A 72,089-nucleotide genomic window follows, 5' to 3' on the forward strand; every position below is an offset into this window, starting at 1 on the left:
TTTTGCAACTGGCACTAGGCATTGGACACAGATTCTAGACATCGGCTCTAATACCAAAGTTGCTACAACCCAAGTTTTGACACCAAATCCTCTCTTATATAAGAGGAAAAATATAGATATTTTGCAGAATGGACATCAAGTCTTAAAAGTCAAATCAAACTTGGGTAATGACCAAAGCAAAAATAGATCCAACAAGAAGAACAATGTCACAAAAACCCATGTAGAGCCCAAACAAAAGATTACAATGACTCCATGAAAATAAAGTCATCATTATCTCCATACTCGACTCAATGTTTAGAGTGTCAATGCTAAAATTGAGGAAGTTCATCCAAAAGCCATCAATCAATCAAGAACTACTTGTAGAGATACAAGGAAAAAATGGGTCAGATTGCTCTGAGTATGGAAATATCCAACCATAGGTAGAGCACGATTCAACAAAATAGATATACAGTTATATCAGTGTGTAGCTCAAGACCACCGCCTAAGAGTTGAAATCCTAAGCCTCACCAAGTCTAAGCTTACTACTACAAATATAGTAATACAGATCAGTGTAGGTTGCAAATATACACCAATAGTCCAACCACCACCAAAGATGGTCATAGTGACGAACATCATAGAAATCCCTGTGGGCACAAACACAGGTAGAATAAAACCAATCTTCACCATGCAGTCCACAATGACCATGGGTAACCTATGGTGAAACCTTCTCAAAAATCCTAGTTCGCTGCTGTAACAACATGGTCCAACCATCCAACATTAGGCCAACTGGTAGATCGGCCCCTCTAAGCACCGGGTTGAGAGACCAGGAGGCGCCTCACTCTCCTCAAAATAGAAATAAAATCCTAGGCCCTTGTGTTGCCTAATACCCCATGGGCAATCCAGTGTAGACGGAGGAATGAGCAACCACAGTGAGCTCATGCCACCCCCATAACCTCTTGAGACAAAGCCAACCACTAGACTCCACTCACACTCACATGTGTCATGGCATAAGACATATTCAATATTCTTTTGTGTATCAACAAAGGATTTGCCATATCAAAACATATTCTAGTAATTCCTGATGGAACGCGGCCTTGAGCATGATTCTCAAGACCCACAAGGTAAAGTACCAACAAATACATTACCATACAGAATTCTGATCATTCTAATCAGATTGTGTTACAAAAAGCATTATTGGTCAGCATATCTCCAAAGGGAACTGCTTTTCAATTATATTTCATTTATACCTGAAATGTAACATTTTCATTAACAGCATTATCGATGCTCAAATGCATGCATAAGATTGTCCATGTGTCCCTAAATATGCATGTGTATGAGCCACATGATCTCTGCCTTAGTGTGTTCATATTTTTTTCATTATTATAAATAGATATGGATAACACTATTTCAATTCTATCATGTACATCCAAGTATATATATGTTTAAAAACAACATTATCTTAACCCTAATAGACACAAATAGCTGCTAGAGATATACATGTATAACAACATTTATCTCTGCTCTAATACGTTCATATGATTATTATATTGATAGCTAAGAACAACATTATCTCATTACTGATATACTCATATGGTTGTCATATATGTTCAACCAAGAATGAAATTATCTCATTTTGATATGTCCATATGGTTGTCATATATTTCCATGTAACAATCATATTCTCTCATCTCTGTTATATAATATGATTGTCATATATATTCAAGCAAAAACAACATTATATGATCTCTGATCTATCCAAATGATTGTCACATATGTGTGTGTAACAATAACATTATGTCCTCTATGATATATTTGTATAATTGCCGTATATATATATATATATATATATATATGTGTGTGTGTGTGTGTGTGTGTGTGTGTGTGTGTGTGTGTGTGCAACAACCATATTATCTCACCTCTGATGTAACTATATAAGTGTCATATATAAATGTGTAAGAACAATCTTATCTCGTCTAGGATATATCCATATGCTTGTCATATATATCCAAGTAAGAACAATATTATGTCTATATGATTGTCATATATATTCAAGCAAAAACATTATTATCTCATCTCTGAACTATCCATGTGATTGTCATACATATCCAAATGACGGTCATATATACATGTGTAACAACAACATTATCTCATCTATGATTTATCCATATGATTGACATATATATATGCATAACAATAGCATTATCTCATCTATGATCTATCCATATGATGGTCATATATATGTGTGTAACAACAACATTATTTCATCTACAATCTTTCTATATGATTGTCATATATATGTGCATAACAACAACATTTTCTCATCCATCATCTATCTATGTGATGCTCATATATATGTGTGTAACAACAACATTATCTCATTTACGATCTATCTATATGATGGTCTTATATATGTGCATAGCAACAACATTATCTCATCTACGATCTATCCATATGATTGTCATATATATATGTGTGACAACAGCATTATATCATCTAGAATCTATCCATATGATTGTCATATATATGTGGGTAACAACAACATTATCTCATCTATGATCTATCCATATGATGGTCATATATATGCACATAACAACAACATTCTTTCATCTACGATATATCCATATGATTGTCATATATATGTGTGTAACAACAACATTATTTCATCTTTGATCTATCAATATGATTGTCATATATATATATATATAGCAACAACATTATCTCATTTATTTTGCATCCATATGATTATCATGTATTATATATGTTACAATGGCATTATGTCATCCATGATACATCCATATTGTTGACATATATACAAACATACACAAACAATATTATCTCATTCTGTTTTTCTTAATGTTAGTAAACTTGTCTCACAAAATTATGTACTACATCAGTTTTAAGATGACTTTGATACAAATAACATCATGTTTTGCTCAAGAACTAAGGCATGCTCATCTTTGCATATTACCCAAAGCACTTTGATACAAATAACATCATGTTTTGCTCAAGAACTAAGGCATGCTCATCTTTGCATATTACCCAAAGCATCTACATACATATATATGTATAAATATATTATTTTGCATACATATACATCTACATATCTTTATATACATCTAAATACACCAAATATACATGAATTACATGTTTCAATCATTGGTGCATATATGATAACTGAAAATATAATGTCTGCCTCAATCAGCTTGTGGATTTGTGGACTTCAAGAGCAGTCTACCAACACTCTAGTCCACGATAGTCGCTGCACTAGCTCTCTCTCTCTCTCTCTACACCCCTGTGACATATATATGCATATATATTAACACTCAGATCATAACATACTTATTTAAAACTGCATAGATGTCTATACATGGGTTGTTTCTGTTTCTAAATATGTACATAGAACATTACCTGAACAGAGATGACTTGAATCTAAATCAATAGTCCACTAGCTTCATTCTCTAACACTTTGTGGCTGAGATAATAGGAGAACAAGTCATTATCCTCAACTAGATTTCGAGAATAGATGCAGCAAGAAAATAGAAGGTATCTCATTCTCTCTCCAATCTTTTTGTTGCATGAGTCTTTCCAATTAAGATAGCTGCAAATGGAAGGATAAAATGTTGTCCACCCAAGCTTAATAAGCCCTTTTTTATGCTCCCAAAACTTTCATCCGAATTTGCTATTATCCAAAAGAAGAAGGGTGACTCTTTGGCTTCTCTCACCCAAATTAGTATCTCATTTACTCGTTCTAGTAGTCTAACATTCTTCTCAACCACCCCTCTAATCTTAATTACAGATTTAATACTGAGTTTGATTGGTCTCAATACATCATAAAAATAAACAGATAATATATATATATATATATATATATATATATATATATATATACACACACACACACACACACATACGTACATGCTTATATTTAATTATATACATTTGAAATTATAGGGCTTTATAAAAGTGGTATGCTTTCTAGCCAAATGAGTTCTCAATGAATGTAAAAACATTATTTAAAGCTCCAAAGCAAAAAAACAACGAATTTTCAGCACTAACGACCATGTCTAAACCTCCAAAAATTCATTCAAAATGTCATTCTGTGACTGAAGAGATTTTTTATCAACCTTTAAGAATAACAAGATGTCATCTGCATAGATCAAAGAGGAGATGCCAACTACACCTTTACATAAAATTGAGGTTTGAAATGTCCTCAATGAAGATGTGGCTCGAAGGCTTCACCACTAAGAGGAAAAGGTAAGGCGATAATGGATCCCCTTGGCGTAATCCATGCTGACTAGGAAAGAATGCCCCTTGCTTCTTGTTGATTACTAAAGCATAAGATGCATTAGAAATAAAGGTAAGCACTTTCTTAGCCGAAAAGCAATCAAAGACCAGCCAAAGCATCATTTCCACAAAAAATTCTCAATTCACTTTATTATATGCCTTTGAAAGATTCAATTTAGTACACAAGCTAGCTACCTTATTTTTATACATGGCATCTCTGTCACCAGGGTGCGGTATAAATGGACCCGCACCCGCGTCGACGCGACGCGGGTGTGGATTCGGGTGCGGATTCGCCTATGGTGCGCATGAAAACCACACCTGTGGAAGATGTCGCACGGGCAGTAGGTAGAGACTAGAGACAGACTGCGGGAGAGAGAGAGTGCAGGGGAAGACTGCGGGAGAGAGACCGTGCAGGGGAGAGGGCGGTAGGGAGAGGAGAGAGAGTGCAGGAGAGAGGAGAGAGGGCGTCAGAATTTTTTTGAGCAGTGTGCGTCCTTTCACATTTAATGGCATGAAAACGTACTCATCACATTATTATTTTTAAGGGTGTCCACCAAGTCAGAATTTGAAATTAAAATTCTGGATAAAAATGAAATGAGAATTGCGGCATCAAAATCTTGAATTAAAATTTCATAATTGTAATTCAATGTTAAGGAGTGGAATTATGATTTCAAATGGTTAAAGTTTTTTCATATCTCTTTAACACATGCTATGATGGTTTTAATTCATTAATTCTAAAATTTTAATTTTATTATATTAAACGCATAATTTTCAAATTTGTAATCAAAGTTTGAGGCTGCTAAACTCAAAAAACACAAAAGGACACTAAAACTGGAATTTTCATTGTAATTCCAATTTATGGCAGAGTTTTGTTTCCAAAATTTTATTTCTATAGTCAAAACTCAAGACCATGAAACACCTCAAGAGACCAATATTTGTGTCGACTATCGGCAGTGAAGAGCGCAAGCTTTCGCTTTTGATTTTAAGATTGATAGATGCAAATTCCTTTTGCACAAACAAGAGATATGTGTTATTTAATTTCTACGAAAATTAATAATAATAATAATAATAATAATAATAAAATATCTTCACCGCACCGCCGCACCTAATTTTTTTGAGACGTGCCATACCGGCACCCGCACCATGCACCTTGGTGACATAGCATGGCATACACTATTTCATGAGCCAATAAAAAGCTATAATGAAATTCCGATCCATAGGGAAAGCTAATTGATTTTTTGAGATAATCCTTTCCAAAAATAGTCTGCATCATTAAGACCATAGTCCTTGGTATGAATTATAGGATGTTCTTTTCCATGTCAATTGGGCACAAATCAGTAACGTGCTTAAATCCCTCTTTTTTGGGAATCAAAACAAGCAGGTTTTGCCCAATCGTCTTAAGCATCTTCCCTTAAAAAAATCTTTGATGGTCAGACTCACATCAGTCCGACTATGTCCCAATGCCTTTGGAAGAAGTCATTTGAGAACCCATCAGGTCTCAAGGAACTATTACCTTTTGATCCCAGAACTTTCCACTTGATTTCATTGTGGAGAATCAGTTTTAAAAGTTTCATTTTTTCATTGCAAAAAACTTCTCACCTTCCTAATTTCAAAGGGCTTGATTTGATCCTCGGTCCTACGGGGAAGACTCCTAAGAATCTTGAGCAAAAAACTTCTCATTGTACATTTTTCAGGCAGCTTGAATCTGATCAGCAGTTCTAAAAGTGCATTTGTCGGTTTCTCTTTCCTCAATCAATCTCTCATGGAATCTACCCTTAACTAGAATAGGAAAAGGGCGTATTACCATGGCGTATTACCATCTTCCTCTTTCAATCAAGATACTCTAACCTTTTGTCTCCAAAGCCCATCTTCGTCCACAAGTGCAGTAGTTAGAGCAAGTCGAATGACTCCCTTTTCCATCCAAGCCTGCACATAGGGCTGTTCATGAGTGAGTTTGAGCGGAGTTGAGCCAGCTCGAACTCGGCTTGAGTGTCTTGAAAGAAACTCGATCTTGGCTCGAGCTCAAATCGAGTTCGATTTCAGTAGCTCGAGCTCGACTCGGTTTGAGTTCTTAAAACTCAAACTCGGCTCGATTAAGCGCAAGCCGATGATTGGCTTGAGCCGAGCCAAGCATTTCATTAAAAATTATTTTTTTTTAAAAAAAGGCAGCATTTAAATTTGAACATGGAACCTCCCATGTTCCAATCACATGTGTATATTTGAGCAATCTATTTTTTTTAATAATTTTATGAAATGTTTTTTATATATTTTCTTTCTCAAGTCAAGCGAGCCGAGCCCCACTTAACTCGAGCTCAACTCGTTTAGGTTGTCGAGTTCATTTTTTAACTCGAAGTTGACTCGTTTAATAAATGAGTCGAGTTTGAGTCAAGTTTATCGAGCGAGTTCGAGTCGAGCTCGAGTTAGCTCGACTCATTGAATTGCCCTACCTGCATATCCATATTAAAAAATTTCTGACAGTTGTTTAATTCGCTCTGCAACCTTTAAACTTTCTAATCAACCTTTTCCACACCAAATTTACTTCAATTTGCCAAATAAAATCTCAGCCTGTTCAATTTTGATATCAACCTAATCAGAGGACAGCCCCTAAGTCCAACTTCTAAACCCTCTCAATAGTAACCCGACAACTGGGACTACTCTCCCAAAATCTAAAATATCTGACAATAACTCTGCGTGCCCTAATAATGTCATTCCTCCTATAATTATATAACAAGGCTGGATGGTTAGAGGAGACCCACTGTTCCACAACCAAACTGTACCAACCCTTAAAGTTTCTAAATCATAAGTGATTCATAAAACGTCTGTCTGTTTTGCTTTCTAAGCTGAAGAGTAACAACAGGTGAAACACATGTTGCTATCACTGATTTCAATCATAGTCACAAACAATATTTCAGAGTTTTAAATGACGAGGTTTTTTTTTAAGTATAATACAATGAACTGAAAAAAAGAGAAAACCATGGTAATTTTTTAAATTTTAAGAAACTAAAAATATGAAAAAATAAAATAAGTGAGAAACTAATAACAAAAAATAATAGATTTGCAACAAATAAAAAATAAAAGATGAAAAAAACTGTTTGACATTAAAAAAATATAAAAAAATGAAAAAAGTGATTATTTCCGAGAGTGTTTTCATCATGAATAATTCGTATATGCTCACATCTACGTGTTGCCATCATTTCCCATCTTCCTCCCTCCTCTTGGTCCTTATCTCTATTGATGGAGAGAGATGGAAAGTTGCAAGAGAACCAGGTGCTTTGTTTCAGTTCTTCCTCTCTCTTAGCTTTTTCGCTTTTATCTTCGTCGCCAAATAGAATCCCTAAATGCTTCGGGAACTTTAGGTGCAAATAAAACCCTAATCCCATTTCATAAAATGAAATAAAGTCGAGGAAATCGTCGGGTTGGTGAAAAGAACCGGGGGAAATATGGAAGGCATTCTCGATGACAGTTCTTTTGCCTGGATTAGTCGACCATGTTCTATAGTCGACGATCGAGGACGGTTGCGTTGTTTGTAGATTCTTCAGTTGGGTGAAAAACCAACTGGGTTTTTGTAATTCTTTGGTTTATAATCAGATGATTGATGTGGTTGGGAGGAATGAGGATTTTGAATCCATGAGGAATCAGATTCAGGAGGTAACGGCAATGGGACATTATCTGGACGAGCAAGCACTCAGCTTTTTTTGCAACGAACCTATTAGCTAGGGACTCGGTTTCTCAGGCTGTGGAGATCGGAATGCGGCTGTGGTGGTTGCTGTAGCTCAGTACCCATAGCTTGATCAGCAGTCCCCCAGAGCTAGTTTGTTCAACTTGGCTGGTTTCATCATGGAAGAGACCGTGAGAGGATCTCGTACTGCAATTTGTTGGTTGGCGCAAAGTATCGAAATGGCAGTTTTGATGCAGGGTGTCTTCTTGATGAGATGAAAAGAATGAGTGTGATCCACATGTCCAATTGTATTTCAGCTGGCCAATCTCTGCAAGAGCGGGCAGATTGCTGAAGCGTGCGCAGTCATTGAGATGTTGGAGAATTCAGGGTACCGACCAGATGAGATTACATAAGATGAACTTAACCAAAGAGAAATACCCTTTCACAGAAGCAGTATGAGTAGCGAACCAAGGCCTGAGCCTTCTAGCAGTATTCTGTCTAGGAACTCAGTCGCAAAATCCATCCTTTCCATTCTACATGCATGATCAGCAACAATTGCATACGTGATCTCATCTAAAAGAAACGAAATTGCACGCAAACTTCGCTAGTTTTATACGATGAATAGGCTCTCGATAAACCAACCAAAGAGCTTTGAACATCAAGCTTCCCACTTGGGAACCTGCAAAAATGGTTATGGCACAACTCCACAAGCACAGACGAGGAAGTAAGCTCTGGGAAATTGTGATAGAGCCCAATCTTTTGGTCCCATTGATTTCAAAAGATCCTACTTTTTTATAGTTCTAGTTGTGTACTTGTCTCATGACGTTTAATTTTCTGGATGGGTGGCCAGAATTAGCATCTTCATTGGGAAGCAGCCATATATATTTTTTCAGGCCAAATAGTTCCTCCAATAGAGCAGAAGGGCTAGTGGACAGGCCCAACGTCCTGCAGAGACATTCACAAATTGTCATGACGAGCCACCATTGTGCACCGGGACCAGTTCCAATTATCACGAACACCTTCAAGTTAGATTGTCAGCATTATCATGTACCAATGGCAATCAAGCACATTAATAATCTCCAATATCATCTGTCCACTTTTACCTGATGTAGCTGGTTTTCATTTGAATAACATTTTTATGCTTATGCCTTTCTAAAATACATGACTAAAATATATGGCACTGCTGTTACATGCAACTAATGATTTAACTTGATGGTTCTTCACATGAGTTTGTAAAGGAACCGAATTTCGAATCAAATGAGTTTGTGAAGTAACATTCTGGAACCGAATTTCAAATTGATCAGTACAACCATCAGTCATGATCAGGCTGCCATTAACAACAACAAACATGCTGCAAATTACAGATATTCTATTCATGTTGGTATACAAGATAAGGTGAATATTGGTTCTTTCCCCTGAATTTTGTTTTGACTTTCAATTTGAAGACATGACCACCAGAAATCAGCTACAAGTGTCACCGGATTCTGCAATTGGCGAGCAGGAACTAATAAAAAATCAACTATTAAGACATAAATTTGAAAAGATCAATGCAACAGAATACCGCTTATCGCTTCCATGCCACCTTCTCGATATACACCTAAAGGTGAACCATGGACTGAAAGCAGCATCTCACCATGCTTCGGCAACCTTAATGTTTTAGGGGTTGTGCCAACAGATAGCCTTTGATTAGTTACCTGTTAAAGAAGACTGTCCATGGTCAGATGAAAATGAATAGCAAGCAATGATGGTTGCAATAATCATTTCCTATTCATACATGAATAACAATGTCCTCAATGAAGAAAAAGAGAACCGGTGAAAAACAGTATGATCCCTCTCTTTTCAAACAGGGATGACTTCAGGCTTTGGTCTCTGTTAATTCTCACAGATGTTTGATATAAATAATATTCCGGATGCAGATAATTGGAGGATTTGGTCTTTGTTTACTTTTATAGAGGGTTGAGATTTTATATCAAGATACGTACAAAAGGTAGATTCAAGTAATGCACATAAAACTTCCTTGAAAATAAATACAGGTCCCACCAGTTAATTCCAAAAAAGATATCAGGTTTAACCAGTTCGAACAGAGTCCTAGCGATTCATGAGGAAGAAACTACTAGGTCAGAATGTGGACAAAAGCGTTATGAGCTACTGAAAATGCATTAAATATTTTCTTAGATAGCAACAGATTGATCAGTTCTAAACAGATGACACAAGTGGCAAATGACTATACACAAACCCCAGGAGTTTGGAAAGAATCATGCAGTCCAACCGTCCGAGAATTCCAGTTTTCTTCGAAAACCTATATAAGAAAAAGGAAAGAGTAATCAAAGAAAAGTTAACACTCTCAAAGCTGAAAATCTGAAGTGGCATTAGAACTATTCCCAATACATACAAAATCTGGGATATGAATACTTGCAGTCCTTAAAAAGCTCTCTCTCACTGTAGAAAAGTGATACATAAGGTAGTTATGGTGACCACTCAGTTAAATTCAAGTACACCTAGACCATGTTTGAAAGTCACTAACCTGCTTTACTCGAAAATTCAAAACCATCATTTCCTGGAAAAATGTCCTCATGATCTGGATATTTGGTGGATGTCTGGTTCATAACAAAACAATGTAATTTAAGATATCTTACTATACTACCAGATAATATGACTAAGACTGTATTACTGTCAAGGGTTGTTCTCAAAACAGTTAGGGAGCGTTTGCCTCACAGGAAATATACTGTTCAACAGGAAATTTATTTCAAATTTTTAAAATTTTTCCATGTTATCAAACATGGAAAAAAAAAAATCGACCGTTGGAAGAGAATCCGGAAATATATTTCCTGGTTTTTTTCCTGCCCGTTAGGACAGCGTCGTCGTCTTCCTCTCCTCACGCCCAGCACCTCATGCCCACCACTGTCGTCGTCTTCCTCTCCTCACGCCCAGCATCGTCTTCCTCCTGCATAGTGTTCTCACCAGCAGCTTGATTGGGCATCTCCTCACCAGCACAGCGTCTAGCAGCAGATGGGGAAAGAGGAAGAAAAAGGAAGAATGAAGGGGAAAGAGGAAGAAGGAGGAAGAACGAAGGGGAAAGAGGAAGAAGGAAGGGGAAAGAGGAAGAAGGAAGGGGAAAGAGGAAGAAACAGGAAGAACGAAGGGAAAGAGGAAGAAGGAGGAAGAACAAAAGGGAAAGAGGAAGAACGAAGGGGAAAGGGCATCGTCCGTCGCCTTTCCCTTCTTCCTCCCTCCTTCCCTTCTTCCTGTTTCCCCTTCGTTTGTTCCTCCGCGTCCCTTCTTCCTCCCTCCTTCCCTTCTTCTTCTTTCCCCTTCCTTCTTCCTCTTTCCCCTTCGTTTCCACCGATTCCAACTTTTTTTCATCAAACGATGAAATTTGTTTTCAGAAATATAAATCCAACTTAACAAACACAACATGGTTTTGGAAAACTGAAATTTTATTTCCCATTCATCAATTCCACAAATAAATTTCTGAAAACTTGTTTCTGTTTCCACTTTTCCAGCCATCAAACGGGCCCCTAAGGAAAAACTGTCTATCCCTTTTCCGAAACACTCAAAATATTATCTTCTTACAAAGGATTTAGAAACGCTTAGCAAAATTCTCAAAAAAAAAAAGAAGGAAGAATCAAAATAAAATACACAAGAAAATTTAAAAAGTATCACACGTTGTATTATGCTATAATCATGAAAGATCTGTATATTTTTCGATAAATACAAATAATAAGACTTTTCAAATTTCCACAGACCTCTGGGAACCAGAAATGAACAAATATCATACTTTAGTATTGCCAGTGAAAATGAGATTGCTAAACCTTCCAATACAGTTCATATTCTCCATCTTCCGTAGCTTTTGTCACTAACACATTGGGGCAATTTTCCTTGAGAAAGTCTATGAGAGGAGTGTCAAGTTGTTTCTTGTTAAAGTATGAGCGCATAAGATGCAATTGGTTCAATAAGTGTGCAATTTCTGCATCACAAATTGCACGCATTGCATTGATTCGATGTTCAACTGCAAAAGGTTATTAGAAAAGAAGCATCAGAAAGTAAAGCATGTAGCCTGAGAATGTTCAAATACATCCATGACACAAAGTCCTGAAGGTCTTAGATAGATAGACAGATAACAGGCTTGTTAAAGGTCTATTAAACAAAAGCATCTTGAGCCGCCTTACATGTTTCTTACACCATTTTGCAGCAAGATTGGCAAATATACATAATAGAATATCAACAGTCCACCGGTTACATTTAAAACTGGCTAAGGAACATAATAAAATATTATACAGTCTAACGATTAGGTTAGAACAGAGCTATCATATATAATCACCAAAAATTCAGATAACTTCAAAGCAAGTGATCTGAGTACATAATGCTGAATACTTCAAAAAATGCTAGCCCTCTGTGTGATGCAAGTTTGATTGTCTTGCCAAAAACCAGCTTCCCCCATAGTAAAATACTGAGCCCTAGATCATGTGAACATGGCTTTGAAGTAATATGGCCATTGTCAAGAACCATCAACTCTAACATTCAAGCTATATGGCACAGGTTGGTCGAAGAGACATTAGTGTATCCTTCTCACATAGCAAAACCTTCCAATTTCATGATGTTGCTTAAATTGCTTCAATCGTATTGACAGATCAATCCATATGCAGAATTTCCAAGTTTCCAACTACCCTGGAAAATATGGTTTTGTGATTCATCCACAGGTTACATTTTCCAAGACTCCAAGCACTCAAACACAACAGAAAACTGAATTGCAACCTCATGCTTAGAGTGAACATCAACAAGATGGAGCAAATACAGGCCATGATAGGCAAAGCCTTCAGCTTATAAATAACAGTGGAAAATGACAATTTGAATGCTATGTAAAACCCTATAGTCAAGACAACACCTAGGTGTGCCTTGCCCATTATGCACTCACCTTTTCTACTAGAAGGGCCACCTATTTACCTAAGTGAAATAATAACAATAATAACTATTTTCCTCTTATGTTCTTCCTCTTCTACTTCTATCATTTCTCATTCGTTTTCTACTGACATTTCCCTTTCCATTCATGTTTTCTTCTTTCCTTTTTCTGGGTTCTCACCCCTCTCTTCCTCCTGCTCTTTTCCCCTTTGATATACTATTTTTGGCCTGCTTAGATGCTGCCCAGGTGCCTACCTATGCTTCTTTTTTGGAGGGCCGATGCCTATGCCCACTCAACTGCAAACTATGCACTAGTAATTCAACAGTCATTACCATCATCAAAAGAAATAAACACTAAACTATAAAGAAATGACAAAGTCAAGTGCCAGGTTTAGCATATGCAAACAAGAAAAAGATGAACTGAATTCCTTAACAACACCTAGTACTAGCCCATTTGACCAATTCAATTTATTCCTTAGGTTACATTTGAAATAGTCAGCGAATAACAAGAATATATGTACATGCATGTGCCCTGCCAACCAGGACTACCATAACGATAGGAGAGACACTTCTCTAAGCATAACGAAAATGAAACCATTATAGCTTACTTAGGTAATAACTAGTTATGCATGTTGCTTTTTCTGGCTCCTTGATTTGAACATCCTCCTGGTTAGCAGCATCTGCAGATGATTCTTTTCTTGGTTTATTAGCCCTCCTTTTGGCCATAAGCCTTTTTATTAAACAAAAAAAAGAAGAGTGAGAAATATTGAATTTTGACCCACAAAAGCAAGTCAGACATGGTGGTGCAGAAAAGCAGAACAACAAAGATAGGGTTAAGAGAGAGAGAGGCTGGAAATAGAGGTAGATGAAGAGGGATTAACTTACCTTTTGGGAGAGGAGGGAACTCAGGGAAGCTTCACCTCCACTGATGATTTTCTAGTGCACCAGCTGAAATTACCAAAAGGAGAAGAAACAGAATAACTTCTGGAAAAATAAAAATGAAAAAACACATCAAAGATGGTTAACAAGTTTTCAGTTATACAACATTAGCATATAAATTTTGAGGTACATCTCAGGTTACATTGCCTCTATCTAAGTCTGCCTTTTGATCTAATTGGCATCTGGAAAGAAGCCCTACACCAAATCTTGGTTACAAGGTTTTAACATAGAATAGAACTTTACTTGACAACGAATCAAACTTACAGTTTTTTGGGAAATTCTAAAGATAGAAACACGATCTTTTTATTGCCAGAACTTTATCTATACAATGAAGGAAAAGGAATATCTCAGTTTGCAGCCATTTCTTAAGCTTTCTCCTACCATGTGACTTGGGCTTCTATTATGAAGCACCACATAGGAGTCCTACAATGGCGGTTGATGGCAAAACACAAGAATTAGAGGGGGGGCAGAAAAAGAAAAGGCAATTAAAGAATTTGAGAAAAATTGGAAGGAATGGAAGACAAACCATTACAAGGTTATGTCTTGGTTATTCAATAGTCAATACTGTCAACACTTCTAGTAGTGCTCAGCTAGCTAATTTTCAGTTGGCTCATAATGTGTAGTTTCCTAAAAAGATGCATACCATGAAGGATGTGGCTCATAAGTTTAATGTCCAAGTCAAGATCTCAAAATCATAGTAATGAGGAAAGTTTAATGGATTCTTCCAATTATGGGATGAACTTTCCATATTAGAGCCAAAATGCAAGACGATAAGTTTTATGCATTTCTTATGGGCTTAAGACCTGAGTTTGACAGTGTAAGAACTTCTTTTTTACATAGACCTATAATCCCTACGGTAAATGAGGCTCTTGCTGAGTTAATATGGAGGAAAATAGACTTATTCCTTACAAGAGACAAATGAAATTCTGCTGGTAGTTTCAAGCTAAGTCACACAGGTGCGCCAACTATGGTGGCACACCCGCACTGATGCCCCGGCTCCGCACACGACAAAATATGATAAGTTTTTCATTTTCTTTTTCTTCTCCTATCTTTCCCTCTTCTTTTTCCCCTCTTCCGTCTCTCCCCCCTTATTTTATTTAATAAAACTTTGAATTTTGTATGAAATTAAGGTAACCTTGATAAAATTAAAAATATAGACAAATAAAATTACTTACATAACAAATAACATATATATATATATATATATATATATATATATATATGCTCTCGCTGCCCCGCACCCCGCACTCATGTGACATAGGTTTCAAGACCTAAAAATCACATAGAAGTTTAAAACCCTATGTTCCTCTTCATAAGAAGAGTCTTTTATTTGTAATGAAAATCTTTCTTGTAATAAATGCTTTTGGAAAAAAAGAAGAGTCTTCCTTTTAGAAATAGTAATTCTATTAGCAACTTTCACGGATTCATTCGGAGATATGGGGTCTAGCTCTGGTTGTTTCTACAGGTGCTTCCTCTTATTATGCTACTTTTAGGTGACGTTTGATGGCATTGAAATTTCCTTTCTAGGAAACAAGTTCTATAAAAAATCCAAGAAGACTGAACAATAGGAAAAAGTTACACACACGTTTTCCAAATTCAAGACATGTTTGTTGGACAGGAAGAAAAAATCCAGAAAAAAATTTCCTTTGTTTGTTACACCTAAAGAACTTTTCTAGTGGAAAAAGAAAGTCTGTTAGTGGCCATTACACAGTGATCCCAACGGCTTATATGCAACAGGTTTGAAGGCTTCATAATCCCCGGTAGCAAAATTTTAGAAAACTGATATAATTCAAAGCTACTGTTTTAGAAATTTTGCTGTGTGCTACTCTATTCTGTCTGAAATCTGCAGTTTCCCAAGAAACTTCATGATGGTCTTCCTGATGACCAGCATCAACATTTGAATCTAACTAAGCCCTCACAGAGAGGACCTCGCTATGGATGTTTGCATCCTTGATCAAGCTTCCTTGAATTCATAGAGAAAGGATGTAAGGAAAATGCCCAGGACGGTCAGCAATTATTCAATCGCATGAAAATGAATTTGGCTTCTCCTTTTCTTAAGCTAGGAATAACGCATCCATGAGAAACAGGAAAAAGCACTTTCAGCAAGATGCACATACACGGTTACACCATCTATGTACATTGATCATGCATCAATCAATGAAGCAAGCGTTCAGTAGAGGATGGCAAATTAACTGGCCTAAGCTATTGATTTCTTTCTCTATCCATTTCAGTTAGCCTAGTCTTCCATTGAGCAATTCTTTCAGCAGAGGTAAACTGAAGAAAGAAACGATGCTCTTGTATACATGACATAATTGAAATAGCTACTAATTTCAATGGAGTTAATTACAAAATTCTATCACATAGAAAAACACAGGATGTCAACCAGAAGATGGGTTAAGGGGAGAGGGGATAATGTGTATGTGCATCTGATCTGTTATCTTCCTATTTTGTAACTTACATTTAAACTTGTGCTCATAAACGAAAACATACAATTGCTACTAACTGTTAAAGTATTTATTTCAGATTCAATGTAAAGGAGACGTAAATTCAAATAGAATCTTGAAAACCTGGAAACTGGAAAGAAAGACACAAGCACAATCTAGAAGCAGTTTATACCCTTTGGGAGAAGAGCAGTAGTATTTGACACCTTCAAGGCTTGACCTATTCTGAAGAAAATTTAAAACAAGGACGCAGAAAACTGTATCGAAAACTAAATCACCAAATGGAAACAAGCATGAATCAAACCAATGACAGCTGCGCCACTAAACCAATAACCTAAGCACGAGATTAACTTAGTAGATGGCTGAAAGACAATGAAAAACTTAAAACAGAGACAAAACAAATAACCAGTAGAAGACTTAAACAAACAAATCATCGGAAAATCCCAACAAAGAATGCCAGAATTTATTACCACGAACTCAGCCACAGGCAACGACCGAAATGCGAGCCAAATGGTTCCGATTTTTCCATCCCACCATTAAACAATATATAAGAGAAGGCTACACAAATCAACAGAAGCAACGCGAAACGGAGGAATTGGAAGACCACAATGAATGACAAAAAGCTAGAGAAAAATACTCTAATATGTGGTTTGGAAGTTTCCCCTGACGCGCGCGCGCGAGAGGGAGAGAGAGATTTACCTGGCAGATGTCCCGCCTTATCGACCCTGGCAGAAGGAGAGGGTCAGAGAGAGATGCCCGGCTTGCTCGATCCTGACAGAAGCAAAGGCTGGAGAATGTTGTCGGAATGAGTGAAAGTGGGGGCGGGAAAAAGAGAGACAGAGAAACTAAAATGAAAGCTCTTCCACTTAGCGGTATGCACAATGTCTTTCCTATGCATCAAACACACACACTTATAACCCAATCAAGGGTGGAACCCGAAATTTTTCATGACTAAATAAATAACAAACTTTAGTATTCAGCAATACATGACAAAAAAGAACATGACTTGACAAACTCTAACTTGTAACCCAATAGGGTGGAACCCGAAATTTTTCATCAGACGGACTCAATTAAAGTTTCTAAATTCTGATAAGGGTTAAAATATTATTTTTAAAAATTTTTATATAAAATAATTAAAATTTCCTAAAATTTACATATAAATTTTTAAAAATAAATTTTTTGACTCAAGTGACTCATGACTGAGATCGACGAGTTTGCTAACTTTGATCACTGCACCACAAGTAACATTGTTGTACAAGTCAGAAACTGAATCCACTGGCTGCTAATTTGGTAAAATCGGGCAATTCAATGATTCAACTGAACCGATTCGGAATCTACGAAAGGTATTCTATATGTACTTTAGAAATAAGCATAATAATACATAAAAATAAAAATCTTTTAAGAAATATTTAGAAATAACAAGTGGGCCAGTTTTTAAGACACTGTTTTCGACCTTGACTACATCAATGGATACCAAGAAATTACCACATAAAAATTTGGGAAGAGACATTTAGTTGGCAACTTATAGGGTTTTACAATGACCAAATTAACTAGAAAGGTTATAGCAAAGTTATTATTGAGTATCCACCGAGGGCAATGTGCTGTAGGTGAATATCTCAATCGCGAGTCTTGTCTCTTGTGAAAATAAGTACCCCATCAATCTGTCTCCGTGTCTAAAAGCTTTGAACAGAAATACTATATATACTTTTAATGTATATGTATAATCATATAAGCAAGAAATGTGCAGAATATGAAACTTTGGATCTTTCCAAAATAATACATGTGGCTCTGAAGTTTTCTTATTTCGTAAGTGTTTAACGGTAGAGATCATAATTCAGGTTGTTTTCATGACTATGTTCATGTCTTAAAGCTAGCATGTATATTCCGCTAAAATTCACTGCACCCAGATATAGACATTTTTTCAAAATGTACTAGTGTTGCATGTAAGGATGTTTAATGTGTCGAGTCGATTCATGCTTAACTTGAACTTGCTCAGTTAAACTTGATTCGAGTTTGAGCTAAAAGATAAACTCCGCTAAGTAAGCGCGTGAAGTTTGAGCTGGGTGAGCTATGCTCATGTAAACTCGAGTAAAGCTTGTGAAAATAATATGTAGAAGAAGATTCACAATATCATAAGTCATAACAACAAGTAGCTCCACTGGTTTTCTACCCTTGCTAGCAACCTCCAAGTATGAGGTTTAAAAGGCTCCACTCTTCCTGTAAAATTTGTTTTTTTTTTTTTTTAATAATGGCATGGCTGATTTCCAACCAAATATCAGTTTGAGCTTAGCCGAGCCAACTTGAGTCGAGTTCGAGCTTTTCTTGAACTTGAGCCGAGCAGAGTTCAAGCTCTGCTTCTAGAAACTCATCCAAGTTCATTTGATCTGACTCAGCTGGGCTCAAACTCGATCAGTTCATGTACATCCCTCATTGCATGTCTGTAACGTTTTTTTTCTTTTACTTGAACAAGCATTTGGTCATTCTCCTAATAAAATGAAAAATGGCCACTAGAAGAATTTTATAACATATCAAACGTTTTGACATCTAACTACCTTTGTTACCACTCTTCTAAGATCAATTACCTTTTGACACTCATGCTGTAGTGGCTGCATGGAGATGAGGGCCCTGCCGGTCCTTTATATTCTCAAAGAATTAAAGAAGATGTTTGCGTCTTCGTTAAAAAGCAAAAATCCGTGAGGTCAAAATCCAAGCTGGGCCATGCTTTATTCTTCGGTTAGCGTTTGATGGGCTGGTAGTAGGAGAAGAAATTTATTTCAAATTTTTAAAATATTTCTAGTTTATCAAACATGGATTTTTTTTTTTTTTACCGTTGAGATGAAAAACGAAAACAAATTTTCGAAATATCTTTTCACCTAAAAAGGTGGAAAAATATTTCGAGGTTTTTTTTTTTTTGACTGTTGGGGCTTCATCCTCACCTTTGTACTCATGCTCACACCTTCGTCTTCACGCTCATGCCTGGTTCCTCCATCTCGACCACGCAAATTGCGAGTTTCCTTCCCCGTTTCAAGTTTGCAAAGGAAGAACACTGCATTTCCTTCCATGACAGGCACAGAGAGAGGGAAAGAGGGGGGGGGGGAGAGAGAGAGAATGGCTGCAGAACAGAACACATCTTTTTCTTCCTCCTCCTCCGCCTCCCTTCTTCCTTCACTCTCCTTCCCTTCTTCCTCCTCCTCCTCCTCCGCCTCCTTCTTCTTCCGCCTCCCTTCTTCCTCCCTCGCTCCCTTTTCCTCCTCCAGCCACATCTTATTCTTCCTCCTCTTCCGGACCTCCTCCCCCTCCCTTTTTTCTCCTTACTCCGCCTCCCTTTCTCCCACAACCCACCATTTCCACCATTTCTATCGATTCTAACTTTTCACCGTCAAACTAAAAAATTTGTTTTCAAAAAAATAATTTCAAGTTAACAAATACAACATAGTTTTGAAAATATGAAATTTTATTTCACATTCACTAATTCCAAAAATAAAATTCTAAAAACTTTTTTTGAAAAACATATTTTCAATCCTCAAACGCTACCTTTAGGAAATTCACATTCTTCAACGAAATTCATAGTTTTGTTTTTATGTTCATGATCATTGCACTTTGTTCAATGAGAATGATTCATTTAATAAGACAGAAGTACGGATCGATATGGAATTGGCTGTATGTAATTGGATGTATATTTGAAGTTGATTGAATAATTAAAAAATTCATAAGTCTATGTGTGTGTATTTTGTCTTGTTCATATCAGCATTGGCACTTATATATATATATATATAATTGAATGGTATTGAATTTCGTTTTATATTTGAGAACATCAAATCTAGGCATACATCTAATTTTAGATCAGACGGCCCAAATCTCCTCTTTCCCCACGCTCTATTCCAGTGAACTCCTTTCTCACTTTCCTCTCACTCTCTCCCTCTCTTACTCTTGCGAGAGGGAGCCACGAGGGCTTTCTTGCCTTGCAATAAGAGAGAGAGGGAGGGAGAGATCGCCAGTAAGGCGTTAGAAAAGATATGTCACTTGGAATGATGTTGAACGTTACTGTCGTTGTCTCTCTTACTCTCATTTTATCAAAAGACGTTAAGCAAAACATCAGTGAATATACTCTTATGAGGCACAGTCCTTCCGTTTCAGTGAAAGTATCACCAGTCAGGGACTTTTACTGATGGCAGAAGGCGCAATAATGTTTACAAGGTGAACGCACGCCAATGAATAGGCACCACGGAGGGACCTTCATCCATAGACAACGAGAATATCACAAAACACAGGACTTTCACTAACGTTTATGAAGGAAACGTTACGGAACAATGTCCCTTTATTGAATGGCTTGCACGTCTAAAAAGGTCGAAGGTTGCCATCTTTACTAACATTTTATGCAAAAACGTCAATGCAAGGAACCTTTATTGACACATCCTTTTTTTTTTTGTGCAAGTAAAGGTCTGATTTCGTGTAGCGGTTAAGATCCATGGAGCAAACTGCATGTCGATTTAAGCTGCAGTTGTCTGGACATCCAAATGGTCGATCAGTTACTACATAGTAGTTTGTTAAGAACAAGAAAATGTGGTCAATTTTGTATGTTGTTAAAAACTGTTCAAATTTTACGTGGTCAATCAAGAGTAACTTTCATCGATTAATGTATACCTAGACTATCACTAAGTTGAGTTGGATGAAAAAAATGACTAGAACATCTTTGATGTCATGTGATTTTATGTTCATTTGTTTGTGTTGACCTCTTTATCCATAGAAATCAATATTGATAAATATATTTAGCTAGAAATAAGTTGGTGTAAACTAGTTGGAAAAGGAAAACTGTTATTTCTAGGAGGTTACTACAGGAAAACGGCCATATAGGGGGAGTAAATGTTTTTTCCTTAAAGAGCCGAACCATCTTTTTCAAACTTTTTATGGGCACATAATAGTATTTTTACAAAACTTTAATAGGGCCAAACTATTTTTTAAAAAAAAATTACAAGGGGGCCGTCGGTGTTGATGAGAGGTGGGAGACATGGCCCTGCCAGTCCCTTGGGTCTCCACCCCGTATGCATTGTCAAATTAGTCATGTACATTTTTCATGTCCTCTTTAGAAAGCAAAATCGAGAATTTTCATTGGTTTAGCAGTTGATTTGGCATAGATAAATTTAATAAATAATTTTAATTATTCATGATATGCGTTTTGACAATGTCGAAATAATATATCACTTAACCTTTAGATATATATTTTCTGGAAATTTCTCTAGTAATAATATTTATTCTCTAACTTTTTGAGCCAAAAAAGTTTTTGACATTTCAGCAGACCATTCATGTCAGGAATATACAGTTCCAATACTTATATTAATAGCAATGGGCTAAGCACTTGCAATTGCGTCCACATTTCATGAAGCACATGTACGTCCGCCTCTGTATATTACACGCAGATGTATAATAATAACAATAATAACGATATTGATAATAATGTCATTAAAAGAATAATAATAATAATAAGAACAGTTTAGAGAAGAGGGGAGAGAGAGGTAGAGAGAGAGAGAGAGAGAGAGATTGCAGTCATCTTCCACCATAATAATCTGCTTATTCCTCGGATCTGCAAGTATTTCCATCTCCAGCTGGAGAAAGACCGATTCCTGAAGAGCGGGGTTCATTCTGAACCAATACCACAACACCCAGGTGGTAGATCCATTATTCAAGGCGGCATAAACACGTGTTAGCCACTTGTGGAGCATCAGACTGTATATATATGGCCATCTCCACCAGGCTGCAACACAGCTTCCAAAATCAGCTCGAGCACAACATCCAATCCACAAACGAAAACAGCAGATCAAGGAAGAAGACCAGAAACAATGGCCGATTCTCGCCAAATGTTCAAGTCTGGCCAGGCCAAGGGCGAGGCTCAGGTAAGTAGCTCCAGTGAGCCAACCCACGTACTCATCCCACAAAGTTTGGGGATTCATTCCACTTAATTCCATATTCCATATTTGTAGTGCAACTGAGAATTTGTTAATCTTCTTCTCTCGCTTCAGGCAAAGACAGAGGAATGGATCGAATCGGCAAAGGACACAGCAAACGCAGCCAGAGAAAAGACATGCGAGGCTGCGCAGAGCGCGGCGGATTCGGCGGAGCAAGGCCAGCAGCAGGCCTCCGGCTTCCTCCAGCAGGTCCATTTTACCTTTCCTTATTAGCAACCATGATATAGCTTTACTTTCGCTTTGATTTTCAACCAGCAGTTGTATTAGGAATTGGCCCTTTGATGTTGTTTCAAGAATCAAAAGAGCTTAAAAAATGCATAGTTGGTTTTTAAACTTCTTTAATGTCCACTTTCCCACTTTAATTAAATTTCCATACTACTAAATGAACCGGATATATGTTGTAATTACTTAAAAAGCAAAAGATGAAAAAATGGGAAACCAAAATTACTGATAGATATTTTCCTAGTCCGATTATGTATAGAGAAACTACGCCAATTGCCGAACCTCAATTAGTTTCCTTTTCTCAATAAAGATTTCTCTAGGGCTTGGGCTTCTGTTACTCTTGATTATGGGAGATCGTAGTTCCCTCTCCCTCTTCTGTCTGATGTCTTATTGTCAGTAATATTTCGCAGACTGGAGAACAAATCAAGAACATGGCTCAGGGTGCAGCTGACAGTGTGAAGCAAACCCTGGGGATGGGTGGCCAGAGCAAGAAGTGATGGGTCAGGCGTCAGAGAGTGCACTGAGAGATCATATGGGGACCTCTGGCCTTCAGCTTCTATGGAGTGCTCACATTCTATTTTCTCTCTTGCACCATTACCAGTCCTGGATTTTTTGCAGACTGCTTCATCATATTTGTGTTTTGCTTCTTCTTTTTTTTTTCCTACCAATTTTTGTTTACAAGAGAGACAACTCTCATGTAAGAAGAGCTCTCTTTGTTTTCCTTCGTCTTTCACTGACGCTATAATAAATCTACATTAAGCCAAATAATAATTCATTTCGTGAAATTTTGCGCGCTTTCTTCTTCTTCTATCTCTCTCTCTCTCTCATACCATTATCATCTTTTGAAAGAGATCTGCAATCTTCATCTTTAGCTACCATTACTAGTATGTATATATATATATATATATATAGAGAGAGAGAGAGAGAGGTTAAGAATGGTTATAAGCATTTCTTGAGGATTGGCCTATACTCACCATCTCTTTGGGACTTTGGCTTTTATTATTTGAGATCTGTATTTTCCTACATTTTCATAATTAAAATATCATTATTCTCTACCAAAACCACACCGCTAGGCCTATCCAAGATAATATACATTTACAAAGAACCTTGGAACATTAAAAAATGCATACCAATTGTTTGAACTTTGACAAGCTAAATTTTGTTAGGGGTCACGAGTATCCCATTTTCTAGGGGAGTAACACTTCTAGAGAACCGTTAGATAAGTAGCGCAAACTAGATACCAAAATCACACCTTGTCCTAAATGCATACAACATCTGTTTAGGTATTAGGGTCAAATAATGTCAACAACCAAACAAGGTTTTGAAACTGACAGGATAATCACAAATGAACTTGCTTCTTTCGTATGTGGAATCCATTAATGACTGCACCAATCACAAGAGCTGATCAATTTTCAGATGTTTGAAGGACAAAGAAGATTTATGACTGAACAGGGAAACAAGAGATAATGGAAAAAGGACACCTTTATGATGGAGATCAATTCCCACTTTTCTTGTATCAAATTTTCACGAATTCTTTTCCTTTTCCCACTTTCTCAATTTGCAAAAATTTGCATTGGGATCCATAGCCAATGGTGGGCAACCTGAGGAGCTAGCTAGAGCTTGAGAGATGCATTGTTCTAATAGCATCATCAACTATTTTCAGAAGAAAATGTCAAAAAACTATATTTAGTTTGGGCACCAATGAATATCGTTGAGAAAAAAAAAAGCTTATGATCTTAACAAAACATGCACTACCTCAAAACGACATTTGAGTTTCTTTTACTAACTTCCTTGGATAGAAAAAACCGCGAGGAGAAAAGAAACATGTTCATTGAAGAACCACAAATAAATAAAAAATGATCAAATGGGAACACTAAAATCTCAAAAACAAAAATTTTGGCTCATGAATTTCTCCAAAAAGGCAAAAATATTGATAGACAAATCTAAACACTTGCAAGATTAAAAAATAGAAATGCAGTTTTTCTTTTGAAACAAACAAACAAACAATACTTCACAACGCTTAGAGCTTTGAAAGCAATAACAATTGAGCTAAGGATAATTAAAAAATCCAGAAACTTCATTAAGATCTCATTGAGAAATGCGAAAATATATAGGGTAAAAGTTTGAAAGAAGTGAACTTCAAAATACAAAATTTTGATAATGAAGCAAACTTTGAAGAATAAAAAGTTCATGTTTGACAGTCTTTTTGGCTCAAAAGAACAAGTTCAGTTCGCAATAAAAAAAACAAGAATGCATTAACTTCCAAATTACACAGGAAGCATGAAATGCAGCGAGATGTCACTTCCAAGAGAAAAAAGTTAAAGATCTCAAAGGGAAAAGGGAAGAAGGAAAAAAACACCCAGACTGCAGTCGGTCCTTCAAAATGAAGAAAGTCAGTTTCATGTATAATGGGAAGAGAGAGATTGGTCATGAAAGCTCAACAATTGCTTTCTCCCCTACCAAATTTCCAGATTTGTTCTTCTCTTTGTCTTTATCTATTTCTTCAGTAGTTTCATCAATTAGGTAAATGGATATGGAAGAGTATGTGCTAACTACAGAGGATAAGCACTAAGCTTTCAAAAAAGAACCCATGGTGATTTAGACGAGGAAACAAAATGAGAGTAGAGAGGAAGAATGAACTGCAGTTGCTCTCTTTATAGAGTTCATCACCACACCGTCATGTCATTTGTCATCTTCTTCTTCCTTCTCCCCTCCAGGATTTCATCTCATTAAAGGACAAAAACATAGAGGACATCATTACAGACTGCCCCATTTGGAGAATGTAGCTATACTTTGCAGTCCATCTTCAGCAAGGGTGTCACTAAAGATCCAACTAGTGTTGGTGTCATCAGTTAACCTTCCGGCAATTAGTGGCAAAGAGCAAGGTAGGTGAACTTCAAGAAACGCAGCTACCAAAGCAAGTCAATGGAAAATAAAAAGTTGCATCACTAGCACTATAGATTTCCTTTCACTAAGAACACGAATAATCTCCAATTTTGATACTTTTGTATAAGGGAATTTTTTGTAATGTTCTATGCCAATACATATAGATATGCCAAGCCAAATACATTTGTATGTAAAGGTTTTCATAATTGAGAAAAAGGAGACCATGAAACAATTCATATCATATTTGTCCTTGGAAACTACTAATGTAATCAGATATGCCAAGCCAAAAACATTATATTTGTCAAGGAGTTCAGGGATATTTTTTTTCTCTATTTTATTTGATGATTTTTGAAATATGTCAGCTAAAGATTAAATGATTACTTTTTATAAGTTATTAATGAAAAAAATTCAAGCAGTTGAATAGTTTCTTGCTCTTTGTACATGATCACTTGAAACATGTGATGCATCTCTTAAACCAACAATGAAAGAAATACTTAAATTAAACAATTCAAATTTGTGTGGACAACAATATGATATACCAAGTAATATATGTGGATCGTTTAATTGATTGAGAGCTTTTATACTGAATGACAATGAATGCACATATTATATTCACTGTTTTGCGTGCTATCTCTAATCGGCATGTATGGTCGTTAGAAATCATTGGCCACTTGACTTGTTTTTTAGTACATTAGCCAAGTTGTTAAATTTTTTGTCTATCTTGTACAAAATTAGGTTAACTTCAAATAACATGAACTGATTAAATCAAGAGATGCATTTCAAATAACCTGATAATAATTGTTGAGGTTATTATTATATATGATTGTTTAGCCAACTTACTAAACATGCATTCTTCTATGGTCATGGTATTCAAGTTTATTGTGTAAAATGGAAATTTAAGGAAGGATGTAGATGCAATTTACTTGTTTGTACGCTGCAAGATTTTGAATTTGTGTTTAATTTGCATTTAATATATGCAACTTTACAAATAATTGTTAAATTTATTAACAAAAGGATCATATTGTTAATTAATGCTATATGTTTAGTTGTTGCATCAAAACAATGCCTTTAAGATATAACGTACAATGAAAATATATATATATATATATATATATATTTATTTATTTGTGTGTGTGTGGAAGTGGCCATGAATTGTTTTTATAATATACAAATCGATAACCAATTATACTACTGAAGAGTGTTTCTTTAATTTTCTACTTTACTTTTCTTATTTTATTAAGTTTAGTGTCCCAGCAATTTTTTTTTAAATTAAAAAAATTTGTTTCAAATTTTTAAAAAAGTTCCAGCGTATCAAATGCTGAATTATATTTTCCACCGTTGATGTCGATCCCGGGAAACATATTTCCACCCCTCCTTCCTGCTGTAGCACGGTCGCTTTATCGCTGCCTCTTCTCTCTCGCCTCTCGCAGCCGCAGCCCTCTTCGTCCTCACGCAACGCAGCCTCTTCGTCCTCACGCGCCGTGAAGCCGCAGCCTCCTTCCTGCTGCCGCGAGCCTTCCCCACTCAAGGCGTTCCCTCGTGAAGCTCCTTAATAAGGTGAGGATTTTGACATTCTTACTCTCCCTCATTTCCTCGATCTTTGCTTGTCGTTGCTGGCCCTGCCCTTCTATTTCTCTCTCTCCCTTTATGTCCTCGATCGGTCTCAGTCTCTCCCCATCTCGGCGTTAATCGATCGCAGTAGGAAGACGAACCTTAAAATGTGGTGTCTCTCTCTCCTTCCCTCGTGTGTGGGGTAGAAACCTGAAACAGATCTTTGCTTGTCTGACGCGGAATGGGACATTGGTTTTGCAGATAGCCTGATTTTGTTGTCGTTGAAGTAGTTGGGTCGATTGAGACAGAGAAGAACAACTCAGAGGATCGCTTTCCCCTCCCCTGCTCCTCCTGCTCCATCTGCTATTTTTCATCTTCTCTCATACTCCCTTACCTGAAGCCAAGGTCAGTTTGCTTCTGTTCCCCTTTAAACTTTTTGGTGGGTTCTAATATTTTCCTTCATTTCGTTGTGCCATCTTTGTTCTTTTTGTTTTCTGGTTTCCTGTCCGTGCGTGCGCCATCTTCTTTTCACAAGCAACTACGAATGAGGAAAGCTTCTGAGTCAGGAAGTAAGAATGTGCAAGAGGATGCATAAGCCTCAAACTGACATGATTAGTCTAGTGTTTCTTCAACATAGGAAGGTTTGCCCGGAATGACGACCCTTCTTTCTTGTAATTTTTTCAAGTTAAGAAGGAACCATAGGATCAGTATTCATGGTGCTGGACGTCCCCTGCCATAAAGTGAAACACAGAATCAGTATTTTGAAGAAGAAAAATCATTTTCTATCGAAAAATTCATAGAGCAAAAATAAAAAAAATACAAAATCACCAAAAGAAACAAATGGTTTCTAGTGAATATAATTAAATCATGCATCAAATGTAATATTTCTTGTTGTTTAATTCGAATGGAAGGAAGGTCATAGGCTTTTGATATGTACTGAAAAGTAACCTTTGCTTACAATCAATCAAGAAAAGCAAGTTTTAGTCCTTGAAGATCATTTAATCTGTCTTATGTGAGGGCTGGAGTGGGCCGCTTGTACGATCAAACCAGCGAGGGGCTCGCGCTAGCATTGCGTATCAGACCTTTTCTTTTAAAAGAATAATGTTGTGGGTTCTAATTATTGGAACAACCATGTGCAGGTTTAGAGATGGGAATATATACATGTTTTGATTAACTTTTCAGGAATGTCAACTTGATGTCATAGTTTATTTTTAGCTTAATTTTGCGAGTTCTGCTTTGTAGAAGTAGTTTAGATATAAAATGAAGAATACCAATATGTTAATAGGCTTTGAGAGCCCCTAACTGTGAAGAATTGGTGAAGAAAGGAGCTAATTGCAGAACTGATTTGCAGGCTTCTATTGAAACACATTTCTTTCTGCCGAAGAAGGCTGACAATGAGAAAAAAAAGAGGTAAAAACCTGCCAAAGGAAACGACAAACTAAAATATATTATTATGTGTTCAAAATATTTAGGGAGCACTAGTGGTGAATTACTGAAAAAAATAAACTTGAAAAGAAGTCTAAGATGATCCCACACATGACTGTTTAAATGCTCATGAAACGGCAGAGATGACATTGTGATCAATGTTGTAAAATACGCGGACACAAGGTGTGATGTGCACTTGTCAATCAGATATATTTTGTGTGCTTATCAAACATGGTTATAACTATTTTTTTTCCTTGTTCCTTGTCAAACAATGGTATCTTTTATTCTTGTTCTTCGCTGTTAATGTTTGTTGTTTAACTTATTTATAATTTTATATAGTAGAAGCATGCTGAATCTGCAAATTCTATATTTTGTCATTGCTGATGAGGTCATTTTTTGGTGTAGGACAAGTCTTGTTATGGAAATAATTGTGTATTCTTTGTCCAAAATGCAGACAGTTGGGTTGATGGCCAAGCCTTTGAAAGGTTTTGTCATATAAAATAGTTCTGTTACTTAAAATTGAAATGCGTACTGAATTTGCTGTTCTTTTTATGGTAACATCTTCCATGATATGGATGTTTAAGCATGTGAAACTTGGGATTATTTATTAGTAGGAGAAATGCAAAATATCTAAGCAACTTCTTTACATATCTAACTGACTTGTTGCAGCTCTCTCTCTCTCTCTCTCATTCTTTTTGCAGATTTGCAACTTTTTGTGGCTTCTTATGCTTGTTGGTAATCTTCATGTTCATTGTATCGCTGGTCGTGCTTTGGTAGATGGTTTATACTTTATTATTTATCCGTGCGTTTAAGAAACTATTATCAAAAGATTATGGAAATCTGGAAATATGTTTCCTTATTATCAAACTAAGAAATAATTTCCTGAAAATTAAGAAATATATTTCTTTATCATCAAATACAGAAATATATTTCTAGAAATGAGAATCGGAAAGATTTTTCTCATTCCTTTATTCCAGGAAATATATTTCCAGAAATATATTTCCAATTCCAGAATTCCTGGCCATCAAACACTATCTGAATGAATCATTTCATTCCGTTCTTATGGTAAACAAAGTTTATACTAATTACTGACCACAACGACTTGGCACCATGTTGGCATAGCTATCAAAAGGCGAGCTTCAAAGTGAAAATGTTCCTTGCAGGGCCAAGGAGCACAATATATACGCGCGAGGAGCGTCCGGAGACTGCGAAGGGGGAAACCGAACGTCCAAGTTTTCTTCCTACTGCAGCAACTGCTTCAGAACTCGTAAGCGAACTCTCTCTCTCTCCCTCGCTCGGTATCGTTGATCTAGTTTCTTCTGTCAGATGCATTTTTGGGAGATCTATTTTCATTTTAGTTATTAGATTTCTTGATACTCTGCGTTTCTCATCCTCTATTGCTGTCAATTCTTGCAATGTTCTCTACTTTGATCACGAGGTTCTATGATCTATTGTGCTATGTTAATATTCTATTAGCAATTTCTCCTCTTCCGTTTCTCTTTTCGTGTCTTGCGGGGATGAATGGTACTTCTTTCATGATCTGACTGTAGATTTTATTGCGGAGTGATGGTTGGGTTTGTCAAGATTGGCGCGATCAAACTTTTGTTTGTTTTTCGTCCTGAGATTGTCTTTTCTATAACCAAATTTCCCCTTTTTGGAGGCTTAACTTTTGAAAAGTTGTCTTTCAGTTTCGGTTCTTGTTTGGGGAATGATATGCTGTTCTTTAAAATTAGGTTTTCCGGAGAGGTTATTCTTGGCATCTTGTTGCCATTGAACTTTGCCTTGAACCAGTGTAGCGCCTCGTGACCATTTGACTTATCGGATGGGAAAACTAGGTTATCTGGATGCCCACCACTTGTTCAATCAGCTGAGCGCATGATTCGAGTAGGGTAGTCGATTTGTTGAATGGTACTGGTACATTTGTGACGGTCGCTGAAAGAAATGTTGTGAGACAATAGGCGCAAATCTGCTACTTGAATTTGTTGAACCGGTAATAGGCGTTATCTATTTGGAGGGTTCGTATTCTCTTCTGAGTTCGCAGTATAATTTTTGGTTTGTGTATAGGAGGTTATTTATGTCGATTTTTTGGTTTGCTTGGTTCTGGCAAACGGGAATCAAATGGTGGGATAAGCATGCATCTGTTTACAGGGCTTATGCATGTGCAATATTTCTTGGGTCCTGTTTTTTTTTGTGTTCATCTCCTTTTTATAGATAGTACATGTGCTTGCATATCAGCATATTCTAAGTATTTTTCTCCATTTGAGAATGGCATGACATTTCTTTTCTGCAGTAAGTAAGCAAGATGTCTAGGCGCTATGACAGTCGAACGACCATCTTTTCTCCTGAAGGCCGGCTTTACCAAGTTGAGTATGCAATGGAGGCTATAGGAAATGCTGGAACCGCTATTGGGGTCCTGGCCAAGGATGGAGTTGTGCTGGTTGGGGAGAAAAAGGTTACATCAAAGCTGCTGCAGGCATCAAAGTCCACAGAGAAAATGTATAAGATTGATGACCATTTGGCATGTGCTGTGGCAGGGATCATGTCTGATGCTAACATCCTAATTAACACTGCTCGAATTCAAGCTCAACGTTACGCTTATGCTTACCAGGAACCCATGCCTGTTGAACAACTGGTGCAATCTTTGTGCGATACGAAGCAGGGATACACACAATTTGGTGGGCTTCGTCCATTTGGTGTGTCATTCTTGTTTGCTGGTTGGGACAAAAATTTTGGGTTTCAATTGTACATGAGCGACCCAAGTGGAAACTATGGAGGATGGAAGGCTGCTGCAATAGGAGCAAATAATCCAGCTGCACAGTCCATGCTTAAGCAAGAATACAAGGATGATATCACAAGAGAAGAGGCAGTACAGTTGGTATTGAAAGTGCTGAGCAAGACTATGGACAGCACAAGCTTAACCTCTGACAAGCTTGAACTGGCTGAGATCCTTTTAGCCCCTACAGGTGAAGTCAAATACCAAGTGTGTTCACCAGACTCAGTCAACAAGTTATTGGTAAAATTTGGAGTCACCCAGCAAACTCCTGAGACCTCTTGAACCTTAAGTTCCTCTATACTCTGGGGGTCTATTAGACAATGGCCGTTTTATAATGTTGATGTGCATCTTTTTACCATTTCGGCTCAAATGCCTATTAAGCACTCTTCCCTGTTTTACTCAATGTTTTGTTGAAGATCATTTGAGCTTAGTAGCTGTAGCTCTCTATTTTGTCTGTGATTCTCAGTAGTTTTTTATTCATCAATAGTTTATCCTGGACTATTTTTGTTCATGTTTTTAATCTGTAGGTATCTTCTGGCAGGCTTCTACCTGTAACAACATTTGATATTTTGTTCTACTTATGAACCCATTAAGAAGGGAGAATGCATTTTTGAAGCTGCAAATTCAGATGCTCCCTATGGAAAATATATGTTTAACATGTAAATATATGCGACATATAACCTGTGGGTTTCCGGCAGTCTAGCTAATTTAGGCATATGTGGTAGTGCTGTCTCGGTTCTGCTTGAAAAGTTTCACTGCATTTTATTGGTTGCATTTTCAAGTGGCAACTTCAAATGATGTCTGCTTTCTATATCAAAGGCACTAGTTCTGATTTCCCTACTATTTTTACTCCTTGCTCTGCTAAATTTGTGCATGTTTTGATCTTTCTGTTAGCCTGCAATATATCACTTTGTTTATCATAGTGTTAGTGCTGATTGGTGGCCACTACTACAAAAATTTGATGTTGGTACCTTACTATGATGAAGATTTATGGTAATAACGATTTGAATATGAAGTCGATGGGAAGTTGTTGAAGGTGATGAAATATAGAATTTCATGACTATGCTGATGAATGTTGTAGTCAGCCTCTCTAGGATAGCCATGCATTATGTTACATGCTGAGGTAAATAGGCTGGTGCACCTTCGTTGGGTGCAGTGTGCACGCACAGTGCCGTGGCTGCAGCATTTGATGGTTATGATACTTTCTTTAAACTGCATACTGAAACACACATTTGCTACATCCTCGCCCAAGTTTTCTTGAGAAATAGGTCACCCAGCCTCGAGTAATCTAGAACACGAAGAACTGATGATTAAGCCGATAATAGCCTGTCACTGAATGCATTTCTAAACCCTCTTGATTAATGTTCAATCTATTGGTTGGTTTATCGTGTTGGTTGATGGCGATTATGGTGGTAGCTAGGCTAGGTGTCTGAGTGCGTTAAACATTGGTACCATATCATCAGTGATGCTGATAAAGTGTTATGTAAGTGCATAATCTTTTGGTTAAGGGGATGACTAGTTATAATGAGAAGGCAATCTCGTGATTATGTTCGTCATATCTTATAGGCGTTAACTTTTTCATCCCGGCCATCACAACGCGTGGGAGAGCACATCAGAGCGCATGTACACAAATCTGTTCCTGTCTCGTTTGTCTCTCTGGGAGACGTTTGACTATTGGAACACGTGTTCTGCCGACACAAACTTGGGATGCGCACTCACATTTATTCGGCGTTTCGGGGTAGACACAGAGGAACGGCCTCCCCAGGTTGTGTGGAGTGTCTGTTCCGTGCCGAATCAAATTCGCCTCTACCGTGGACGTTTGTCTTTCTTGTTGTTGGGATGCCAGGAACTGGATGTTCTGTTCTGTTCCTGGCATCCTGCAGAACACGAATCAGGTACCTGTCAAAGGGGCTCACCAACTAGGGCACAAGGTAGCGATTAGTTGAACCCATTTATGTATCATCATAATTACTTAAGAAATAGGAGAGAATATTCTCAAGTCATTCAAACGCATCTCCTATTGATGAGTATCCACAAAGTGGGGTGTCTCATGAGCACAAAAAAGAAAGAGTCAGGGTGTACTCAATGGGTGAAAGTTTTCATTTACTTGTGCACCGTGAAAACAATGAGGCTAAAACGGTTGGCCTTGGAAAGGGCCTCAGTGTTTTGACTGAACCTTTTTTTTTTAATGCCTCAACATGTTTCATGACATCAAACACCTCCCAAGGAACATGTATAATCATGTGTTGGATTTGAAGGCGGCTAGGAATGGCTCTGATACCATTTGCAGTGACGTATCTCAAGAATTGCTCGAGCATTCAGTCTAATTTATTCCAGCCAACCTCGTACTATTTTTCTGTTTGGTGCTTGAAATGTTTATGAACCAATGAACCATAATTCAAGGTGATAGTTAAACGCCTCATAATCCCGTGGATGCATCAGCTTTAGAAACTCTTCGGTTTATCCTATCTTATTGAGAAACACATTGTTAACATTATTAGGGTTATACTGTTCAGATCTTTTGTCGTGTAAATGTGAATATCCCTGTTCTATTGTGCTTGTCTTTTATGGATACGGAATAACTCGAAATGAGTATTTTTAGTTTCAATAAGGGATCAATGGACAGACACTGGCCTAATTTACTCTCAGTTCTAGCTGTGTATGTTGATGAATGATCATCTGCCAAGTGTGGTAAGAGTTGTCCTGGCCTTTCAGGTTTGCTCAAGACACTCGGTTTATAACAATGTTATCACAATTGGTTTTTGAATCGAATTGGACAGCCAAAAGGTGTGGATTGGCAAATGGAATTGGAATGGGAATGGTTTGTGAATCAGGTTGATTAAACAATGTGTTTTAAATTTAAAAATCAAATAACAATTAAAAAATTAGAAAATCAGAAGAAGAAGAATAAGTTTTTTAAATAACATCAAAGAATAAACAACTTTAAGGAAGAAAGATAAAATATTAAAAACATAAATAACCCAATAACACTGCAGAATTTGGAGAGAAATTAGAAGAAGAAAGGGAGCTTCTGTCTCATGGCAATTCTGCACCATTTGGATGGACAACATTCTCTTTAACTTTCACATTTACAACCAGTTAAGGTCTAACAAATGAATTCAGGGCAGAGAAAGCTTATTGTAATAACCATTTCCTGAAACGAGAAAATGTGATTTGTCCTTTTGGTAAGTAGTGAAGCTCTTGTCATGGAGATTGAGTTGTGTGCACAAGGGTGTGCACACATAAATATACACCAGAGGTACAATTTAGACTTTTAACCTTTTCATAACCCCTTGTCTTTCTAATTTTTTTCTTTTAAAACTTACACAAGGACATTTTGGTCATTATATATCCTATGTGCATAATTTTTCATGCACGGGGAAGTGCACATAACTGGTTTTGCTTGCCATGCATTTCTTAAAACACATTAAAGAAAAAAAAATGGTTATACTTATCTGCATCTATTTTGGTGGTAGAAGCTGGAAGAATATGCTAGAATGGTGGGCCTCTACGAAATTACCCTAAATGGACGATTCAAGTTAAAATGCCAGAATTTTACCTATTTGAGTGATTAAGCCGAAAATTACCGATTTTCTATGAACATTGAATCAGATCTTAAAATGAACCGATTTAGGAAGGATTCAATTTGAATAGGATGAATTAGGCCTATTCACACTAGCATTTGAGCCAGGAATTTTTTGGCTGAAGGGCACACGAGTTACCAGCCTAGATCTGATATGGGCACCCTATGTAATTTTTAAGTCACCGTAAAATAATTTTGAGTTCTTCTAATGGAACTTTTCATGGGCTTGTCCATGTATCTCGGTCACTGACGCACACGAATTTTAATAACACTAGTTCTTAGTCTTGGCCTGAAGGCCTCTTTATTGTTCAAATTTAGCCTTAGATAATCAGTAGCCTTTCTCTCTTCTCTCTCTAATAGTCTGAGGCAACAAACATCTTAGCTTTAAAATGTTGTTAATTCAATCATTCTTTTTAGGCTTAAATTCTTCCCAAGTGCTTCTTATTGCAACCATGGCCAACAGTCAAGATAATGAATGGTTATTGGATACAAGACCTTTAGTTCCATAGTTGTTGATTCAGGCAAATTAAGAGCCATTTGCAGGCCTTATTGAGCTTAGGATGTTCTTTTAGTTGGAACTGGAAAAAAATTGTAGAGTTCGCACAATGGGGATGCTAAAACAGAAATCTCATTAGACATTGTTTTACAAAATGTCTTATGCACACCAACTACTAGAAAGTTAAATTTAATTTTAGTTAGTGATCAATTAATACTTATATTTTGCAGGAGCAGATGCGTGGGGCTTATACCCCATGGAGCACACTCTAAAACCTTACTTTACCGGTTGGACCTGGGTCTAGTTATATGGAGTAGCCCCACTTGATCCAGTTCACTGCTCCATGAGATACCATTTAACTATATATCTAGTGCTCAATGGAGAAGAATTTCTAGCTCCACCCTTGATATTATGGAATTCTCATCTTAAGGACAAGAATATGAGTGGAACAAGAACTAGACACAAAGATATATACTACCTTGGGAATTCCCTAACTCATGTTTCTTATTTTTCAAATAGGCTTACAAATGTCGGTCTAGAATTTTGGCATCAGAGACTCAGACATCCCCATGACATTGTTAAGTTAATGAATAAGAATATATTTTATATACATTTTGTTTATTCCAGTTTTTAGTATGGAACACCATTAGGTTGTTGTTTGCTGTTGAAGCAAATGCATGTTTTGTGTCATGGGGCTCACTTTCTTTGGCCCGTGCGGCCCGACAGTCGCTTGTCTGTGGTAAGCCTAAAGGAGCAAAAGGGAGTGTGGATAACTTGAAAATAACGAGTGCACATGAAAATAAAAAATTGCAAGGAAATGGAGGGGTACTCTTGAAATGGGCATAAATCGCATTCATCACAAGAGCAATGTAAGCAAAGAGGTCTGGGAAGAAATCTCAAATTTACTCACATAAGATGGCCGAGGCCTCTTACAAAGATTCAAACGTTGACCACCCCAAACACAGAATCCCTAACATGCACTGGTACCGGTGAGAGGGTGCTTTGTTACAAGTAAACAAAAGCATAAATCAAAGACATGATAAGCGAAAAGGAAAGTAAGCAATATAGATTCAGACACAGGGGAACAAGTTCTCCCCTTCAAATCATGCGCTGTCCTCGATGCTAACTGTTGTATGGTAAGCCAAGACTTCCTCTAGGTGTCATTGATTTATCCGAAAGGAATACTCCCACGTCGGCTGCTCATCGCCCGCCCACTTCACCAACTACTTCTTCGGCTCTTTAAGATAGTTGATTTTGTGCCGAAGAATCTGCTTCATCTGTCGGTCTACCGCCTCCTTATTTGATGAAGGTGCTATCTGTAGGATCAGCTCCTGCTGCAGCGTGTTCCTTCTTGGGTCTTCACCATCAACATGAAAAGGATTTAGGTTACAGATATGAAACACTGGATGTACTTTGAAATCTGGTGGTAGATGGTACGCCAACTTCCGATCTTCTTGACTATTGTGAAGGGTCTTTCATACTTTCGTATCAGGGCACAATGTGTCCCATAAAAGCTTTTTGTATGGTCTGCATACAAATTCACAAGGACCTGGTCTCCAATTCTGAACTCTCCAGGTCGTCGCTTCTTGTCAGCACACTTCTTCATCTTCTTGGCCACTTTGTGCAAGAATACTTTAACTAACACTTTAACTAACTCCGTCTGCTCCTGCTAGTCTTTGATAAACTGGTAGGCAAAGGTTGGCCTTCCCTTCTCTTGGGCAGCAAGAGTGTGTGGCATTGGCGGCTATTGTCAAGTAGCTATCTCGAACGGACTATGCCCTAAAGGTTCACACTTCTGTAAGTTGTAGCAGAATTAAGCTACATCTAGCATTTCACCTAATTTTTCTCATTTGCGCTCAAAAAGTACCTTGTATTGCTCCAATATTGCATTGGTGCACTCAGTCTGGCTGTCTATCTGTAGATGGAAGCTTGTTGAAAACAACAAGTCCGAGCCTAGCAATCAAAACACTTCATGCCAGTTGCCTGAGAAGTGGGCATCATGATCACTTACAATGTTTTTTGGCACACCCCAATACTTCACTATGTTCTTTACAAATATCTCTGCCATTTTTTCTCGAGGACACTCCTTTGAAGTTGGGATGAAAGTAGCATACTTGAAAAATCGATCCACAACCACAAAGATAGAACTGAATCCATCTACTTTTAGGAGGCTCACAATAAAGTCCATAGACAGGCTTTCCCGTGGATGCTCTGGAGTAAGAAGAGGTTCCAGGAGGCCGACAGTTTTCTACTTCACTCACTTATCTTATTGGCAGATGAAACACGTCTTTACATATGTCTTTTCTACATCATCGCACATTTGTGGCCAATAGTAGCAACGTTCAAGGAGGACTAGGGTCTGCTCCTAGCCAGGATGGCCTGCCCACAAAGTGTCATGGCACTCATTCAATAGCTTCCACCAAAAAATTACCCTATTTCGACACGAATACACGTCCACCTCTGGAGAGAAGAAGTCCATCACGAGCCAAAATCTCCTAGCCTTACCTATCTCAGCTAGGGCTATTAGGTGCTTCGCCGTGGAATCCTGCTGCATGCCTTCGTGAACACGTTCAAGGAGATCACCCTCTAAGTGTGCTTCAGAGGTCCTTACCCATGTCGCCGCAAGCTCTGCTTTGCGACTAAGTGCGTTTTCACGACATTGGTTCTTCTTGCCTTGTACTCCAACACGAAATCAAACTTGGCTAGGAATTCTTGCCATCGTGTTTTGGGGTCAACTTCTTCCGCGTCTGAAAATAACTTGTAGACATATTGTCAGTCTTTACAACAAACTAAGCTCCCAGCAAATAATGTCTCCATATGCGAAGGCAGTGCACAATTACAGTCATTTCTCGTTCATGCAAAGTATAGCGCCTTTCTGTTTTCTTCAACTTTTGGCACTCATAGGCGATCAGATGACCCTCTTGTATCAATGCTCTATCAATAGTAAAGTCAAAAGCATCCATGTGGATCTAAAAAAGGCTTCAAGTGATCAGACAACTTAAACACAAGCTCTTTCACAAGAGATCTCTTCAATCCTTCAAAATAATCCTTGATGGACTGCATCCAAACTCTGGCTGTGTGCTTTTTGAGCAAGTCGGTGAGGGGAGCAGCAAACAAAGAATATCCCTCGATAAACCGTCTGTAATATTTAGCCAACCCAAGGAAGGACCACAATTGAAGCACTGTAATTGATGGCTTCCATTCCTGGATGACTCCCACCTTTTCTAGATCCATTGGTAATTGGCCAAGCCAACAACATGGTCGAGAAAGCTGATCTCCTGTTGGCCAAAGAGACACTTTTACTTTTCATATAAAGTTCATTTTCCTTCAATACTTGGAACACTATCTATAAATGACTGACATGCTCCTCCATGCTGCCATTAAAGACCACAAAATCATCAAGATAGACCACCATGAACTTGTCAAGGTATGGGTAGAAGATCTTGTTTATCATTGTTGAGAAGGTCATTGGGGCATTGGTCAACCTGAATGGCATAACTAGAATTCATAAGCACCATAGCCAGTGACACAAGTAGTCTTTGGTTCATCTCCTTCTACTATCCTGACTTGCCAGTAACCCGATCAAAGGTCCAATTTTGAAAAGATTCATGCACTGTCCAACTGATCAAATAAGTCAACAATGAGCAACAATGAGTATTTGTTCTTAATCGTTACCTTATTCAATGCATGGTAGTCCATGCATAGACGCTTTGAGCCATCATTTCAATTGGAACAACACAGGTGCTCCAAAAGGAGAGCCTTAGAGGGCCGTATGATCCCTCCCGCTAGCATTTCGTCTAGTAGGTTGAATTTCTTTCAGCTCCACAGGACCCATTCGGTAAGGCACCATGGCAAGTGGTTTTGTGTCAGAGACCAATTTGATGGCGTGGTCCACTTTACTTCAAGGTGGTAGTCATCTAGGGAGTTCCGCATGCATCATTTTTGTGAATTCTTTCAAGATAAGCGCAAGCACATCTGGGACCGAACCAGGGGAGTCTTCAAACACTTCCCTGATTGCCACCAAATACGTTTCATCTCCATGCTTCAAGCTCTTCTTAAGTTGATTAGTGGACAACATCACAGATTTTCCCTTATCCTTGTTCGATGCCAGTGCCAGAACCATGCAAGTGGAGCATTGTTAAAAATACCAATGGCTTGTAGATGCAGAATTGGGACCATCTTCGCTAAACTGAGGAGCTTCATGCTTACAATCATCATGAAATTATCGATCGGTGCTATTGAGAAATTGGTTTTTCTTGACCAACTCTCAATCTTCATTGCCACATGTCAAGCCACTCTGCGAATGGGCTTTCCCTCTAGAGTTTACCACCTTCATCAATAACTCTACCTTTTCAAGGATGAGACCCAATTTCTTTGCCTCCTCTTTTGAGACGCAGTTGTGGGTTGCATCTGTGTCCACAATTGCCATCAAGAACTTCCCATTTACAAGAATGTCTAGGTGCAGGAGTCCAGTTGTTATCACCTTTGTTGTTTCTTTCAAAGCACTGAGGAATTGGAGTGCTCCTATATGCAGGCCTTCATACTCCTAACCCTGCACAACATAAGCAGATGACTTTGAAGAGCTGGTCTGGTTGCTCCCAACATTTGGGCATTTTGAGGTAAAATGATTTCCACTACAATGCTAACACTTCAATCTTAGTGGTGGTCGAAAAGGCTTGTAATTGTTGCCATCTTGTCCACTTCTACCACTGTTCTTTTGGATAGTTGCATTAATTTTTCCTTTTTTGATAGTTTAGTTTTTCGGTTCTTCCCGCCACTATTGTGGTTGTTGTTTCCACTCTTTTTGAAGTTGTAGAGCTTATACTCAAACTTTGGCCATCTAGATGTATCAACCAAACTTTCAACAACTGCAAGGGCAATGCTCAAGTCTTTAGGATTTTGCCGCTGGAGTTCTTGTTCAGCCCACGATTGTAATCCATTCATGAAGTGTAATAGCCGATCCTCATGGGACATTTTCGATATCTCAAGCATCTTAGTTCTAAATGCTTGTATGTAGTCTTGGATCGAATCGGTCTGCTTGATCTTCATAAGCCACTGTCTTGCGATTACTCTGTTTCTTTTGGCAGGAAATACTCATGCATTTCGTGCTTGAATTCATCCTAAGTGTCGATAGTCGACTCTTGACATTACTCTACCATCTTCGCCACCATAGCATGGCGTCATTAGTTAGAAACATTGAGGCGGTCGTGATGTTCATCTCACCATGATAAATATGATTTACCTCGAGGTACTTTTCCAAATGATACAGAAAGTTCTCAAATTCTTTAGCATTTCTAATACTGTTATACCTCTTCAGTTTAGGGACTCTCATATGAGGCATGACACCTTTGCCTTCACCTTCACCCCTTCTAGCAAGCGGATTCACTAGGGTCCTGTTTCACATCCTGAAGACTTGCATTTCATCCTCCATAGTACTAAATGGGCCAAATCATCTTCCAACTGAGAGTTCACTTGGTCCAAATTTTGGTTTGTCCCAATATTATAGTCTTCAAACCTCCGAGAAGCTTCGGTCATTGAATGACTCAAGGAGGCAATGGTCGTCTCGATCGCAACCAGCCAAGCTTTCATTCCTCCATAGGTCCCACTCGTCACGTGCTTCTTTTGTTGATGAGTCTGCACTACCTCTGCTACAGAATTTGTTTCGTCTGCAAGCATGCTGCCACAGATAGCAGCCAATCGTTGGATAGCTCGACACTGACTTAGCTTCCCATGCCCCACTGTGTCAGATGATGAACTTGGGCTCTGATACCAGTTGTCATGGGCTCACTTTCTTTGGTCCTTGTGGCCTGACATTCGCTCGTCTACCGTAAGCCTAAAGGGTGTGCGGATAACTTGAAAATAACAAGTGTGTGTGGAAATCAAATATTGCAAGGAAATGGAGGGATGCTCTTGCAATAGCCATAAATCGCACTCATCACGAGAGAAATGTAAGCAAAGAGGTTTGAAAAGAAATCTCAATTTTACTCACATAAGATGGCCGATGCCTCTTACAAGGATTCAAATGTCGACCACCCCAAACACACAAACCCCAACATGCATTAAGGCCGGTGGGAGAGTACTCTATTACAAGTAAACAAAAGCATAAACCAAAGATATCATAACCAAAAGAGGAAGTAAGCAATACAAATTCAAACATAGGGGAACATTTTGAACATTTTTTTAAAGATTCATTCTAATTATGTGGCATCCCCCAAATCAATATTGTGAAAAAAATTTAGATACTATTGTATTTATTAATAGTTTTACCAAATCTACATACATTTATCTATCACAAAATAAATATATTCTTTATACATTTTGTTTAAATCAGAAAGTTTATTTTTAAGTATGGTAGTTTTCTGATTATTTAAAAGTTAGAGTCCACTTTTGTCATTTTACAACTTTATGTGTCTTACTTATGTAACAGCCCCAACCGATCCCTAATCTCTATTTAAGTAGAGAAACTTCTCTCTCTCTCTCTCTCTCTCTCTCTCTCTCTCTCTCTCTCTCTCTCTCTCTCTCTCTCTCTCTCTCTCTCTCTCATTCCTTCCTCCATCGTGTAACATGGTATCCGAGCTCCTTCATCCTGGACTTGTCTGATTCCAGTTGCTAGTGGCCTTCCCCTCTCCTGCCCTCCTCTCTTCCTCTTCCTTATCACCTCTATCATTCTGTCCAAATCTGCTGTGGGTAGTAGTTTGCCCTAAGGGGCTGTATCGTATGGGAGATCAGGGATCTAATCCCTGCCATGACATTATCAATGGTGATTAGATGCCCAAGATTTGGTCTTTGTAAGATCTGAAGATTGTGGGAGATATGAAGACACATTTTCAGAGTTGGGGTGATGGTTGCAGTCAAGGGCAGTCGTTGCAGTCAAAGGCATACTACTTTTTTTCTGATCTCATGATGGTTGCAGTCAAAGGAAGTCGTTGCAGTCAAAGACAAACTATTTTTTTCTGATTTCGTGGTTCATGGATTAATGATTTGACTTCTTTAGAAGTTTATGCTGTGGATACTAGGGTTTGATGTTCTCTACCTTTAGTAATTATTTATGTGGTATAATTATGAAGTTGAAGGCATGTTGTTGAAGGTAGTCTGTGCATGTCGATTGTTTTGTAATTGTGTTTGCTAAAATCTGCGTGGAGGAGGTCTATGAACGTTACTGTTTTGTTTGTTGAAGTCTGCGTGAAGGAAAGCATGATTATTTTCTGTGGATTATTGTTGTGCATGTGATATTGCTGATTCCTACTTTGTTTATCAGCTCCTTTGCATGACAGACTGATTATAAATAGGACTGTTTTTCTTGTGCCCTAGCTGCTGCACAATATTATCATGGTATTCTTGTTCTTAATTCCTGTTGTGGTTCATTATGGTTGAGAGCAACAAACCAGAGGGTGACAATGATCATAAAGGAGCAGGAAATCCCTTCTCCTATGGATCTACTGTTAAATTAGATGGACACAACTATGAACTGCGGTCCAGATCCTTTATGTTGGTAGTCAAAGGACATTGAAAGAGACACATAATTGAAAATGACGAACCTATTAGGAAGTCAAGGAAGTACATGACCTGGGAAGAGGACAACAACATGGTTATGTCCTAGATTATGAACAACGTCCAACCACAAATTGCCTCTACTATTACTTACTATACTACTGCTAAGGAAAGGTGAGAATTCCTTAGGTAGACATAATCACAAGATAAAAATGTAAGTAAAGTCCTTCAAGTTGAAGAACAATTGCACAACCTTTGACAGGGAAATCAGGATCTATCATAATACTTTGCAACAGTTAAAGTTACCTATGAGTGACTGAAATTCCTGCGCCCTCCATGCAAATCTTGTTATAAGTCACACTTTGAACCTACCATGGTTGCAAAGTTTCTTGCTGGTCTCTCTCCTAAGTATGCCGTTGCCAAGTATCAGATGCTCACTGGGAATGAAATTTCTGATATCTCTGATGCATACAACAGAGTTAGTCGTCTGGCTATTAGCTTGTCCCAACAAGCTAGTGTAACGCCAGCTTCAACTCATGCTGTGGGAGGTGGTCGTGGTCAGGGCACCACCTATAGTTCCAGAGGAAGAGGTATAGGTCGTGGAACTGGTGGTCGTGGGAGCTTCCAATGCACCTATTGTGGAAAGATGAGACACTTGAAGGATCGTTGTTGGGATAAACATGGTCGTCCATCCTCTATGTCACAGGGAAGGGAAGAGATATGGTCACCAAATAGGGCAAGAGCCTTACTCATCCTTCTATGGGCTCTGCACAGGTTGCCATTACTACAGTGGAGGGCTCTTTGTCTAGCACAGTACCAAAGACAGTTACAGTTAGCATTGACAGAGTTGAGTATGAGCAGTTTTTAGCACACAAAGCCTCAGAGGTTTCAGCTTCCACAACTTTGACTAATCGAGCCTTCTCAGCAAGCACATCCATGTCTGATTCAGGTATCTCTTGGATTATTGATTCAGGATCATCAAGACATTTCTGCAGTAGACCTGGTTCTTTCATTACTTTACATAGATTCTCTCAGCCACCTCATGTCAAAATTACAGATGGTAGAATGTCACCTATATTGGGTTATGGAGATGTGAAGCTTTCTCAGTCTATGACTATTCCTCATATTTTATATGCTCCTGAATTTCCATTTCATTTGCTCTCTGTCAAACAGTTGATTACTGATTTACACTGTTGCATTATTTTTGACCCTGGTTCATGCTCATTTCAGGACTTGCAAACTGGGAAGATGATTGGTGGCGGCTATGAGAAAGGGGGCGTCTACATCCTGTCGGTTCCTATGGCTCTTGCTGCTACGTCCTCTACATCAGAGTCTACATTCTTCCAGTGGCATCTCAGGCTTGGTCATCCTTCAGCGCCCAAGCTACATTCTATTCTACCTAATCTCTCAGTCCCAAAGTCTTTTCAGTGTGAGGCTTATCAACTTGGCAAGCACACTCATAGTAGTTTTCCTTTGAGTCTTAGTCCTTTGAGTCAAGGGTTGTTTGATCTTTTCTATGTTGATGTGTGGGGGCCTAGAAGGGTTGCTAGCAGAGTTAAGTTTAGGTATTTTCTAGTCGTTGTTGATGATTACTTTCGAATTAGTTGGGTATCCCTTTTGAAGGAAAGGTTTGAAGTAATTTGTATTCTAAAAAACTTGATTATTGAAATAAAAACTCAGTTTGGTTCTGGGGTTAGGTGTATTCGCACTGATAATGCTCTCGAGTTCAAATCATCTATCTTAATGACCTTTTATGCTGAAAATGATATCTCTCCTCAATTTACATGCCCTCACATCTCACAACAGAATGGAGTTGCTGAACGAAAACATAGGCAACTTCTAACTATTGCTCGTACCCTAATGCTTCATAATCATGTACCAACATACTTGTGGGGTGATACCATACTCATGGCTTCTTACCTAACAAATCATTTACATTCATCCTCTATTGAGAACAAAGTATCTATTAAACTTGTGTATCCCAATAGAAGCTTATTTCTTGTTGCACCAAAAGTTTTTTGGTGTACCTGTTTTGTTCACATTCTTGGGCCCAAATGTGATAAACTTTCTGCTCAAGCCATAAAGTATGTGTTCGTTGGCTATCCTAGAAACCAAAAAGGGTACAAGTGCTTTGACCCGATAACTCAAAAAGAGTACATCAGTGCGGATGTCACTTTTTTCGAGTCTCAGTCCTACTTTAGTTCTACTTCTGTATCATCTGAGATGTCATGTCCTATTCCTCCTGTCCCGCTGCAATCTTTTCCTTCTCCTACTCCAACTATGAATATGTTCCAGCCTCCAGGACCATCCATTGTTCTACACTTGGCGACAAGATCCCTCTCATGGTCGACCATCAGACTCTCCTCAAGATGTGAGCTCCATTGACATTGATCCTTCATAGGCCTTGCCTATAGCCCTGCACAAAGGCAAGAGACAGTGTACCATGCATCTTATCTCTCACGTTGTTTTCACTGACCATTTTGATGACAACTTACAGTAGTTTCTTAAGGCTATGTCAGTCCATATTATACCAACTGGTTATCAACAAGCATTACTAGACTGTAATTGGTGGAAAACTATGCAAGATGAGATGGATGCTCTCGTATAGCGTGGTACCTGGGAATTGGTTGATCCACTTGAAAATTGTGACATTGTTGGCTAGAAATGGGTATTTACAGTCAAGTATCATTCAGATGGGGCAGTAGAGCAATACTGACCAGACATATAAAGTTGACTTTTTTGAGACGTTCTCTCCTATAGTCAGATTGGGCACCACTCGCCTCATTATTCTTGTTGCGGTATGCTCGAATTGGCCTATGTATCAGTTTGATGTAAAGAATGCCTTTTATTATGGTGATCTTGAGGAGGCTGTATATGTGCAGCAACCCCAGGGTTCGAGCAACAGGGGGAGTGTAGTAAAGTGTGTCGTCTGAAGAAGGCTATCTATGGACTCAAACAAATTCCCAGGGTGTGGTTCCACAAATTATCAGAGATGGTTTCACAATGTGGATTTGAAATATCTCCTTTGGATCATTCTCTATTCATCAAGAAGACCTCTAAATGTGTAGTTGTCATGGTAGTATATGTTGATGACATTATCTTGACAGGTGATTGTGATCAAGAAATCTCAGCTACAAAAGCTTTCCTTCAAAAGCATTTTGTCACGAAAGATCTTGGTCACTTGCGATATTTCCTTGGGATTGAGGTTGCACAAAACAAAGAAGGTATAGTATTGTCTCAGAGGAAGTGTGTCTAGGGACCAAGCTGGCTAATTTCTCTACGAATCCACGTCTTCATCTTCATGATAATTAATCAGAACTAGTAGATTCATGATCTTACATGTCTCTCTTTGGCAAATTTCTTTATGTTACTGTAGCAAGACCAGACATTAGCTTTGTTTTTGGAAAATTAAGTCAGTTTATGGAAAAACCTAGAAAACTCCACTGGGATGCTGCGTTGATGGTGTTGAAATACCTCAAGTCATCCCCGAGCAGAGGCCACTTCTTTAAGAACGGTGAATCACTAGAAGTTGTTGCTTATAGTGATGCTGACTATGTAGGTTCTGTTGATAATAGAAAATCCACCACTGGCTTTTGTATCTTGGTTGGAGGCAATCTCATTTCATGGAGAAGCAAGAAACAAAATGTAGTCTCTACATCAAGTCCAGAATCTGAATATGGAGCAATGGCTCAAACAGCGGTTGAGATGACGTGGGTTAAATCTATGCTAACAAATATGAGTATTCATGTTCCTTTACCTATGAAAATGTACTGTGATAACAAGGCTGCCATTATATTGCAAATAATCAAGTATTTCATGAAAGAACTAAGCACATAGAGGTGGATTGTCATTATGTTTGAGATCTTATAAAAGGTGTGGTGTCTACGGTCATGTAGCTTCTGAAGATCAGGCAGCAGATATATTTACTAAGGCTCTTCGGATTGGTGATTTCTCTAGATGTTGTGACTAGTTGAGCATGGTTGATATCTATGCTCCAGCTTAAGGGTGAGTGTTGAAATCAGAAAGTTTATTTTTAAGTATAGTAGTTTTTTTATTATTTAAAAGTTAGAGTCCTCTTTTGTCATTTTACAACTTTATGTGTCTTACTTATGTAACAGCCCTAGCCGATCCCTAATCTCTATTTAAGAAGAGATTAGGGCACAATATGAAATGAGAAAAACTTTTCCATCTCTCTCTCTCATCCCTAATCTCTATTTAAGAAGAGATTAGGGCACAATATGAAACGAGAAAAACTTTTCCGTCTCTCTCTCTCTCTCTCTCCCCTCACTCTTTCACTCCTTCCTCCATCGTGTAACACATTTATTCACTTGAACATTTTGTAGTGATCATTTGATGCGAGCCCACACCCAGTACTGCCGTCAGTCAGGAGTTCAGACCAAGTCAATGTGTAGTCATGTCAGTTATAAACCATCCACTAGCTTCAGTTGAGCCCACCCATAGAGGTTCTCCCACAATGGGTTTTGCTTGAGTGTGCCTTGCCCAGGCCAGATCAGATAGCAGCCAACTTGACGGCCCTAGCCAGCCTCCACATGACACAATAACACTCCAAAAGGCCTTGCCAGCCAACTCAGTAGAGGAAGGGAAACTGTGGGCCATGCTAGACTAACCCCACCACCATTCGATAGCCTCCACCAGGGCTAGGCTGGCCCTCTCAGCATAGCCATTCATTAAGCTCCACCTTGAAAAAGTCAGCCAGTCAGCACGGTTAGCAGCACACACTTGGCCACATTGACAATGGGCAGCATGCATGCAGCCAGGGCGCCTCCTAGCTCGACAACTGGAACAAAAGTGCCACCTCAAGAGACCATGCTGGACCACCTAAGGTCTATGCATGATGCATGGGTGTTCAGCAGGATGCCACTTTATGTGACACACCAACACAACAGGATGCCAGGGCACTCTCCATCACACTGATAAGTTAGAGGGCTAGGTTGCTGCCGTGGCCAATCGTGCAGCCAACAACATGGCCTAGGCAGGGTGGGCTAGCTTGGGCAGCCATGCTGGACCAGTGCATGGTCTATGTTGCCGCCCCACCCTATTAGCTTTTTCCTGCCTGCCATCTCAACCTCTAGTAGGGCACCAACTCAGCAAATCACGCAAATATGTGCTTCTTGGGTGCACAGTCAACAATTTGACTAGCCTGTCCTATACCAATAAGAAGTTAGCGTTTGAATTTCCAATTCTTCTCGCCTTGGGTGGGCTCCAACTCAATGCCTAGTCAGCTTCTCACCCACCATGCAGCCAGCCACTTCATCCCTTCAATGTCTGGTTAGCACTACCTCAGCGCCACATCAATCAAGGCACACCTATTTCTCTCTTTTTTATGATGGCATTTAGGACTCATTTAAGATTTGATAATGCATCTCATTTTTTGTTCTAGACTATGTTCGACTAAGTGAGAGAAGTCCCAATGTATTTCGACCATTGTTGTGCAATCTTCATGGGTGAATAGCACTCTCATCGCCATCGAAGGTCATGAGTAGCACCTTTGCCACCCACTAGTGGAGCTCTTATATTGAGAGTAGCCACTTCTCTAGTGATTTGCACCTCACTTTGGTAAGCTCTGAGATGAGCTGGAATTCACTACACAACCACTAGCCAAAGGCACCTCACCATCGGCTACTCTCCCTCTAGAGCCTCTACCTCAACTGCCACTCCACCAATACTGCTGCTGCTGCTTTGTTCCCATCAACAGATGTTTGACTATGCTCCGCCACCAACCACTAGATATTGTCTCTACTATGACCTTCACTGCTCGATGCCACTGATAACCACACCAGGCCCAGCTGTCTTGGCCACCACCTCCTCGCATACCCCTTCTTTTTCTACCACCATCATCGACACTTGTTGCTCTGTAGCTGCCCAATGACTGCCTCGCATCCCTTCACCACCCCATGGTGGCGGCCCTATGTGGCCACCTACCACCATTGGGGTCCAACCATGGAAGCATTGCCACCCAATGTTGTAAAAGGCATATGCTTTATGCTCTGAAGTGTATGAAAAATGAAGCTGGTTATATATTGTGCACCATTTTAAGTATGACAAAAAAAAGCCATGATTAATACAAAAAGGAGTGTTTTGTAAGGATTAAAATGGAAATAGCAAAAAAAAGATTTGAGGATTTGATAAAGATAAAATTTGTTAGTTCATATATGCATGTCGTTATGACCAATATATCCCTTTAGGCAGTAAAAAAATATTTTCATTTTTTTGTTCCTCTTATAGCGTTATCTCATTAACTCATAAATATTTTATGATCTCATAAACTTTATCTCATAAAAATTTTACTATCTCATCAACCACTTGTAACAATAACTCGGGAGCTGAATCAGCACCAAGGTGGGCCGAAAGTGAAACAGTTGATGCACTCGATAGACAATAATGCCCCTGAGTTGATGGAAAAAATTATATGAGTAACCCCTATGTAAAGTTTGTGTTCAAAATACTCTCCGGTGTGGCAAAATGGCTTTTCAAAAAGAGTGTGCCCTAAGGTGGATGACGGGAATGATGTGACAAGCCCATACATGAAAAAATTAAAGGCAGTTTATTTTTCATGGAGCAGGGGCTTCTCCATAATGCTTCGAATGTTCGCAGCAGAAGGAGTTGTTGGTCATAGGCAGTAGTTATCATCTTTGTTGGAGTGATTCTCATCATCAGTGGAAGAGCATCGGTCAGTGCAATGTTAAGGACATCTATTGGAATGAGTGGAGGCTTCTACTAGGGTTGCGGTTATACCGTAGGGAGTTCTCATTCACAAGGTGCACTTATCGTGCTCGTCAATGAAAATTATTGTTGTCGGCCAAACAATGTCTCTCGGAGCAAGCGTAAGGACGACTGTTCGATCTATTATCCTTGTCGGTAACAAATATAGTCTATTAATTTCAGGTTGGTCTCGCACTTTTCTTAATTCATACGTTGTAGAAGAGAAATAGAATGAGGTGAGACAATAAAATAACATCTCCTAAATATACTATAGAAGAGAAACAAAAGGAGGTGAGATAATGAATTAACAGCATTTTCCCATATCCTTTTGTTTCTTATATGTAGTATATACAGTCATTTTTATTTTAATGACTTATGTCCGTTCATTATCACCAACTCTACATCAGTTCGTTATTTCACTATTTGATATCTTTTTTTGTGCTTGTTGTAGATCAATGATGTCTACTACAATTGATACAAAAGAATACAAAGCCGAACGTTTGCTGTTCAACGTCAAATATGGTGAAGTCTACCTATACGTTGAATGAAATTTGAATAACTTGGAAAAAGATAGAGTGATAGGTGAGTATGATGTTTTAGCAGAACAAAAAGACGACAAAGCTGTTATTATAGTAGAGCGTATGTCACATAAGGCAGAGCAGGTCGTGGAGACAGAGAAGGAATACATGAAAGAAAAAGAGGAGGAGGTGGCAGAAACGAAGGGAGATGATGTGGAGATGGACAATGCAGGGGAGAAGGAATTTGATTAGAAAAGGTGGCAGACATGAAGCGACTAGCCATAGAATCCGACAATGCAAGAGAGAAGGAACTTAAGCAGGAGGAGGTGGCGGAAATGAGGGTACAAGTCAGGGAGATGGACAATGCAGGGGAGAAGGGACTTAAGTCGGTGAAGGTGGTTGAAACAAAGGGACAGGCTGCAGAGATGGAGAAAGAAGGAGATATTGGATTTCAACCGGAGGAGGTGGCGAAAGGGGACCGACTCCTGGAGCCAGAGAATGTCGGGGAGAAGGATAATGAGGAGGAGAATCCATTATTGGATGAAGCAGAGAGATTAGTGTTAGATGTGCAGACTGCACCTACACTAAAAATTAGAGGTTCTAGGCGAAGGAGAAAACATGATTTCGATGTAGAGGGGGAGGAAATAGTTGGAATGAAAAGGAGGTGATTGTATGATATCAATGTATGTAATATATGTCGTTTATTCAAGTAGTTGTAATTAAAGTTTTTGTGGAGGATAATGTCTTTCACTCTGGTATTAATGTTGTAGAAGTGTGGGCACTGCCAGTGGTGTTTGGTCCTTGATTGGTATGAAGTTTCATCGGACATCCAAAAGCATAGATAGGCGAGAATGCAATTCTCGAGGCTGCTTTCCCATAGTGCAATGGAACTCCAATGGGGGGCTCTTGTATGTCCTGGTATAGAAGTGAGATTTTCTGAAAAACATATTTGTGTTTGATAGATTCGAGATGACAATCACCCTGTAAGACGTCGCTAGGCTATTACATATGAGAACTCACGATAAACCTACGACCGGGATGTCCAGGTACAACTTGATTGGGAAGAGCAGCGACCTTCTAGGGTTGACAGATTTGGAGTTCAAGAAAGCTGTAGCCTTTGGGAGAAAATCGACGTTATTAGTTGTTTCAGAGCTATAGAATAAATGGCAGCATACAAAGCATGATGAACCTTCACAAAAAGCGGACCAAACATTGAGCTACAGAATAAATGGCAGCATACAAAGCATGATGAACCTTCACAAAAAGCGGACCAAGCATTGACATCCTTTTTTGTATATTTATTTGGCATGTGTCTATTTAGTAGCAATTCAGGCTCAAGAATAAGTTAGTAGTACATCTAATTTTTAGAAGATGTGGACAAGATTCACCGCTACACATAGGGGGTAGCAGTGGTAGCACATTTGTATAGCCAATTGGAACCATTTAAGGATGAGGTTGCATCCATTGGAGGAGGTTGGTTGTTGTTGCAGGTATAAATAGTATCTTCGTCATGTAAATTTATATGTAAAAAGGATTCTCTATCATCTTGTAATATCTATATCTGTGTTTTGTCTCCAGTTTTGGATCTAGGAGCACATACCTTCTATTAGACCACGTCCATTTCCAAATACTCTTTTATTACATGCACAGTGGGGAGGTATTAGCCCCATAGATTACAATGATGTAGAGTCATATCAAATCTTTAGATGGCTCAAGTATGCATAGCAAATAGTGTTTCATCCTTATGTTGGAATACCTGTTTATTGACGATTATTCTATTTTTATGTGTAGGTGCTGTTTAGACCATACATTGGTGGTGACACCAATGATTAGATTATTGTGAAAGTTTTGACCTATTGTGTAGAGACCTATGGTTGTTCCACATGAACGAAGTAGAAATACAGCATGATAGCTGAGTCCTTTTGCAGCTTAGTCTTTGCCAGTCGATTGCATAACCACCCCATCCCCACAAGAGATTAAGGAACAAGAGTGCTTTTAGGGCTGGAGTTGATTGGCAACTGTTGTTGTAGAAAGAGCTCCATAACTAGTGTCATGGTGGTGAAGTTGTTGTTGTTTACAACAATGAGGGGTTTGCACTAGGGTACTGTGAGCAGTATTGGTGTGTAGTTCATTATCGGGTACTTGAAATATGTTTAGATGTGCCCCATCTTGGATCGCCATCCACAACAACATCATCATCTCGAGCGGAGGATGCTGCTGAGAAAAAGATCTATAGTAAATGGCATCAGGATCATATGGGAAGGGACATTAGAAGCAAAAGACATTAGGACCATGCAGAGACTGCAGCCCAGTGTCCTAACCACCCAATGGAAGAGAGATTGGTCACATCAATAAACTCGCTGATTGCTGATTTGACTCTAGAAGTTTCTGAGTTCAAGAAGTTCCTGTCATGACATGATCAAGAATAATCTTATTTTTTTAATCCTATTTTTTTTGATTGACTACAAACAATATTTTTTTGTAAATAAGAATGATTGATAAGAAGTTAATATTATTTCATTCTCTTGTAAATCCATTGTTATTTTATTATCACAATTTGTTTTGTTCGATTGCTTATCGCATTTTAGTAAATGCCTAATCATCCAAACAGTGTTGTTGTCGCATTAAATTTTTTTGAGTGCTTATTACATCCCTATAAACTCGAACTTATTTGAGTGCATCGTAAAATGTTGCATGCAGTTGCGTTATCACAATTTGTTTTATCTGACTACTTATTGCCTCTTAGTAAACACCTTTTTTTATCGTAAAACAAGTCCATATAGTGTCGTCACATTCAATTTTTTGAGTGGTTATCACATCCTTGTAAATATGATTTACTTGAGTGTATCGTAAAACAAAGCCAGGCAATTGCGTTATCGCAAGTATTTTTTGTCAAGGTAAATATCGTCTTTATGTAAACATTTTGTTATTGTAAAACTAGTCTATACAGTGTCATTGTTGCATTAACTTTTTTTCGAGTGCTTATCGCATCCTTTTAAACACACATTTATTTGAGTGTATCGTAAAACAAATCCTGTAGTTCCGTAATCGCATAATTTTTTGTTGGAGTAATATCGGCATCATGTAAATGTGTTGTTATTGTAAAATCAGTCTATACATTGTCATTGTCGCATTAAATTTTTCTAAGTGCTTATCATGTCCTTGTAAACACGAATTTAATTGACTGTATCATAAAATGAATCCTGCAATTGCGTTATCACATCTATTTTATCCAAGTGCTTATCGCTTTTTAGCAAATGCCTTTTTATCATAAAACCAGTCCATATAATGTTGTTACATTAAATTTTTTAGAGTGCTTATCGCGTCCTTGTAAACACAATTTTATTTGAGTGTACCGTAAAACGAATCATACAGTTGCATTATCGCACGAGTTTTTGTCGGAGTAAATATCGCCTCCATGTAAACGCCTTATTATTTCATTCTGTCGTACAATAATCCTACTGTTTATTAACACAATCTGTTTTTTGAGACTGGTTATCCCCTCTTAATAAATGCATTTTTTTCATAAAACCAGTCTAAATGACATTGTCGCATTATGTTTTGTTCGAGTGGTTATCGCATTTTACATTGTTCATGTCATTGGTTTTTGTTTTCTTCTTCTTCGTCTAGTTTGGCGTTCTTACTGCAGCCCATGAGGGTAACGTACTCCACAAGTCATCACACAGACGTTTTCTGAGGTATGGTATACTATCCTATGAAAAAGCAGGTTTGCTGCCATTGTAAATTGCTTCTATATATTTGATGATGAAAACACCACAATCGTAGCAATTGTTTTGGCGGGGAGCTTGCTTCCTATTGAAAAAGTGCCATGTAGATTCCACATTGACATTGTAAAAATTCTTTCACGAACCACAAATCATGCAATACTGGTTCATGCATTTGCATTGAATTATAGTATAAGCAAGCTTTGTTTTGCATGTCGAAAAAGTATAATACCCAATGATGGCACTCTTCCCACAAGATTGGAAGCAGAACTACTTCAAACGAGTTCAGCAAGAGGTCGGAAAGCATATTTTTAGCATGCATTAAATAACAATCGAAGGACTTTCAGTGGACGGCACTTTGTACAACATGATAGAAGAAAATAAAGACTGTCATAGGTCAAGCAGCTACAAATGTATTTCACAAAACTAAGCTACCATGACAGCAGGGTTGAAAATGCATTGCTTTTCATTTGCAAGTCTTCATTCCATTAACTCCATCGCATCTTGCAAAACCTATGAGGAGAAGAAAAACTATATAAATGATCCACCTTTCATTCTCCCTAATGGTAGCATTAATGAGATGACATTTATGATATTGCTAATCCATTCCTTCGGGCTAAGCTCATGAACAATCCTATGTAAATAATGAATAAACAAACTATGTTTCTCCTTCTTCATTGCCATCACCTTCTGAAACAGGATATTACCCATTGCCTTTGATGTATTTATGAATATAGTCCAAATTGTTCCTACCATGCTACATTTAATGCACCTGCATGCGACAGTACATATCACAAAAGTGCATTCTCATTTTTTGTGCTGCTGTTGACCACACGATAGTGCAGAGGAATGTTGCTCAGACATTGTGTGTTGTGCATTATCAATGGCGTACATTTCATGCAGCTGCAACAATTGATAGTTTCATTAAATGCAGCCGAATGGGTATAAAAAATAGCAGATGATAGTACATATCACGTGTTGTTCGCTCTCAGATAACCAACTTGTATAGCCGAATGCATGTGAGATAAGCAATCAATAAACAGTAAAAAAGCATTTTCGCTTTTTTTTAGTGCTTATCGCATTCTTGTAAACACGATTTTATTTGAGTGTATCGTAAAATGAATCATGTCATGGCATGATCGGGAATAATCTTATTTTTTGAATCCTATTTTCTTAATTGACTACAAATAATATTCTTTTTGTTCATAAGAATGATTAATAAGAAGTTAATATTATTTAATTTCATTCTCTCGTAAACGTGTTGTTATTTCATTATCACAATCTATTTTGTCTGACTACTTATCAACTCTTAGTAAACGCCTTTTTTTTGTAAAACCAGTCTGTACAGTGTGGTTGCATTAAATTTGTCTAAATGCTTATCATGCTATTGTAAACACGACTTTATTTGGCTGTATTATAAAACGAATCCTGTAGTTAGGTTATCAAGTGATTTTTTTTCTGATTACCTATCGCCTCTTTGTAAATGAGTTGTTATTTCACTCTTTCATACAAATAATCTTGTCGTTTATTATTGCAATCTGTTTGCCCAGACTGCATTAAATGAACAACACATTCATTTAATGCAGCTACAACAATTGATAACTTCATTAAATGCAACCAAATAAGTGTTAGAAACAGCAAGCAACAACACATATCTTGTGTTGTTCCCTCTCAAATACCCAACTGGTATAGCAGAATGTGTTATTTTATGCTCAAACGTGAACATAAGTTGGTATGGATATACACATCAATTAGGTTGTCATTTATCGAGACATATGAATAATGTTATCTATATATTAGAAAAGCTTTAAACAAATACATTTATAAAGAAGTTTCAACAAAAAGGCTTTGGAAAGATTGCTAAATGATTGAAAATATTCAAATGTAAACATATGGTTGTTAGTGATCAAAATGTGACATAAGCACCGTTATCTATGATCAATTGTGCACATATGGATATCATATGTGTATATATACGTATGAGTAGTACCATTGCTGCTCAGACGTGAACATAAGCTTGCTATGGATATACACATCAATTAGGTTGTTATTTATTGAGACATGAATATCATTATCTAAGATTTAACGTGAACATATGATTGTCAATGATCAAAGTGTGACATAAACACCACTATATCTGATCGATCATGCACATATAAATACCATATGTGTATGTATATGTAAGGGCAATATTATCACGGCTGAAATGTGATTATAAGCTTGGCATGGATATACACGTCAATTAGGTTGTCATTTGTTGAGATGTATGAATAATGTTATCTAAGATCTAATGTGAACAAATGATTGTCAATAATCGAAGTGTGACATAAGCACTGTTATCTCTGATTGATTGTGCACATATGGATACCAAATGTGTATATATATGTTTGAGTAGTATTATCGTTGCTCAAACGTGAACATAAGTTTGGTATAGATATACACATCAATTAGGTTGTCATTTATCAAGACATATGAATAACATTATTTAAGATCTAATGTGAACATATGGTTGTCAATGATCAAAGTATGACATAAGCACCGTTATCTTTGATCAATTGTGCACATATGGATAGCATATGTGTGTGTATATATATATATATATATATATATATATATATATATATATATATATATATATATATATATATATATATATATATATATATATATATATATATATATATATATATATATATATATATATATATATATATATGAGCAGTATTATCATTGCACAAACATGACATAAGCTTAGTATGGATATACATGTCAATTAGGTTGTCATTTGTCGAGACGTATCAATAACATTATCTAAGAACTAATGTGAACATATGGTTGTCAATGATCGAAGTGTGGCATAAGCATTGTTATCTCTAATCGATTGTGCACATATGGTTGTCATTTATCAATACGTATGAATAACATTGAACTTACAGTTGTCAATGATCGAAGCGTGACATAAGCACCATTTTTTTTGGTATAATGGTTGTCAATAATGGATGTGTGACATAAACATCATTATCTCTGATTTAATGTGATAATATGGATAACAATGATCAAAAGTGTGACATAAGCACTGTTATCTCTGGTTTAATGTGCATATGGCAGCCAACAATTGAAGTGTGACATAAGCACCATTATCTGGATATATCACAGATGAAAGAGTGCTACTGTTACATATATATATATATATATATATATATATATATATATATATATATGATAATAATATGGATATATCATAGATGAGATAATGTTGTTGTTACACACCACACACACACACACACACACACATATATATATATATGACAATCATATGGTCATAACATAGATGAGATAATGTTGTTGTTACACACACACACACACACACACACACACACACACACACACACACATATATATATATATATATATATATATATATATATATATATGTAATGTGACAATTGTATGGTTATATCAAAGATTAGATAATATTGTTTTTAAATGTAAATATGAAATCATATGTACATACTAAAATAGAGATAAATGTTGTTATACATGTATATCTCAGGCAGCTATTTGTGCACGTTAGAGTTGAGATAATGTTGTTCATATGCATATATACTTAAAACCCTGTTATTCATGACAACTATATAAACACACTAGGCCAGAGCTAATGCTGCTGAAACTTGAACGAGGTAGTTATACGAGAACGTGGTAGTTTACATAATTTTTGAAAATAAATGAATATCGTTTCCTCAAAACAGCCGATATCCCAAGAAACATGCAATTTGACGTACAATACAAGCAGGAATGATATTTTCAATGTGGTTTCCCATAACAAAAGATACAATTTCAAATAGATTAGGGCAGATTAGGTAGAAAGGAAGATTGACTTGTGCAAGAAAGAAAGAGAGACTCGGTGAGGGAGAAGAAGACCATCAACACCACAAATTTGCCTAGCTTTTGAACAACGAGGACACGTTCAACCAGAAAACCAGCCGGTGAATCCAGCAAACGAGCCTGCGAATCTAGAAAAAGTTTGGCCAGAAAACCAGCCAGTGAGTCTAGCAGACTAGCCAATGAGTCCAAGACACGTTCCAGGGAACATAGAGACAATCTACTCTTTATTTACACTGAAGATTTCCTCCCTCACAAGAAAATAACCAATATTGGTCTGAATTATTTTTTTGATCTTTTAGAGGGTAGGTGCCAGAATATAGACCTTGAAAGGTATCCTATAAGAGCAGATTTCATGGTACGTATCCTTCGTCTTATTTCATTACCTAACCTTCACGTTGGGAAAAGTATTGATCATAGTGACAGATGTTTAACAACATGCTGTGTTGTTTTTATTGACGGATGATACTACGACTTTAATGATGGATGTCATAAAAAATGTTTTAGGAATTAAAAACCAGTCTATCGCTGAAGTTGAAATGGTTGCTCCTCTTTTTGTAGTTTCCTAAATCTCTTGCTCTTATGTTACCCTAATTTGGTTGCTCTCTACGCCCATATGTTTCAGGTTTTATTTTCTTCTGTGTGGGTGGAAAAGGGACATTGGGTGTTGTACATCATTCACAACGTCAAAAAACAAGTGGAGATATATGATCCATGCATAGGCTGTAATGACTACCAAATTGCAGAAGACTTTTATATACTAGTATGCAGTTTAACCTGAACTGTTGTTAAGATAAGTTTTTTTATTTCTTTAAGAAGTTTTGGTTCTTTTGCAGAAATATTGGCTCATCCAAACATTGAACGACTACAAACTTTTACTAGTAAAATGTCCACAACAAAGAAATAACTATGACTACGGTGTGTTCTTGGTGCAATACATGCATGAGATAATGTCTGGAAAGAAACCTAGCTTCACCCAAGCTGATGTTACTAACAACATTAGAAAATCTTTTTGAAAATTTGCTTCAAATAAGTAGACATGCTGAAATTTGAATAATATCATCTTTGTATGCAATTCTGTTAATTTTCGCACCCTCGTAGCCATTTCTTTGAATTAACACATTTGTAAAAGTGATTATCTCATCAATTCATCTCTGTTTCCTTATTGTCTTTTTGGCAGATGCATTGTTATCTCATTCTCTTGTATCCATTATAGCCCTTCATACCATCATCGTGTTCTATCATTATGGTAGTCTCGTTGTTATCTCATTATTTCATTATGTTAATTTATCACATTTTTGGTATTCATTTACTTATCGCCTTTCGTTGTGATCTCATTCGCACGACCCTTTTTATCGTTATCACATTAATTCATCTATATTTACTTATCATCTTTTTGGCAGATGCATTGTTATCTCATTTCTCTCTTATTCACTCCAGCCCTTCCTATCTTTATCGCGTTCTATCATTATTGTAAACTCGTTGTTATCTCATTATCTTGTTACATTCATATTTTTGGTGTCCATTTACTTATCGTCTTCCGTTGTTATCTCATTAGCTTGTCACCGCATGCATTGTCGTATCCATTCCGGCCCTTCTTGTCGTTATCACAATAATTCGTCTCTGTTTACTTATCATCTTTTTGGCAGATCTGTTGTTATCTCATTCTCTTGTATCCATTCCGAACCTTCCTATTGTCATCACATTCTATCATTATGGTAGACTTGTTGTTATCTCATTATTTCATTATGTTAATTTATCACATTTTTAATGTCTATTTACTTATCACCTTCCGTTATTATGTCATTCACATAGCCCTACATGTCATTATCGCATTAATTCATCTATCATTTTCTTGGCAGATATGTTATCTCATTCTCTCACATCCATTTTGGCTTTTCCTATCGTTATCGCGTTCTATCATTATTGTAGACTCATTGTTGTCTCATTATTTCATTACGTTAATTTATCACATTTTTTGTGTCCATTTATTTATCGCCTTTTGTTATCTCATTCGCTGACTACCATGTATATTGTCGTATCCATTCCAGCCCTTCCTGTCGTTATCGCATTAATTGATCTCCGTTTACTTATCATCTTCTTGGCAGCAAATATGTTGTTATCTCAGTCTCTCACTGGCCCTTCCTCTTGTTATCACATTCTATTGTTATTGTAGAATCATTGTTATCTCATTCGCTTTTGGCACTGCGTGCCTTGTCATATCCATTCGTGCACCAAGTTTGTGCAGTTATTGCATTATTTCATCTCCATCTCAATGGCTGTTACAAAATCATTTACTCTATGATACATTGCGAGAGCTGGCTACTATTAGGAAGGATGAACTGAATTTTTGCAACACTATAACAATTAAACAAAATCTTTTATTAGAATGTGCTTAAAGTTCAAACATACAAAATACATATAATATAAAAACCTTACCAGGAGTTCTGTAAAAAAAATGCAATCATATACATCTTAGATATATGTGGACGTTATGCAGGTCTCAACTGCACCGTTTGTATATGAAACATAATCAACTTTTGAGGATGATTTTCTTGCTTGATTTTTCTAGTCCTGCCTCTTTTCTCCAGGGCACTTTGTGTCCTAAGCAAACTTATATCTGGCTTCCTCTTAAAAGTAGTGACTAGTAAACTAGTGCCCTCGCATTTTACAACCTTCACCCTAGCATTATCGAACACCATATTAGCAGAACCATGACACTTCTTCTTCTCTAAAGGGTCTGGGGTGATGGGACCTACTTCTTCAAGCTAGCTTTTCATTGCTGCCTTGCTATCACAACATAGATTTTGAAACATTCTCTATAGCTTCATTCGCCAACTGCATCATGTATTCATAAGCCTGGTCGTTTCTTGCTGCTAGGTCTACAATGTAAGTCAGTGTCTTACACAGATGCTGGTAGCGGGACAGATTGCAAGGCTTATGACCATTAAAAGAAGGAATTTCAAGAGAAATCTTCATTAACTCCATCTTTAAATTTTTGGTCCATCTACTTAGGATGTATCTCTCTTTAGAGCATGGCAACACAAAATACCTTTAAATTCAAATTTCTTACAAGATCATTCAACATCACCTGTTCGATGATGTAGGACACAAACACATCATTGATCTCAGTTGAATCTTTCTCCCTTTTTATCACATGATGTTTGTGGCAACTTGATTGTTGTGCATGTAATTCTATGTCACAGTTAGTCGCTTGAATGACCTCTTCCTTAAACCATTCAAATGCAGTTCATGCATACGCAACTGCAGCTCGGTCAAAGATATTCATACCTAGACTTTGAGGCTGACATGCAAATGCTTTTACGTATCCTTCAAGCTCACAATCCCTAAGACCATCTAAAAATCTATTGTAGTGTTTCATGAATCGAGATATTTGTAAGCAAAGAGTACAATCCCTTTTCAATGCAATGTTTATGCTACCTACTCTATTTGCAGAGAAGTATTGTCTTTTGTATGCCAATACCACTTTTCTTTGTCCTTATCAAATTTTGAAGCCACATATTTTGTTGTAGGTTATATGCTTCAATCATTTGTACCCATATACATTCGAACGTCTCACCATCTTCGCACTCAAGGACACAATTTGCAAAACTCTCCCTAAACCCAGTTTTTTGTGTCATTACATGCACTATATTCTTCGCTGCATTTTGGAATATATGTCACAAACACAAACTATGATGCACTTCTAGCCATATGAGGGACACTGTTGCTGCTATTGCATTGTCACCATCCATCAGTACAACTTGGGGTGCTTCCCATTCATGGCCTCGGTGAATACCTTGAACAACCACTCAAATGTCTCAATAGTCTGATCAAAGCATAATGCACCCCTAAAAATGTAACTTTTCGAGTGATGGTATAGCCCCACAAACTAAGCAAACGGCCACCTGTGGGTATTGGCCTTCACGGTTGTGTAAAAAATATGCACATCTCTGAAACATCTATAATCTAACCTAGACATCAAATCTGCCTAGAAAATATTTGTAGCATAACCATCTTCGTCCATCTGAATTGCATTGTAGAAACCAGTGTCTTTGCTTAATCTTTTTTGAATGGATTCGACCAATATCATGATTTCTCCTCCTTTCATCGATTATGTCCTCTTTCTCCTCAAGTGGTTTCTATGATCCATGCATATGAATGGAGCATTCTCATAACCAATGGCGGAGGGAAGGGGGGTCCGCTTGGGCCATGGCTCTACCCCAGGCAAATGAAAAGAAAAATTTAATTATAAAAATTTAAAATTTTTATTACTTCTATTTAGTATTTGAATCAGGGTTTAATTTGGCCCTACTCGAATCCAACTCCAACCCATAAAACCAGCCCCCCCCCTTTTGGTTTGCCCTAGTTCAAAATTTGGTTTTGAAAAGGGGAAAATGCACGCTGCGCCAGGGAGAGATGGAGAGATGAAGAGACTAGAGAGTGTGAGGGAGGAGAAAATGAGATACAAAGAGAGAGGGAGATGGTCTGATAGAGAAATAGAAATATGAACGAGTGAGAAAGGGAGCAGGTCCGCAGGAGAGACCAAGAGACAAGAGAGCACTCAGCAGGTTGCTTGCTGCAGGAAGGAGGTGGGGTCATTTCCTGACTTTTGTCCATCCATTATTTTAGTGGTCTTACATTTTTGTTGCATAGTGAATTATGGTGGGGCCGTTTCCTTCATACTTTATTTTTTTTATTTTTTTCTTTTTTCTTAACCTTTTCTGTCATTTTCTTCTTCTCTCTGTTTTATGGTGGGTTTCTAATTTCTATTATGCACATTTTTTAACCTTGATCTTTCACTGAATTTGTTATTGTCTGTTGCCTCTTTTATTGTGCTGCTCTTAAGTCTTAACTCCATTGTTGCTGTGTTCAGTTCCTTCTTCCTAATCTTTGTTTATTCCTGTGTGTGTGACATAGTGACAGTGTGAGTTTCGTTGTTTCCTTTAACTTAATCGTTCGAAATTTGAGTGAGAGTTTGTGCCTAGTGGTCCTGCATAGGTTACCTGCCAGGCTGCCCTACTCTGTTCATTAGTAGCAAATGTCAGTGATGAAACAAGAACATCAATCCACACATGATGTGAGTTTACTGTTATGAAATTCTAGATGTATGCTAGAATTTCATAACAGTGAACTCATATTTCTATCTGCATTGGTTCATTTCAATTAATTTACAAGTTACAATTTTGAAAAAAAATGCTGTAATGGGGCCATCAGCCTCTTTTCTTGAATAAATATTTTAAATAACACTTAGTCAGCAAGTGTTATTTAATATATCCAGAAATTAAAAAATTATCCCCTGCTCTTATGACTTATGAGTTACAGATTACAGATTTGAAAAAAAGTGCTGCAAGTCCCCTGGTTCTTGGGGTATCCAAAAATTCTTATGTCTCCTTCAATATATCCTCCTGTTTTCCTGCCAGCAAGGACATCCATCAGTGTGTATGAACAGATTTTCAGGCTCTTACCTTTGCTGATATAAATTGCATATGACATGGATCTGTTACAAGAGAACCTTTTTTGCAGCATCTTTTGCAACTAATTTTGTTGATGTGCAGCAAATTTAGTTAATCATGTCATATCTTTCCATCTTATTACAATGGTTTGCAACAGGCAAGGAGTTGTTTAGTGTGCTCAAGTGTGAAGGTTGTTCCTTGTTTCATTTTTCAGATTAGTCACCAGTTCATGTGAACAATTTTTTAGGTTCCTTCCTTTGATGATGATGCGGCTAAGGTAGCTGATTTTCACTTGTCCAATCAAGCACCTGATAATGCAGCAAGACTTCACTCCACTCGTGGATATTCGAAAAGCAAGTTAGCGAGGGTAGAAAACAACTTTTTGTTGTTCTACAGAGTGCAAGAGGTTCAACATGTGAATATTGTCTTCTTTATCTGCAGTTTATGAGGTGGTTGGTTCTAAATTCCTACTTTTCTTAAGTTAAAATTTTAGTATCTTTCTTCAATGTGTATAAATCTTATTGTCTATTTTAAAATTCAGATTTTTTGTGTTAGCTTACTAGAAGATGAAGAAAAATATTCAAGATTATTTAAAAAAAAAACAAGTTATTGATCAATTGAGAGAAAACCAAGAGGGAGAAAACCAAAATGTTGGTTGTTCTAGTCCGAAAGCTCTTGATATTGTTATTTTTTTACTCAGATTCTCCACCTTTTAAGTATTCAAAAATTGAAACTATAGAAAGCATCGTGCGTGATCCAGGGTTGCGATGTCCTATATGAGAGATTCCAATAAATAAGAGAGATGAAGTTAGGCGAGCATATATCAATTATGGGTCATATCAGCATAAACTTCATAGATATCCAGTGTCAGGTCATTCAAGTCATCCTCGTAAATTTCAAACTTCATGGTTTCAAAGATTTTCATGGTTAGAATATTCTCCAAAGACAGATAGTGCATATTGTTTACCATGTTATCTTTTTGGTACTCCACATTCAAATGACAGTCCATTTATTACTGAAGGATTCAGAGCTTGGAAGAGGGTGGGTGGTAGTGAGAAAACATGTGCATTTCGTAGTCATGAAGGGACAAGTCAAAATTCACCCCATAATATGAATGTGCGAGCATTTAATGACTTAAGTCGTCAAAGCAAACACATAGTTAAAATGATTGAAAAACAAAGTTCAGAGCTTGTTTACAACAACCGCTTGAGTTTGAAGGCATCTGTAGATGCAGTTCATTGGTTAGCATTCCAAGCTTGTACATTTAGAGGCCATGATGAAAGTTCAAGTTTATTGAATCAATATAACTTTATTGAGTTCATTAAAACTTTAGCTAATTATAATGACAGAGTTGCATAGATAATGCTTCAAAAAATGCTAAATATACATCACCAACAGTTCAGAAAGAAATTTTACATGTTTTTGTAAGTAAAGTGAGAGCTAAAACTATAAAAGAAATTGGTGATGCTAAATATTGTATTATTATTGATGAAGCTCGAGATGAGTCCAAGAGAGAGCAAATGGTTGTAGTTCTTAGATTTGTTAATAAGCAAGGTCAAGTTCAAGAGCGAATTTTAGATGTTGTGCATGTGAGGGATACTACAACAATTACTTTGAAGAATGCAATTTCTACTTTGTTGTCTTAACATAATCTTAGTATTCAAGATATAAGGGGTCAATGATATGATGGTGCTAGTAATATGCGAGGTGAATGGAATGAATTGTAAGCATTAATTTTGAATGAATGTCCTTATGCATATTATATTCATTGTTTTACTCATAGATTACAATTTGCACTTGTTGCAGCTTCAAGAGAAGTTGTTGATGTTCATAACTTTTTTGAATAGTTAACATGTGTAATTAATCTTGTCAATGTAAGCAGTAAATGTAATGCTGAATTGTGCAAATCTCAAGTAAATAAAATTGCATTTAGAATTGCTATAGATGAACTTGAAACAAGAAAAAGGATCTCATTTTTGGTCCGTGTGCAGTTTGATAAAAATATTCGATGCAACATGTGTAGTATTGGAAATTTAAGAGACAATGGATCAACATATCAAATACGGACTGAAGATAATTTAGCTTACAATATGATCACATCATTTGACTTTGTATTTATTTTGCATTTGGTACAAGAAATTTTGGGACAAAGTGATATTCTTTGTTAGGCATTGCAGAGGGAAAGAGAAGACATTCTAAATGCAATGGCTTTGGATTATAATTCAAAAAGGTTTCTACAAGAACTTAGAGAGACTGGTTGGGATTCATTTATAGATACAGTGGGAGCATTTTGTATGACACATGATATTCCTATTCCAGATATGGATGCCTAATATTTTGTAAGAGGATCACGTTCTCGTCGTAAACACAATTTCATTAAAGTGACACATGATTATCATGTCAATATTTTTATTGCTGCCATTGATTGTCAGCTGGTAGATTTAATGAGAATTCTATGGAAACACTTCGTTTGATGTCGATATTCGACCTTAGAGATCAATACGATACGTCATGAGATGCATACAATCTTGCACAGAAGTTTTATCCTTAAGATTTTCTAGACTAAGATTTTATGGGTTTAAATATCAGTTGAGACATTTTAAGAATAATATTTGTCATCATCAAAGTTTTCAAAATTTGGGTACACTATCAGATGTATGTGATGTATTGATACGTAGTAGAAAAAGTGAAAAATATCCTTACGTATACTGGTTGCTTAGTCTCATTATAACACTTCCTGTCTCCACTGCAACCACAGAAAGGACATTCTCTGCTATGAAACTTATTAAAACAAGGTTGCGTAACAAAATAGAGGATGAATTCTTTGCAGATTGTCTAATTTGATAGTGAAGCTATGTTTTGACCTTTATAAAATACTTGACAAATCTGACATGACATTAAACAATTTTTGCATGTTATGATTTAAATATTTGGTCCTGAAAATTTGTCATGAAAATTATCATATGCATGATGAGTTAAATGAAATAGTTTCTATAAAAGTGTACATTGATAAAGACAGTACAAGATGTAAAATACTTGTATGACAGACTCTTAGATAATTGTTCATTCTTTTAGATAGTCATAATAAAGATTAGGCATATTGCTAATCAAGTAGATGACTATGTAAACATTTGAAAAGTGAGAGCACACTTGAATATACCCTTAGCTTTGTGGAAAAGCTAATACATGTTATGTCATGTGCAAGTCTTATTGCAATGTTTCTAGTTGGTCTTGTCATTCGATATTAAGAACATTCTGGTTTGCCTCTTTGTAAGGTGGTTGAAGAGTATCAAGCTTGATTTCATTGATTGAACAAAAAGAGAATATTCATGTATATTTGTAATGCTTACATGATTGCTAGCATTTTTAACAAAAGAATTCTTGATAACTTATATGTAAAGCTTGTGGTCCACATTGAACTAAGTTTTTTCTAACATGTTATGATGGTAAAACTTTTAAAGAAGACTTCATAACTAATGTTAAACATAGTGAATATTTGAGTTATGATAGAAAACTAATGAATAGAAAACCATGTAACTAAAGATGAAGAAAACCCACACATAGTGGAAGCAAACTGTCGGTCTCATGGCCAAGTGGGACATGTTGGATAGTGGCCATGAGTCTCATAACTACGAGGGGGCCCACTCGCAGTTACGAGATAAACAAACTATTTTAAAACAAAGATTTTGTTAAATAAAAATCAATAGATTTACAGATTTACGTTACCTCCCTCCAGCCGTAACCGTTGCTGAGCATCGGGAAACCCTAGGAGGCGTCTATAAGAGCTTAGCTAATCTTAAACTTAGGGTTATGAATTTGGGGGAGCTCATTGGAAATCTAATCCAGTTTTTTGAAACCTAAAAATATTCAAACTAGCTATCTACCCAATTGCATGTTGATGGTTATATTTTTTCTTTCTAAGTCATGAATAGCCAAATTAATATGACATAGCATCCTCCATCCAATGTAGTTGACTTGTGACCACATCATGATCAGATTGATGTTTCTTTAAAATAAAAAAATGACAGGGAAACCTAGCTCATCAACACTTCTCATCATAATTTTCAACTCACAAGATATGCGTGATTTCTATGTTCATGCAAGTAGTGAAGAAAATTGGTTTACTATTAATGTAAATGTCAAATGGGTAGTTAGTTAAAATCCATCTTTTCCCTTGCTTCTCATGGTTGTTCATTTTGCTACAATCTATTTATCTATTGTGTAATATTAAATATGTGTAGATTGGAAAGAATGAATTGTTTTATGTATTATATATATCCAGACATATATAACTTACTAATGAAAGTGTTTTTTTGCTGTCTAATTTTTGGAGGACTGTGTTTGCATATATTAAAAGACAAAACATGTACAAATGTCTAGTCAATAAGATAAACTACAATGGCATGACAATCAAGTGTAATATCTCTTTGACATGATCTTGGAGCAGACCTGAATTTCAGGAATAAAGACGCCCATGGGGAGGAGTGATTGTTAAAAGAAATAGCTATGAAGGAGGTAGAATGAAGGATGATCGAAGCATATGGATCATATTCACACTTAACAAAATTAGAAACAATCTTAAAAAAATCAAACCAAATTTGATAGTAATGAACCAGATGTTCAATGCAAGTACATTTGGTTGGGACCCTGAAAAGAAAAAATGGTAGTAGCATATGATGAAGTGTGGAAAGAGTATATAAGGAAATATTTAGATAAGAAAAATATAGGTTCCAAACAACACAGAAGTTTTATGAACATGTAGTTGAAATATAGGGAAATTCAACTTCATTTGGGGATAGTGAAGTTATGCTAATGATATGCCACTAACCGATGCATAGGGAGTACATGATGAACAAGATGATAATGACGTTGCGACCATCTTAACTCACCACTAAATAGTCCTGGTCCTAGTCATAATCAAGCATAACCATCTAGCAACACAAGGGCAAGCAAGGGAGGGAAAAATACAGACATCAAATAATAAAACATTAGAAACGATAAGTGAGAATTTACAAAAGCTATTAGAAAACCAATTGCAAGTATTAGACTGAGGAGTACTGATATGTTAAAAGATCTATATGGTAAAGAGGAAATAGTCTCCGAGCTATTTCTTACTTCAATAGACATACTTAGTAATGTTGATAATACAAACACTTTTATCTTGGTTTCATAAGAGTTGCAAGTTAGCTGGCAACACAGGCAGATCGGCTAACACCAGGTAATGTTTATTATTCTCATTTTCCATGTTAATATTTACTATATATATGCTTAAGGTATTGCTTTATTTCTTTCATCTTGTATTAGTGTAACTTTGTTGTTCTATTGCAACTTTGGCTGTTACATATCATTTGTGCTCCATGATCTTGCTATATATATTGTGTTATGTTATGTGATATATATGTTTGTTAAATAGCAAGGTGAATGAAATAGATGAAGTTATCATTGTGTTTTTTCTGTATTTAATCATGAAACTTTTGAAAGGTGAACCTACCAGAATATAATACACACCTATAGACTAGCAAATGCTCAATTTTTGCATGACTGCATGCATGGACACCAAAGAAATTGTCTAAATCTATAGAGAGTTGACCCAATAATAAATGTGTTATTATGTGAGATGTTGAAAAGTAAATGGTTGTTACATGAAACATGAGAAATCATGGTTAAAGAACAAGTAGCAATGTTTCTTATTACTTTGGAACATGGTCGGCAAAATCGCTTGACTCAATATTATTTTCAACACTTGGGACAAACAATACCAAGTATGTGAACTTGGACTTGAATGCAATTCATATTGTACACGAATAGGGCATAGAAATGTCGACACACCACCCAAAATTGCAAGAGATCCATGATTTTTTCATATTTTAAGGCAAATAACCATAATTAAGAATAAATAATTAGTTATTTATCTGTAATGTGCCAAATGTTATTGACACATTGTTTTAAGTGCAATAGATGATGCAGATATTCTGGTGTATGTCCCAAAAGATTGGCAAAATTGTTGAAAAAATTGAAATGGCTTCTTGTCACAAAATATCTTACCTATTGTGGGTTTTGGTATGCGGTTTCACTAGGTGTTAGCCAGTTCATAAGAAAGCATGCTATGATACAAAAGTATTCTATAGTGCACTAGAGTATAATGATCATCTGTTAGATATTTCCCAAGGTATGATTCTAAAAGCTAGTATTGTAACTTTAAGATAATGAATAAAATTATTTGACTAATAAAAATAATTAGATTTTATGAAGTAGGTAAATATTATCTTGCAGATATTGGATATATAAACATTATTGGTCTTTTGACTCCATGCAGAAAATGTCAATACACTCATCTAAATTTAATGATCCTAAAACTAGACAACTTAAAGCGAAGGAATAATTATATAACTATAAACAATCATCTTTACACACCACCATAGAGAGAGTATTTGGTTGGCTTAAGGAAAAGTTTTTTATTTTAAAAAATCATGTGTCATATCCAATATCAAATATCCAGTAACATGTGTTCTTCACAATTTCATAATCCACCACAATCCAAACACTGAACAATTTACTCCTAATGAGATGCATGATAATGAAGTAAAATGAAATTGTGAAAGATGATGAACACACCCTACCATCATTTACACGTGTTAGTAACAATGAACTTCATGAGCACATTACTTCAACAATGTGGGTTGATTATACCTCAAGCAAAATATTTTCATTGTATTACTGTTATATGTCATTATTTCAAGTATACTGGACTATCTTCATACTTCATGTAGCCAAATTGAATTGTTTGTTTGTATTTTTAATTTTCATGGCGTATAGAAACTAGATGATGATTCCTCATCCCAAATATTATGTATTTTATGAGGACATGACTATAGGCACATACAACATGGGAGAAAGTCATCCACATCTTATCAATTACAGTGGGCTATAAGACTAGTTATTGGCAAGCTATCATAATAGTCAATGTTTGTAGTAGGTCTAGTTTCATTGTCTTAGATTTATGAACTTTTGTATCCATTTCTACATCTATGTATGCCAACATGTGACTCCCAACAGTTAGCAATTTTCCATTCTATGGTTTTATTGGAAATATTGACTATTTGAACCCTTTAAACATCTAAAACTGATGATACTTTTATGTGATAAATCACTATATTGATGTTCAATATATTATCTTCATTTAACAGGATCTTGATTGCATGTGTTGATTTATATTTAATCGGTTTCTATTATGAATTTCGCAGTAGTACTTATATAACTTGTTCTACTTCTATCTTGCATAGTCATGAAAGATTTTTTTTACATGAGTTTTGTCTGATGTCTCTTAAAGAGAATTCAAGCAAAACCAGCAAACAAAGTGTTCTTATTGTCAAAAAATGGACAAAATAAATAGAATAAAGTGGACAAAACATAAAAAACGGACATAATATAAGACAAACATCAACATAGATCTAATAGACAAGACAGGTTACAAAAAAACAAATGTTAGATGAGAAATATGGTGTCTTGTTCTTAAAACTATCAAACAGTGAACAGAGAATACTACTGACAGGATAGAAGGATGATGGAGTTGTAGAAAAGATATCATGTATGTTCTGTCCAGCAGAACAGTTCTCAAATGACCTCTTAGAAACCCCTCTGCCAGCATTGGAGCCACTGGCCGCCCACACTCGTGTAGCAGACTTCCTGTCTACTGACTCAAGCATGACCAAAGTAGCTAAATATGTTGGCTTGACTGCCAGCCAATGCCCAGCCTCGGCTAAGTGTTGTCTGACTGCTCGGCTGGTCTATTTACTATGTCAGCTTGACTAACAACCAATGCCCAGCCTCAACCGAGTGCTGTTTGACTGTAAGGCCAGCCTGGCCATCGATGGCAGCCTGGCCCATTGCTTTCAATGTCCTACATCTAGCCGATGCTAGGCTATGGCCCTCCCTAGGCTGGCTGCTAAGGAAATTCTACTTCCCACTTGCCATGCAGCCTGCTCCTCGTAGATCAGCAGCACACCACATGGCCCATGATTGATATGCTTGAGCCTAGCGCAGGCCAGCAGTCCACCCATAGCCTAGCCACACAACAAGGCCAAGTTGATCATAGGTGGACCCATAGCCAAAGAGACAAATGGAATCATGACCCAGTTTGAGGTTCACCCAAGGGACTGCCCTTGAGCTAGGATCATGGTTGCCAAGCATAGAGCTTGCTTAGTCGTGACAGCCTTGGACCCATGGTCCAAGGTGCTCTCATCTCCTATTTCTCTACCTCCTTCATTCTTGCATGGTTTGAACGTGTTGAATGCCACACCCATATGGAGAGCTTGCATTGTTATGAGAATTAGATACTTGGAGGCACAACTCTATATTAAGAGACATTTGCTTTGCGGATTGTCCGGGTGGGACATATTGTACATAGTTCAGATTGGTGCCGAGTGCAACTAGGAATCTTAGGGATAGGTTGCACCACCATTTGACAAGACAATTAGAGTTTTCAATCAAATGAGGGGAATAGTGAAAAAATTTGGAATACATCAGTGATCTTACCATAAAACGGCCAACCCAAAGACCTCATGTTAATGCATACATCAAAACATTATAGAGTTGGGACTTACAATTCTAATGCTTCTAAACCGTTATAGGAATTGATCAAAGGGTTGAATACAATAGAGTATGGTAGAGTTTACAAAGATTTAAGTTTAACATAGTGAACAAAAAAAAAAGAAATACCTAGTGGGAAATGGCCTGTGTCATGATGACAACTGTATTCTTCGTATAATCAATTTGGTTAGAATGCCAGTCCAGATAATTTGGACTTCAAATGTAGTGAAGAAGATAAAGGCAGGGGATATCTACTTTCCATGGACTCAAAGAACAGGATGGAGAGGCCAAATCAAAGAGCTTGCTGGTTTGTGTTCGTAGCTGGACCCAACAAGCTTCCCACTTGGGATTGTACTATTAGAATGGGTATACATATGGAAAATAGGTGCACCTTGTGTGGTCTAGCTGAAAAATCCAATTGTCATGCATTGATTCAGTGTAATGTAGCTATTGGAGTTTGAAGAAATGTGGTTTTAAATATTTTAATAGAAAGGCAATTTCATGATTGAGGATTATCTCAGAATTTCAAGTGCAAGATAAAGTAGTGGATAAGTACATGTTGGAAAATAGTATTTCCAGTTGTCTATGGAGATTATGGTTGGGCAA

The 72,089-nt window shown here is 37.2% G+C and overlaps 3 protein-coding genes across 8 annotated transcripts; 2 read left to right on the forward strand and 1 right to left on the reverse strand.

Moving 5' to 3' along the window:
* Positions 1–9,181: 9,181 nt before the first annotated feature.
* LOC116248974 (uncharacterized) lies at positions 9,182–17,084 on the reverse strand. Of its 5 annotated transcripts, none has more exons than XM_031622045.2 (10): positions 16,900–17,084; positions 16,671–16,758; positions 13,706–13,768; positions 13,429–13,550; positions 11,734–11,930; positions 10,446–10,518; positions 10,314–10,360; positions 10,152–10,220; positions 9,483–9,615; positions 9,182–9,405 (listed from the first exon to the last, which is right to left on the reverse strand). In XM_031622045.2, the coding sequence occupies exons 4-10, from the start codon at positions 13,544–13,546 to the stop codon at positions 9,383–9,385; spliced, it is 660 nt and encodes a 219-aa protein (XP_031477905.1). In that variant the 5' UTR covers positions 13,547–13,550; positions 13,706–13,768; positions 16,671–16,758; positions 16,900–17,084; the 3' UTR covers positions 9,182–9,382. The 5 variants fall into 5 exon arrangements, with proteins under 5 accessions (XP_031477905.1, XP_031477903.1, XP_031477904.1 ...); XM_031622043.2 differs by having other exon boundaries at positions 13,706–13,804; XM_031622044.2 differs by lacking the exon at positions 16,671–16,758.
* Positions 17,085–21,965: 4,881 nt separating this feature from the next.
* LOC116248900 (late embryogenesis abundant protein 1-like) lies at positions 21,966–23,170 on the forward strand. Its single transcript, XM_031621929.1, has 3 exons — positions 21,966–22,091; positions 22,218–22,352; positions 22,796–23,170. Exons 1-3 carry the CDS (start codon positions 22,038–22,040, stop codon positions 22,880–22,882), a joined length of 276 nt encoding a protein of 91 aa, XP_031477789.1. The 5' UTR covers positions 21,966–22,037; the 3' UTR covers positions 22,883–23,170.
* A 3,457-nt stretch (positions 23,171–26,627) lies between these two features.
* Positions 26,628–31,521, forward strand: LOC116248483 (proteasome subunit alpha type-4). 2 transcript variants are annotated; one of them, XM_031621290.2, is made up of 5 exons: positions 26,628–26,828; positions 27,084–27,227; positions 28,949–28,982; positions 29,411–29,514; positions 30,538–31,521. In XM_031621290.2, exon 5 carries the CDS (start codon positions 30,550–30,552, stop codon positions 31,300–31,302), a length of 753 nt encoding a protein of 250 aa, XP_031477150.1. In that variant the 5' UTR covers positions 26,628–26,828; positions 27,084–27,227; positions 28,949–28,982; positions 29,411–29,514; positions 30,538–30,549; the 3' UTR covers positions 31,303–31,521. The 2 variants fall into 2 exon arrangements, with proteins under 2 accessions (XP_031477150.1, XP_031477149.1); XM_031621289.2 differs by lacking the exon at positions 28,949–28,982 and having other exon boundaries at positions 26,629–26,828.
* The last annotated feature ends 40,568 nt before the right edge of the window (positions 31,522–72,089 follow it).

The sequence above is a fragment of the Nymphaea colorata genome, chromosome 2 (genome assembly GCF_008831285.2).
Source record: "Nymphaea colorata isolate Beijing-Zhang1983 chromosome 2, ASM883128v2, whole genome shotgun sequence".
NCBI classification, from domain to species: domain Eukaryota; kingdom Viridiplantae; phylum Streptophyta; class Magnoliopsida; order Nymphaeales; family Nymphaeaceae; genus Nymphaea; species Nymphaea colorata.

Coding starts and splice junctions, on each gene's coding strand:
- LOC116248974 (XM_031622044.2), bottom strand. CDS start 13,546: ATGGCCAAAAGGAGGGCTAATAAACCAAGAAAAGAATCATCTGCAGAT. Junction 11,931..13,428: donor CATAACTAGTTATTACCTAA/GTAAGCTATAAT, acceptor AACCTTTTGCAG/TTGAACATCGAATCAATGCA. Junction 10,221..10,313: donor GTATTCATATCCCAGATTTT/GTATGTATTGGG, acceptor TTTCTTATATAG/GTTTTCGAAGAAAACTGGAA.
- LOC116248900 (XM_031621929.1), top strand. CDS start 22,038: ATGGCCGATTCTCGCCAAATGTTCAAGTCTGGCCAGGCCAAGGGCGAG. Junction 22,092..22,217: donor AGGCCAAGGGCGAGGCTCAG/GTAAGTAGCTCC, acceptor CTCTCGCTTCAG/GCAAAGACAGAGGAATGGAT. Junction 22,353..22,795: donor CCTCCGGCTTCCTCCAGCAG/GTCCATTTTACC, acceptor AATATTTCGCAG/ACTGGAGAACAAATCAAGAA.
- LOC116248483 (XM_031621290.2), top strand. CDS start 30,550: ATGTCTAGGCGCTATGACAGTCGAACGACCATCTTTTCTCCTGAAGGC.